This window comes from Pezoporus wallicus, unplaced genomic scaffold (assembly GCF_028554395.1).
Source record: "Pezoporus wallicus isolate ANWC-B61680 ecotype Strahan unplaced genomic scaffold, APGP_CSIRO_Pwel_v1 contig_7099, whole genome shotgun sequence".
Lineage (NCBI taxonomy): Eukaryota > Metazoa > Chordata > Aves > Psittaciformes > Psittacidae > Pezoporus > Pezoporus wallicus.
In genome coordinates, this window is record NW_026634982.1 from 13,847 (window position 1) to 74,794 (window position 60,948).

At 40.6% G+C, this 60,948-nt stretch overlaps 1 protein-coding gene across 2 annotated transcripts; it reads right to left on the reverse strand.

Moving 5' to 3' along the window:
- Positions 1–1,934: 1,934 nt before the first annotated feature.
- SCIN (scinderin) lies at positions 1,935–49,581 on the reverse strand. Of its 2 annotated transcripts, none has more exons than XM_057429211.1 (16): positions 49,340–49,581; positions 45,079–45,233; positions 43,435–43,596; positions 32,671–32,820; positions 17,905–17,997; positions 15,258–15,390; positions 13,471–13,559; positions 13,056–13,271; positions 11,831–11,952; positions 11,558–11,648; positions 8,916–9,086; positions 8,237–8,414; positions 7,635–7,756; positions 5,830–5,907; positions 4,566–4,626; positions 1,935–3,592 (listed from the first exon to the last, which is right to left on the reverse strand). In XM_057429211.1, exons 1-16 carry the CDS (start codon positions 49,536–49,538, stop codon positions 3,459–3,461), a joined length of 2,154 nt encoding a protein of 717 aa, XP_057285194.1. In that variant the 5' UTR covers positions 49,539–49,581; the 3' UTR covers positions 1,935–3,458. The 2 variants fall into 2 exon arrangements, with proteins under 2 accessions (XP_057285194.1, XP_057277043.1); XM_057421060.1 differs by having other exon boundaries at positions 49,325–49,581.
- Positions 49,582–60,948: the final 11,367 nt, after the last annotated feature.

The following is a 60,948-nucleotide window of genomic DNA, read 5'->3' on the forward strand; positions in this document are numbered from 1 at the left end:
AATTATTTTTGTCTTATATATTTACACTTGGCTCAATTAAGCCACAAAGGCACAAGTTCAGTGGGACACTGAGGGAGCAATTGTATTCTGAAGTAAAGCTTCAACTTCAGTCCATGGAAATAATGGGCTTGTTTTGGCCTTTTTCTTTGTTTGGGTTGGTTTGTTTGTTTGTTTTTCTCTTTTTTTTTAGATCCAGTAAAAATGAAGACTACAAGGAGATTGACGAGTTTATAACAAGAAGTGTTCCTGTAGCCTATAGGGATGTCTCATTCTATAGTCCAGTCAGCAAATTATTTCCTGTATGATTCCTTAGTTCTGCGAGGGACAGTACTACAATCCCACTGTCTACTGTCTTCATCATTTTCTTGTTGTTGCAGGTGTAGCCTATGTGTGTCTGAACTGGCAAGAGATCAAGCTGTTCAATTGAATTTAGCTGCATTTAACATGACCATTTAGAGCAGATCTGATGCTGGATAGTACTTTGTGCTGTGGTCAAAATGGATATTAAAGCAGTGATTCCAGAGGCTGGCTCCTCTCCTGTGTACAATCTGTAGTTATATTTTAACATTATGCTATTTTATGTAAGCTACCAATACTATATAGTATTACAATGTCCTGTTGTCTCCAAGGAGTCCTAATATTTTTGTGCTGCAATGGAATTCTGTAAAACAAAGAGGAAAAATGATGCTGTATTTACAATCAAGAGAACATATGAATGCTTGCTGTTTGGTAGCATAATGAAACTGCTAACTCAGGGTTTAATTTTGCCATTACAAATAGAGTGGATATATATTATTACTGTGTGATGATGATGCAAGAAATAGCTTATTCTTGACTGAGATTTATACATCTGTACTTTTCATTTATTCTGAAAAAGGGAGATAGGTTTGCTATATGTATTTGTAATGTTATATGCTTTAATATTTTCTTGAAAACAGCTTAATCTTTAATAATTCCAAGCACTCATAGTCCATCCTGTCTGTTCTCCCTCTCTCTCTCCTTTTTCAGAGAGAGAAAGAAATACATCTTTGTGTGTACTGCACATATATGTATGAAAAATAAACTTCCTCTGCAGCAAGTAAACCCAAGAACAATGCTGCTAGCAGCTGTTGTGCTTAAAGCCCAGTGCAGAACACTGGTCCGTTATGAGCTTTCAATGCTCTTCTCAACATCAGTAACCAACGTGCCAGTACAATGTATTGTAAACTCAAATGCCCAGGCCAGGAGACCACAAAAGCTTCTCTGTCTTGTGTGAGTGAACTGAAAAGTCTTTCACAGTGCTGCAGAATATGCTGGCAGACTGCGTCAGTTCAGAGCCCACAGTGTTCCAGAAGATGGTTATGTACAAGGAGGGCAAATCTTGTCTAATCCTTGATTAAGAAGCTACTATAACTGTTTCTTTTAAAAAATGAGAAGAATCATATGTATATCTCAAATACAACCATCAGATAATTACAGGCTGCCCAGTGGCTGCATGAAGTGCAGTAGCTGAGGAACAGAAAAAGTCTGTGTTCCTTCAGCAGCAGCAGGACATCTTATCCACTCTCACAAACATAAAGTAAGACCTATCCTTTAAAAACAGACATACACCTATTTCCACCTGGTTTATCAAATATTCTCATAGACAATCATTTTTGCAAGCAGAAAGTTACAAAGCCAGAGTTTTATAGCAACTGGTAGTTTTTCTTAAAGGTGAAATCCCAAGGTAACAAGCACCCAGTCCTATGATTTTCACTCACATTTGTACATTTGTAGTTGTTGGGAAGAGTTAAGACTACATTGGGTAAAATAGCATCAAAGTGAAACCAAATAACTTCTCATTGCATGGTCCATCTAAAAAGGAAGGTACCTGCTGGGATTTTTAGGAAGTTTTGCTAGGTATCAATGGAAGCAACGAGATGTCAGAGAGAGGAAGATCAGCTTAGCAAACAGAATACTGCTTTTTGTAATTTTATTTTAAATGAAAATGTGCTCAGATACAGCCCAGTTATATAAGCAGAAATTTAGACAAATGTTTAAAGCTAACAAATGCCTGTAATTGATCTCTTAGCTTCACAATTCTTTTGTCATTGATTATAAGCTCAGACTAAATTCAGTCTTTTGCATTACCCAGATTCAAAATCAATGATGTTAAAATACAAAAATGTCTTAAATTTCACTTTCCACCCTAGCTTACAAGAGTAATAAAACCACTGAAATGCCTTCATTAATAAGCCACACTGACATGATATAAAACTGTACAAACTGTTGTTTAAAACAAGCATTATAGGGTAAGTTATAGCAGCGCTAAAGATTTTAAGCAGAATCTTTTTCCTACTTGTCCTTATGTAGACTCTTTTGACTAAATTACAAATAAAAACCATTTTGAAAATGTACTCTTAAATTCACCAGAATAAAAAAAGCCAAAAAACTATCTGAGAGAAAAGTCTATATTCTACGGTGTGTACTCACACTCCAAATTCCCAGGATGTGGAACGCTATTGGAACAAGGGTTTTCCTCATGCTTGATGTACTTAGAAACACATCCTGCACCTGACAAGGTGAGCAGTCTGCATGCTGGAAAAGTACTGAGTACTGCTGAGTAAGGCAACTGAGACAAAGTATGGCTTAAGTTCAGTGTGGTTAAGGCAGAGTACGTATTTTGAAGCTCTCACTTCTTCTGCTTCCACATAAAAGCACTAGTGCTCTAGGAATGTGTTTAAGAGCTTTGGTTAAAAAGACCTGCTGGAGCTGGAGGTGGTTCCCAGAGATAATCTAAAGAAATTCACTATAATGAGCTACACAGTCCCTAAAAATCCCCTTCGTTGACTTTATATTCTTACAGCCATTAGGTCCAAAGCTCCAAATATATATATGTACTAAAAAGACAAACATGTCAAGTACAGCTTTCTCAAAATACCCACCCCTTATTTGTCCCCTGTAAGACACATCTCCCCCTCTGGATCAGGCATCATCTGAACTTTTACCTGAGTGTGGCAATACTTTGGCCTAATAAGTAAACCAGGTCTAGTCCTAACCTTGCAAAAGATGTAGAATTAATGCTTTATCAGGCCAAATTCTGCACACTGTTATGCTGACCTCTATCTAAAGGAATTTCTGTGACATTAATTTAGATTAGTTTAGATTTTCAAGTGAAGGCAAATTGTAGCCCATTTTAGCCCATTAAAATAAACTAACCCACAGTTTCTGTTTGAAGAATCAATAGCTTAAACAAAGCATTGGCAGCACTTTCCACATTTACAAGAAAACCTCCACTCACCCCATTTGACGAGTTTTCAATTATTATTTATCCTTTCCAGTGCTAACAATTTCTACCTTATCCACAGAAAGACACCAAAGCTCAGGAAAGCATATCAACAGGGGTGTCGTATTGTTGCATAAGCTTATGCTTAAAGATGCCAGAAAGTAACTGGGTTCTGATTATTCTTTGGCTTGAAGCTGGAGCCTCCTTGGATAGATCAGTTCTTCCACTTGTTGGAGTCCCATGCCAGGAACCAGCCTGTGAATGTTGGGGGTTCATGCCCCTGCTTCACAATGACAATGGAGGTCCTCTTATCTCTGCCAGAAGGATCTGTTTCAATATAGCGTTTGGCTAAAACCAGAGAGGAAATATAACATATAATATATTAGTTCATTCCTTTGGTATAAGAAACACATTAAAAGCCCTAGTGAAAGAACCCAGGGCTACTATAACACAGTATTCAATTAAATTATTTCAAAGGCAATTAAATGTTCAGGTAATTGCTGATTTCTCCCAGCTGCCAGTGAAGGAATTTTCCACAAGGTTGAAACAGAGGGATTGTTGCTTTGATCAGTTCATTGCCATACACCTGGGTTTTGGCTCCTGAATAGGAGAAAAAAAAACCTGCTAGTGCTGTGTAGATGCACAAGCTTCATTCCTGCTTTGCTTATGTAAAAGCCAGTATAGTTTCCCCTAACATCACAACATGACATCCACACAGATCAGAAACACAGTCAGGTAACCCCAGATGCTCCAGGGAAATACCTGCAAGTGTTTTTTAGCACAAACTTTGTCAGAAGAGCTCAGCTATGTGAAATCACACCAGAGAGAATATATGATTTTCCAAGGAGGTGCATTCCATATGACTTGTCATGCTTTGTTCTGTAGTTGGAATTTCCTCCTCCTAATTTAAATTCAGTGAACAGTGGCAGGGGAAGGACTTGAGGATTTATTGGCATGCCTTTGACTGTATAAATTAGTGTAGGGCACAGCTCAATAGGTATCTCCTTTTCAATTCTTTCTCTTCTCAGTGCAGTTTCTTTTCATGGAGCTCTCCTATATATTCTTTAAAAAGCTCTGCAGCCTAATAATACTATCTTGATTAATTTTATCCTTCATATGCTTACAGATAATAAAGATAAAATTAGTTTTAAAGCACATTTGAAGGAGAAAATATTTTTCTTCAGGATTAAATCCTAATAAGCTCAGTAACTCCTTTAAACACTGTAAACATAATTAGATTTCTTCTAAATCATCTTTTTCACTTCTTTAAGTAATATTGATGCTACTTCACTCAAAATTCTTCCAAATTGATTTGATTTACCAGATTTAACGGATTCCTGTCGCTCAGTTTCATTAGCATCCTTCCCAATCCAGACAAAAACCTGCAAGCAGAGGAAAGAGATAGCTCCCATGTTGTTACAAGGATGTTGTGTACAGCAGGTAAAGTACAAAACAATTGATTCCACCAGGAGAAAGAATATACACTATAAAAAGACTGCACAGAAATACAGCTGTCACAAACCACAACTGATACTATTTTTTCCCTTGTGCAAGAGATCGTAGTTCTATCCTCCAAAATCCACAGAAAATGTAATTAGAGTTCCCTTCACCACAGTGCATAAAGGTCCATATTTCCAGTGTCAAAAAAGTGGTGAGATTTCAGAGGGTAGAGTTAGTCTTGCAAGGAAATCAGAAGCCTCAGTCTGCAGTCCCCACGTAGTTGGTTGGTTGGTTGGGGTTTTTTCCTGCCAAGGATCCTTTTGGAGACCACCTATGTGTCTCAGACTTCCTTCCTTCTTACCTGAGTCACTATGTCCCAACTACTTTCCATCCAGCTCTTCCACCCACCTTGTCCCATCACTGTTTTATACATGAACCTTGGACATTCCTTCTCATTTCCAAAAACCTCAGCCTTTTCTTCCTTAAGGATTAGGCTGAAGAACACAAATAAAGTATGGGATCTGTGGCTTCCTCCCCACTTTCCTCCAAGGAAAGAGGAAGGGTAGAGAATATACTGTAAGAAACAGATGTGCTTTATTGCACCCCCAAGTAAGTTTACAAGTCATCTAAAAAGCTCTCAGCAGTCTCAGTTTTCAGTGAACCTGTGAAAATGACAGATTGTTTTTGCCAACCTCCATGCAGTTTGTCTGAAGAAAACTGTGTAAGGGTTTAGACTTTGTCCCCTTCTCTAATAATACCTTTTGTAGGTGCTGCTGCTAAATGGATTTTGTGGCTTCCGAATACCTTTTATGCAATAACTTTCTGTTTTAAAAATCAATAAACTTTATTGATAAAATGAAGAACATTATTGAGAGCCTTTCAGGGGCTTATACTCTTTCAGTGTCCATTGGTTTTAATGGGGAGTGCCTGCCATGATCCTACATGATGCTTGGAAAATCAGTCATGTGTGCTCACCCTAGCACATCATGTAGCTCAAAAAATATAGCTCCCTTTGGTATAATTTAAAGGAAACATACCCTCTTCCATTCTCAAAAGATTATTTTTCTTCCCATCTTATGATCTAAGTGGTAAGGAATAAATTATCCTCGTTACCATGAAAAGCAGTGGTCAAGGACACAGCTTACCTGCTCCCAGGCATCCAGCAACATAACATCATCTTCAGCCAAATCGTCCTGAGTGAATTCTCCTGGGACCTCCTCAATCTGAAAAGGACATTATGCTTTGGTTTGGGTTTTTGGTTTGGTTTTTGTTTTTTTTTTTTCATAATTTATCAAGATCTTCTGATTTTGCACAGACCAAAGATACTTTTAAGAGGGTAAGGCTAGAAGCTGTTGCACAATTCTTTTTGCTCCTAAAGGATCAAGCCCTAAACTGATTTGATGAATGTGTCAAGGGTGTTTTTCTGAAAGGAAACAGATCACATAATTGCATATCCTATAAAATCAGCTCAAAGTTTGTCAGGATTGATAGGATATCCTCAAGAGGGGCAGAGGTTTACATTGTAATTCTGACTGTTGTTAAGTTGGGACTGAGGTCTGACAGAAGGCAGCGACAGGGAAATTCCCATAGAGGACCTTGTACCAAGCAAATCAATCAGCTGATCCCAGCTGAGGTATTCCTGCAGCTTACATTCATTAATAAGGTAAAGAAACTGCACTGGTCTGCAAAGGGTGAGCTCAGTGATGAAATACACACCCAAGCAAGTTTTCCAGTCACTTGACAGTGGGATATTACAGTTGACTAAGGCATCTCAAGGCTTAGTCCCCAGAGGAAAGGCAGACTGTTTGCTTCTTCCAAGGATGTGCAGGCAGATAGGAAAGCAGTTTCTCACATTCTGTGTGAGAAGGAAAGATAGCAATGTAGCTAGTGGTCAGCCCTCTACTTTTAAAGGACTGTCAAGGGTGTGGCTATGCTTGGTCATGTAGGAGTGCTGAAGAGACGGTGAGCAGATGGTGTAAAAGACACTCCTTTTCTCCACCCTGTGTTACAGTGCCAGGTCAGAGTGATCTGACCTACCTCTTCTGGTGAGCTCTAACAGTGATGATTCTGTTAACTAAAGAAATGCTTCAGGAAAGAGGGGATTTCACAGAATTTGGAGGGAATTTAAAACAAAAACCAAACAAGTGCATAGCTGCCAGAGCACTATTTACAGAGAGCTTTGTTCCTGTATTTCAGAGGAGTGTTTTAGAAGCTTGTTAGAAGAATACACTTCACTACTTTTATTAAAAAGTAATCCTTATTAAAAGTTCCTATTTGTTTTATCCCTCTTCAAATGGATGGGCTGTGTTTTAAGGAGACTGTAGAGATGGTGGCAAACTATGTCCCCTCCCTAAAAATTAGTAGAACTGTGCCAGAGAGTGACACAGTGTTGCCCTCCCAGAATATAGTAATAAAGCCTGAATCACAGGCTTAATACACAGTGCCCACTTTGAGGTATTTCTGCTAAGGAACTAGGTCTTCCTACCTCTTAAGCATAGGTTTATACCTCAGACGCATAATTTCATGTCTTAAATCTCTATGGAAAAATTCAGACTGCTAGAGATTTTTGGCAAGGAACATTTCCTCACCACCACTATCAAACACATTAAGGGGCAAGGCACTGACCTTTCTCAGTGAAAGCAGTCTGGCAATGGTCTGCCAGAACACTATTGCTTTCAACTGGGCAAATACCTCATCATTTTTCATCTGCAGGACTCTAAGTCCCTGGCTGGAGCAGGCTCTGTGTGCAGACTTCTTCATTATTCATCATTCTGTCCATCCATTGCATTTGGATTGATTTAAAGCATGAAATATCAATTCTCCAGCTCTTGTTAAGCACAGCTAACTAAGCCAGATCCCCAGATTCATTTAATGTCTGATGATTCCCAAAGCAAAATATACCAGAAACTATACAATTAAACAGAGAAGAAAGTATCCCTCATATACTCACAATAAATCTACCAGTCTTGTTAGAACAACCATACAGGCGAGGGGGGTGATCTTCAGCCTTTGTCAAGAGTTGTGATGACGTCTGGTACTTTTTTTTACCTCCCAGTGCTTTCCAGAATTCCTCTGAAATACACAGTATATAATTTATTCAGCAGTGGATTTAATATTTGATGGTTTAGCTTGTTAGATACATTTCAAGAATCCCCAAACAATATCTGTGCTGTCTCAAAGATGAGTACATTTTCCTATAGTTCTTCCCACAGTTTGTCAAAATAGTAATGAAAATATCACTTGCAGACTTAGAAAGAACGATGCACTACGTCCTTCTCCCCTCCTAGGCACTTGCAGTAAAGAAAGGACCACATTCCCCTGCAGCTCCTACTACTGTCCTGCAGACTTCCAGGGCATCACACTGCTCATGCATTGGCCAGTTCTGGATGGATCTCCATAGTAAATGTCAGGTTGGATTTTAAAATGGAAAAAGTGAGCATATAGTTCTGGCTACAAAATATATATGATCACAAAACCCTATTTAGGCTGTATTTCCATGCAGTGCTCTGTATTCTTAGCTACCTATTAGCAACCCTGTGGCCTCATACTAACCAGGTTCCTGGCCTTCATTAATCTTAGCAGTCTGGCAATTAAGAATGCTGGCAATGTATTGAGCTCCATGTTCCTCTTCTTTGCTTGAGCCTTTTCCTACCCAGGTGTAGCCAGAGTTGTTTGGCAGTTTCAGAACAAAGACATCATTAGAGTTTAGAGACATTGCATCAACATCAACCTAGATCAAAAAAAAACAAACCTGTTTAATTCTCCATATTTTCAAATAAGGTAATCACTATTTTGCATGCTTATATAAACTGTGTAGATAGATCTTAATCAGCTATGCTTTTTTCCTTCAAATTTTCCCTAGGTTTATACTGATATAAGTTACAGAACCTAACCTGAGACAGGGAGCCTGCTTGAAGGGCAAAACTTAGGACTGTTTGGCAGTGAGAAAAACTGTCTCATAAGGGTTGCTGATTCTTATCTATTCTTTATCAGCTGACTCTTCACTACACGTTTTCTTACAGTTTCCTCTGAAAGCTGTAGATTGGTTGCACCAAGTTACAGCATATTCTCTTTGATTTATTACATGGATTGGTCACTTAGGGCAGCGGATTTGATTTGGAATTCTGCATTCCTACTAGATGTGACTACCCAACAAGATTAGTCAGAGAGGCTATGGCAGCTATACCATTTCCCATGGAGAACAGTTGATTTATCTAGCAGGTGACCTTACCTCTGCAATCCTAGTAATAGCTGCAAGGTTCCTGCGGATTTGGAAGAGTCGTGTCAGTGGAGCAGGTTTCTGACCTTCGTTCCTGGATGTCCCATCCTTGTAGACAATAAGTGGTTTGTTTTTGAACAAGCTCAGTAAATGTGCAGGCTCTTTGCCTTGGCTGACTCGGATCTGTACATACATAAAGAAATGCAATAAAAGAAACAAAAGGACACAGGTAGTTATTTTTGGTCTTTGTTGAATAGCGCGGGGGATGTTAGCCAATAACGTGAAGTTTGTTAGCATGAGGGAGAAGTGGCAAGCAGAGAAAACCTAAAGATATAGTTCCAGACACATTAAAGTTAGAGCATTTGTGAGACTTTTTTGTCAATCATGCTGACACAAAGACAAGATTCAACCTTCTAACATAACGTTTAGCTGATTAAAATGGCTGCTATCTACTGTAATGAGAAAATCACTCTTTTTCAAAAGAATTGTCATTTCATAGCATTTTATAGAGTGACTGAAGAACTATCGTGGAAGTTTAGGTGCCTTGTATTTAAGCAGAACAGAAAGAGTATTCATCCTGTTCATTATTTCTATGTGTATTTTATCTGCAAGAGGGTGAAAAAGATGAGCATAAATCTATCTTGCAGATAACGTAGACGACAAAAATGAACTTATATTAGAGATGCAAAAGATGTTATTTCAATCTCAAAAAAAAAACATTGAGCTATGAAGAATAGATATTTTTAGGTTAACGTATGATAAAAGTCATTTGTAGACAACTATTTATTCTTCCTTTGTATCAGTGCCACCTGTCAAGGTGGAGGGCTACGACTACCTGCCTTTCACTCCTGGAAAGAAAGAGGAAAAAGGGAACGAGGCATGCTGCATACCCAACAGAGGAGAATTGGACAGCTCCAGCCCCTTAGCCCTGCCTGGTGAGGCTTGAGGCAGCTGGACAGCAGTGGTCATGCTGGGCAGCAGGAGCAAGTGTTTCTACTGCAGAGACCACAACAGCTGCCTGTTGAGGATACCCTGGAACACATACACTTGTGTGTATGCCAAACTGCAGCAGGATTTTACAGATGGGGGAAAAAAACTAATCACCAAACAAAACAAAACAAGCCAACAAAAAAAAAAGCTGAAGGAAACACTCTTGCAAAACAAATAGGGAGAAATGACTTTTTTTAGTCATTTGTACTGTAATGCCATCTAGTGACCACAAAGTAGTACATTTAAACTCTTCAAATAATGCTAATACAGACGTTAAGCACAGGCAATATAATCTAGGTAGCCATGTACATGCATACAAATGCACACATATTTGAATGTATATATACACACATATATACATTCCTAAATTTATTTCAGGCTAAAAATGCTTTTAAGTATCGTGTCCATTGCGCTGAGATGGATCTCCTTCAGTTTTAATAAAGAGTTTTTAAGCACATTACTATTGCAGTTGAGAGTAGTAATATTATTGGTACTGTAGTATTAGTACTGGCCTTAGGTATGAGGCTGGCCCACACTGTGCTGGACTCTGTCCAAATATAGAACATGTGTTAGGAATATTTCAAGCAGTAATTGCTTAGAAGTGTTCTAATCCTTCCTTAATATAATTTCAATCATAAATCATTACTGATTAATGGTTAAAAGCATAGTCTGCCATCTAGAGTAACTGTACCTTAGTGGGTGGGGGAAGCCTTTTACTTTGGTAATTAAAAAATGGCAATCACAGAACTCTCTGACTGCCCAGAAAATCTCTGTCCCTTGTTCTCTTACAGCTCTGGCTTTCCTGTGAAAAGCGGAGACCTCTCACCTCTCCACCTACTCACCACTCCTCAGTAGTGATGAAAGAACATCACACACCCTAGTCATGTTAGGACTAGCTTATCTCCTCACACCTGTTAGCTATCAGTGTCCTGCACCTTGCCTTGCACACCCCACTTCTGCAAGTGAGGGTGTGTATCCTGCTTTCATGGAGCTGCAAGCACTACAGGATGGGAAAACCCAAGTTATGTTCCTCAGTAAGGCAGGCACAAGCCAGATGCTGACACACAGTTCATCATATCATAGAACCATAGAATGCTGAGGTTTGGAAGGGACCTTAAAGATCATCTAGTTCCAAACCCCCTGCCATGGGCTGGGACACCTTCCACTAGACCAGGCTGCTCAGCATCATGTGGCTTTCATATCTCCCAGTTTTGGCCCACTAAAAGTCAGGTGTCCTGTCTGGGCTAACCATGACTGCTTCCTCCATAATCAAAAGGAGACAGGGGAGCTCCCACAGGGGTATCACCCTGTTAAGACACCTGCTTCACGGGAGATGCTCTGCTCTGGGAGGATGTTATCTGGTCTCTGTTGACCATGTACAGCATCTGTAAGTCTAGGCAGGACTAAAACCTAATTTTTAGACAGTGAAAGTCAAAGGAAAGAAAAGGCAGTTTTAGGCTGTGTTCTTCTGAATATCTACATTCAGAAAGAATGATTCAAATGGGGAACCTCCAGTGACTTTAAAAGGAGCCCATGGTGTTTGGCTTATACAGATCACGAGCAGCTAACTTTCCCAGTCTTCAAACACTACCTCCTCCTTTCAGTTCTTATAGAAATTGTTATATTTTGCATGCTGTATTGAATTTTATCCAAAAGACACTAACCTGCACAGCTTGACCATTCAATAACTGATCCAGCTGAACAGTCAGAAATGCAGACGCAGTCAGTTCATCTTTTGTAGCATGGGCTCCTTGCCTAAGAGAGAAAGACAAAGACAGTGGTTAAGTCCAGTTTCAAAATGATCCAGAGCTTATAGTGCACAACAAATGCACAGTAAACAACCTTGCATTTACATGTGGTTCTACTGAAAAGGACATAAAGTTAGCATAAAATAATATCCACATTCTGGAGGTTTGTGCAAAGCCAGCCAAACACACCATGTGTAGATGATCTGTCCTTTAGGGTAAGTGTAGAGGATAATGTAGCAGTCGCCACCATAGAACTGTCCGTAAGTCTCAGGTCCCACAGGAACCCTGCCACTGCTTTCCACACGCCAGATCTGGGGAAACAGAGATATCACTGGAGTATGCTGCACTTCATCCTGAGACTCTGCAAGAAGCAATTCACTGTGTCATCCCTTTGAGTGATCTTTGTTTCTGTTCCCAAGTGTTATGGAATAAAACCAGGAAGGATTCTTCATGAAGTAGATCTATACACCCTGCACCCACTTAATGAATGAATAAAGACCATCAACAAGCCAATGCAGTACACTTTTCTTTGTCTGATGCTTTAATGCCACATGATCATCTCATAATGCTATGTTGAACTTACTTTAAGATCTTAAGATGACAATATGACATGAATGGCACAACACTGTGATTCATCACAGTACTACCATATCATTTGGGAGAGACACACTGCAGTCAGAGAGCACACTGTTATGCAGATTTCTTCCTATTTGATTCATTACAGCCCAGTTCAGTTAACAACTGTTCTCCAAAAACATACTACTAAAATTAAAAATCAAAAAATGCTGCAGATCAAAGCTGCTTTGGCTTAAGCCTACAGACCATCTGAAGTATGATGTTAGAAACCTAGAAAACATAGCAATGAGACAGTAGGTATTTATCTCTTCTTTTTCTTCTGTAATCCTAACATGCAGGCCTGTATTCAAGAGGCTGTGTTGCTAAAATGGCAAACCAGCCCTGTGTAATCCAAAGATATTCCTGCAGTGGGATATGGATAGATTTAGAAAGACTGTACAGTCATTTTTTCTCTCCAAATCCAGGCTACCTGAGAAACACAATAGGGACAAAGAAGGTTCTTCTAGAAAGCAGACTGGATACATACATAAAGACACAGAATTGAATTTTTTGACTCCAAGGGCAAGTCTTCCCATTCCAGATTTCAAGCTGATATAAGCCAGAAGTCTTTCCTTAGGCTAAGGATCATATTCAAAGTACATCTTTAACAGGTATTGTGTAGAGATTCAATTTCTACTTCCAAGTATCTTTTCTGATGATAGAAGTACCACTGCCACTAATGTAGCATTACTCTATACAACAGTGTAAATGGGAAAACATAGTGTAGCAGCCTATCCCATTACACTTAACAAACTACACTGGGTAGGTGGGATACAGTTTAACACAACACAAAAATTACCTCTACTTTCCCTGAACCATCATCTACCATGTTGTGCTGGGCAGCCATTTGAGGAGACTCATGTAACTTGGTAGCATCAAATTCAACCTGCTCAATTTTAGCCACTCTCTCTGTGACATACACTTTGCCAAAGCCATCACTTTGATCTTTATCCTTCCAGTCTTTAAAAAATTGTTTGAAAATTGGCGTTTCACCTCCTTCTGGAAAGACTTGAATCTGAAATGAAGCAAGACACATGAAATGGAAGGAAAACAAAACTGACACAGTTACTCAAACAGAAACTTTTCTGAGTTACTTGTTAGTGAAATATTGCCCTTATGTCTTACCAGCCCTTAAAATATTTTTTGCTGATTTAAAACCAAAGTTTTGAACAGAGCTCATGTTTTCCTGGTATCATCTTATAACTAGATCGCACCTGTGTGTTGGCAGGATAATTCATCTGCTGTATGAATTGTTCAGCATTCTTCATGGCAGCTTTCCTCTCTTGTGGGTTAGCATCTTTGCCTGGTTAAAACAGAAGGATAACAATACATGGGAAAGCGTAATGAGCTCACAGATCCTGCAAAAACAAGATGCCCTTGAGCCAGGTTCTATCTGACATTGCTCTTGCCTCAGCCTTGAACAAACACAAATGCTGGACATAGCATGAGCAAGAAGACTCACATGTAAGCTGAATGGCCAAAACAGCGGCTTTGGAAACAGCTAAAATAAAAATAAAAATGGGGACATTATAATTATTTTTTTCTTCTAGTGTGGGCCTCTACCAAAATAATGCTGTTCATAATATCTGCTTGGTTTCAAGGTACAAGAACACCCCGGTGCTTTTCTCTGAATATGCTCCTTACTGGGCTGCAATGTGGTAAATAAAGCTGCTGTCCAGAACTGCCTTTACCTCTTTAGGCACTGCCACAGTCTGAGTAGAGGCAACTCCCACTTTGTCTGGCTGGGTTGTGCAATTTCCACTGCCCTTCCCAACCCATTGCTCCTTTTTCAGCCTTGCTCAGTGTCAGACATCTGGGGAAACCTCTGTGGGATGATATTGTCTATCAGGTCTGTGTCCCAGCTGGCTGTCAATTACTATACTGCAAAGACCTCTTAGTCTAATAAGATGCTCTTATGAGCTATTCATTGTATTCCATTCTGAATGAGATTATTAGAAAAGCAATTCACACTCCTCAGCTTAGTGGTCTGAAGATTTCCAGCAGAGATGATAACTGCAGCCTCCCAGTGAAAGGGTGAGACTCATAGACTAATGTGAGTCATTATTGTTACACATTATTTTTACCAACAGTAGCACAGTGAGGATGCACGGAGGAGCAAATAGGTTCACATTCAAAGGGCCTAAATAGTATTTTATTTATTTTATGCCTGATCCTATTGGCTTGGTTCTTCTTGAAGCTGTCAGGTAGAGAGTAAAAACCAGGGATCAAGTAGACGTTAGGCCATCTGAGCATAATGCTCCCAAAATATTCTCACTTAAAGGATGCTTCCTTAACTGCAAATGAAGTTTCAACAAAAATAAAAAAACCTGCAAATGCCACAGAATAATTAATACAGTGCCTCAGATGAAAAAGGGGAGATACTCAGCACTGGAGGCAATGGCAGCACCACAACAATCCAGCTACAAGGTGTACAGACCTAATTCCTCATTAGTAGTATTCTCCTGGGAAATGTTCAGTCAAAGTAACTTCAGACACTCCTACAAGCATTCATGATACTGCAGAGAAATATTCACAAGACAAAAAGAAGCATCAAAGTATATGCAAGCTTATGCTTTTAGTTGATGCCTGAGACACTCATCTTGCAATTTCACACTTCTGTGGAGCAATGTATGGAATCCATCCATTATCAAAATTTATGTGTCCAGATTTTGTTCCAGAAGATAGGGATTTGATAACAGTATATAGAATTTGTAGAATTCTTTACGTTTGCTTTGTAACTGCCACTTAGATAAGCACTTAGGCACCCAGGCTTACAAGTACCTCCTTAGACAAGGATCCTTAGACAAGACTTAATCTGGAGGCTGTTACCCAAATGAGCAATCTGTGTCCACCAAGGAACTGCACCTACACCAAGGAAGACTGTGTGCAGGGTGCTGTGTCCAGCCAATATTAAATTATTGCTAGTGTCCCCAGGGTGTTGTGTCGACTCCTTAGATATATCTGTGTAGCTTCTGCATTTGCAAGAGAAGTGATCTCTTACCTTTCCACACAAAGATCTTCCTTGCAGCACCATTGTCCAAAATGAAACACTCCTCAGACAAAAGCATAGCCATGGAGAAGGGGTTTTCCTCTGCTACCAGGGACACTTTCATGGATCCACTTGCATCTGACACCTAAGAAGCAAACATTTCAAATTTAGAGCAACTCTGACTTTTATTTCCAAGTTAATTTTGGCTCCCAAAATTACTATAATGATCAGCTGCCATTCCTATATAAATGGCTAGATGAAATTTGTGTGCTGCTGGAAAGTAAGGCAGGCTGATGATACTTCTGTTTCATTTCATCTTACATCCAATAGAGGGAGATGTAGTATTAATTTTAGTGAGTTGGTTGGATTCCTGTCTAACAACTTCTTAAAAGAAATCTGTTTATTTCCCCTTGCAATTCAACTGCTCCTTCAGTGAACACCTGACAGTTAAAAATCTGTATTTTCTCCAGCCTCTCCTATATGCTCAGCTGAACTAGTGGAGTCCCTAAGTGTCATCTTCTGCTACCAAGCAACCTGCATGAAGCCAGAAGTACACATACATGCTGAACATTTGAAATTGTAACAAAATACTCCTACACTGTTAATAACAATAAATACCTATATTTACAATATATAATTTGCTAACTGGAAATTGTAATATAAGACTTGTTACAGAATCTGTTTCGTAATCTCCACAACTACTGTACGTTCATGTAGATTTTTAAAACCTTCTAAAATTCTGTCCTGTATGGTGAAAAGACCAATTATTACTACTTAAAAGAAGTGATTACGACTCTTGTAATAACTTTTCTAGAAGTCTTTATTTCCTTTTAATTAGTAAGTATAAATTATAAATATACCACTATATCTTACCTTATGTGTTATGGAAGCACAAGATGGCAACTGCAACTGCATACAACAAATAAAAATCAACTATTATAACTATCGTGAGGCTTACTGTAGGCCTGCCTCCTGACTTTGACACTTGCTGTTTTATTGCAGCACATTTAAATTTAGCTAACAGAGCTCCATTAGCAGGACAGGTATGGTTAGAGGAATTTATTAAATATTCACAGAATTTTCTGAGAGCTCCTAGGATTCCAAAATTTACTGCAAGCATTTTTCTTTAGTCTTGTCTTACTACAGTGGTCCTGATCATACCTGCAGGCTTTTCTCTTCCTCCAGCCCCAAACCTTCCTACAAATTTAAATATGTGCCAGATTTTTTGGCAAGAATGGAATGATTAATGGGAACTAAACACAGCACATAGACCACAAGGACTTAAAAATGGCTTGTAACGATCACCTCATACAGGCTTCTTGTAAACCTCTGCACCACATGTGGGTAGGGGAAGAACCATGCTATAGGCAGGGAGAGAGGTGGCTTTATCCTACTGAAGCCTGTGGGATGCAGTAGCTGCAGAGGAAGGGACTCACCATCTCTCATACTTCACAGCAGCCTCAAAGCTACTGTATATGGCACCTAAAAGGTCATACACATGGGGATACAGCAGCACTTAGTTCTGTCAGTGTTGCCACTTGTTGATCAAATCCTTGCTCTTAGGTGACTGTGGTGAAGACAAAAAAGTACATTGTATGCCAGTGAAAGACTTTTCCGCCACAAAAGGCAACCTCACTGCTTGAGCCAGAACACAAAATACTGAAGAGAAAGGTCCAGACCTCCATGCTAATGAGGGCTTGTAAAATAAATACTCTTTGTGCAGTCTTCAGGATAAAATAATCTTTTCTTATTGGGAGGAGGGAGGATAATGTGTTTTATAGCTATTGTTATAGATATGTGTTTATAGCTATTGTATAGCTATCCCCTTTTCCAAGTACTTTCTTACTTCTTTTCTCAAGTGGGAGAATATGAAAGAAAGAGAAGCTATAGGAAAAAATAAAATAAAATAAAATATAATAAAATAAAAATACAGGCCTGGAAACAGTTTGGATAGTTTGGTTTGGGTTTTTTTTTTTTTTGTTGTTTTGTTTAATAGTAGTGTAGCTTTGTATACAGGTAAGATATTGTACTGCTAGCTCGAAGAACAAATTCCATGCCTCTTCTAGGGAAGAGCAGTACACCTAGCATGATGTGAGGGAAATAATTAGCTTTACAGACTACAATCATGAAATTCCTACTGATTTAAATGGACTCAATTTTTTTCTGGCAGCGACGCAGTCCTAGTCAGTGTTAAGCTGTTGCAGGTGAGGAAGGAAGTAAAGGGCATTGGAAAAGAAAGAAGGTTTACGTTCAAATTCCTTTGGATTTATCAATAAAATATAACACAACTGTTCAGCTTTCAAACTTCGTTAAGAATAACTTAATCACGTATGCTTACCAAAACTCTCACTGTTAAAATCGAGAAGACACAAAATATAGTTTAAGACCAGCTAATTCTTCTTTGACCTGAACTGAGCGCCTCATAGGCGATGCTTAGCTTGTTTCCTGAATAAACAGGATATAATCCTTTTTTTTTTTTCTCCTGAAATTATCTGGGCTGTCTTGATTGACATCCCTTGAGAAACTTGTCCATTGGCTGCAAATCAACTGACCTGAAGGCAGTTCTGTAACTGAAGCCACAACTCCATGCATGAGGAACAAATGAATGCATGAATACTGTAGAGTGTACCTAACTTAAATAAGCAAATAAATTACGTACCATATATAGTTTAGCACTTCTCCTGTTTGTAATATCGGCTAGCTCATCTTCATTATCATCACACTCGGGAAGCTCTGGCTTGCTCCCTAAAACCTGTTCAACAAAAGAAGAACAAATTCAGTGAAGAGAGAGTAGGTGCTATAGTATAAATACCCAAACACTGTAATGGTTGTTCCAGTAACTAATTAAACTGCATTATGTTTACATGTAATCCAGTCTAAATCCAAACTCATGGATGATTTGTTCATCAATGCTTTTGCATTGCTAGGAAAAACTTACATCATTCCCAACATGTATTTATTTCAGGCAGTTTGTCTTAGAGACTGGAGGAGGACACAGAGCACAGAAGGGAAAAATCTGTACTTAAAAAAGCAATTTATGCTGAAAAAAGAAGTTAAATTCTGCCCCAAAGAGATGCCTTCCAGAGAAGGTGTCCTTCCTCCTTCTAAGACAAACTTCTGTGCTGCAGCTGAGTCCACACACAGTCACACATATGTGTGGGGGGTACGACAGTTGATAATTTTACATGAAGATTACCAAGTGTGTATTGAACAACAGCTAACTGCTGTGCTGGAACTGGATTGTATTATTACCTAAGCATATGGCTGGCTGAGCTGCAGCTTTCCAGGGCACCTCACCATTGTACAGATAATCCTCATGTGATGCATAAAAAGAAAACAAATCCTGCCAGCTGAGACTATAATCAAACACTCCCAAAGCTTTTCAGCAAGATGACTTAAACCAAGAAACAGTTTAAAAGACATTGAGTCTTCTGACTCTTATCTACATATACTCTTCATTTCACACAAATCCCATGGTAGGTGTATACACAGGACCTTGCTCATATAATTCTCCCTATACAGACATTCAGGCTGCTCCACTGGGTCTTTACACCTTACAATCCAGAACACTGAGAGCTCTGGGGTGGTTCCTCTGGGCTGCTCTGACATTAGAAACCTAGACTCGCAAACTTACCAAGAACTCAGACCCACAAATCCATCCTACACACCTGAAAATAGCAGCGCTCTTTTGGGGATACAAAACAGCCTAGCTACACAGTCCAACCGTCTTGGCAACTTCAAACCACACCTCTCATAAATACACAAGTGCACACACAGGTTTGAAACCACTTTAAAAATCATCAATTATTATCCTTTACTGCTGGAGTGCTGAAGATTATTTAGAGTAGAAATAATCTAAAGAATAATTAGGGGCCCTGAAAGGATACCCATGCCTCATCTTCATTCTTTGGCTTTAGCATCTTTGTTCACAGCTGCTGATTTCCAAACCACAGACACTTCATATCACTTCACCTTACCTGTCATTGACAGATTAAGGTGTCAATCTTAGAATCATAGAATAGTTAGGGTTGGAAAGGACCTTAAGATCATCTAGTTCCAACCCCCCTGACATGGGCAGGGACACCTCACACTAAACCATATCACCCAAAGCCTCATCCAGCCTGGTCTTGAACACTGCCAGGGATGGAGCAGTCACAGCTTCCCTGGGCAACCCATTCCAGTGCCTCACCACCCTAACAGGAAAGAATTTCTTCCTTATATCCAATCTAAACTTCCCCTGTTTAAGTTTTAACCCATTACCCCTTGTCCTATCACTACAGTCCCTAATGAAGAATCCATCCCCAGCATCCCTATAGGCCCCCTTCAGATACTGGAAGGCTGCTATGAGGTCTCCACGCCTTCTCTTCTCCAGGCTGAACAGCCCCAACTTTCTCAGCCTATCTTCATATGGGAGGTGCTCCAGTCCCCTGATCATCCCTGTGGCCCTCCTCTGGACTTGTTCCAACAGTTCCATGTCCTTTTTATGTTGAGGACACCAGAACTGCACACAATACTCCAAGTGGGATCTCACAAGAGCAAAGTAAAGGGGCAGGATCACCTCCTTCGACCTGCTGGTCACGCTCCTTTTGATGCAGCCCAGGATACGGTTGGCTTTCTGGGCTGCGAGCACACACTGAAGCCGGCTCATATTCATTTTCTCAACACCCCCAAGTCCTTCTCCGCAGGGCTGCTCTGAATCTCTTCTCTGCCCAACCTGTAGCTGTGCCTGGGATTGCTCCGACCCAGGTGTAGGACCTTGCACTTGGCATGGTTAAACTTCGTGAGGTTGGCATCAGCCCACCTCACAAGCATGTCAAGGTCCCTCTGGATGGCATTCCTTCCCTCCAGCGTATCAACCGAACCACACAGCTTGGTGTCATCTGAGGGCGCACTCAATCCCACTGTCTATGTCACCAACAAAGATGTTGAATTCAACCCTCACTCTCTGTTGCTCCACCACAGAATGATGCTTATACTCTCCCCACCATTCCTTCTTGCATGCAGGTTTGTCCTGGAGAAAAGCATGAGCAACTCTGGCCTCAGCAAGGCACACAACTGCTGCTATTCTGCAGTGGCCACCAGTGTGCACATTCTAACCTCATGGTGTATGCGATGTTGTTTAACCACTTAAGGCTTAATCAGCTCCACAGCTGCTTCAGACTAAGACATGCCCACAGCTGGCTACGGCAGAGCCTACCTTGCCTTCCATGGCTATCATCTAACACCAGCTTACCTCTCAATGAGAGCTTTGGAATGCCAAAGATCTTTTCTGAAGGCGGAGGGATAAAAGAAAGTCAATCTGCATTAACTGTCAAAGCTTTGGTTCTTTAAGTTTTGTTAAACTTTACATTTACACTCCTTGGCTGGTGCAAAAATATCAAGGTGAAAACCAAAAGAACATCAGATTCTCTACAAGTGCCCAAATTCACTCCTATCTTGTGGTAAGTGCCATATACCTTATCCTGCCTGCATAACCATAATCCCCTTTCTTATTCTCATGTGCACAATCTCTTCTCTATAAGTATTTGCACCCCCCAGAGAAGTAGTGCAAAATATGGAGGCAAACCTTTTACTGACACATGAAATTCTGCTTAGTTGACCTTAAAAAGAACAAAAAAAAAAAAATCACAGACAAAAGGTTTCTAATCTGTAGGAATGTGACAAGGTAAATAATTTAAAATAAACCCATCAAAAGAAGAAATTTAGTAAACATTGTCTTCGTAACTGGAGAAGCCAGCTCTGCATCTAAACCAGTTGATATTGACTTAATGGGAGGAACAAGTTTAAAGACTTCAGTGAGGCTGAAAATCCAACTTGGAAAACAATACTCAAAGACCGTGTCAGGTGAAGGTTAATTAAGAGAGAAATCCAGTTTGGTAGAGTTTAAGTTGTGTACACTAGCCCTGTGTTTGTGTTTCTTCTTACTATACACAGTTTGAGTTAGGTTTCTCAGTCTGAAACTAAACTGTTTGTTGTGGCTGTGATCCCAAATGCCAGATCTCAAAAACCTTGAATTCCCCTCTTTATACGCTAAGAGCAATAGAAAGAAAAGCAAGACATTTACATAGCTTAAAGCTGTCTTGTGGTCCTGATATTTTATTACTTAATACTTTCGGGAAACAATCAAGATTAGTAGGTTATCATTTACTCTCTAGCAGCCTCTGACATAAGCAAGTATATTCTTCTCCCACAAACTCAAGGTACACATGTAGGCTGTGATGGAATATAAACCCTCAGTGCAGGTTAATAGGCCTGAACCACAGGCACAGCATGGACTCAATGGCAGACAAACGCTTAGATTTTTATTAACCTTCAAAGCAGAGCAGAATATTACAAGGAATGTCTCTCTGAAATAAATACTGCCTCCAGTATCTACTGCAGTGGTCTGTAAAAGATTAATCCAGTAGAGAGAGGAAAGGATGAACATGATGCAAGCTAGTAACCACCTGGCTGACCCTGGCTACCAGAGCAGACATTGGTGGTGCTCATTGGGCAAAGGTGTCTTTAGGACTTTGCTGCTGAAGTAACTGGGCAGTTTCATTTCTAATCATTTTGGCTTTGTGGCTCTCCTGCCAGAGCACAACCACTGCAGAGGATATTCTGGTCCACTCACAAACAACTTTTGACATTGGTCAGATTATGAATAGCTGAATATGCTTATTTCACTGGTTACTGTAACCTGGAACTCTTTCCACTCATTCATAGACTGAAAAAATTACACTCCCAACAGGAAAAAAAATACCCTTTCACTAAACTGCTCCCAGGTAGCTAGCAGGATTTCTGCCTGAAATTGCCTCTCACTAGTGATTCCAGCCACAACAGATGTCATTACATGCTCACCTTGAGCAGAAGACCTCCCACCTGCCTGAATAGAGATTGAAAATAAGATGGAAACAGCCATTAGGTACTGAGCAGTGGACAAAAATTATGGTTTATACTAACAAACAGTTCCAGCATGCTGTTAATTTTGAGGGGGTTACCATGTAATTCATCAAAAAGACTTCCTAGTATTAAGGTCTAAACCTGATTTGTATGCATCCAGATTGCTATGAAATAGCAAAACACATCAGTTGCTCATGGCACTTTTGACACTTAAATTATGGCCTACATTTTTAGCCAGCTTCTGTTTTCTCGGGAATTTCAAATGCAAATCACAATTTTATTCATATCTCTATGCTTAACTTCCTAAAAATAGGGCATTAGTCCTTGGCAGCTTTTCATGCAATATTTGCAACTTTGCATATCTGTCTGGGGTAATTTGAATATAAATCCTTTACTGGTATGACGGCGATATTTTAACATTCATTTTCTGCTCTGTGAAACAGGCCATGGATAACATTTTCATTTAAAAAGTATCTAGATCAGTCTTGAGAGTACAAAATCGATGTTTTTCACAGTTTGCCTCCAAGGTAAAACAAGCTACCTTCTGTCCTGCTGGGACTGCACAGCTGGCAGTACCTAAGTTAGATATTTACACTGCAACCCGGTGTGTGTGAAACGAGCTGAGGAAACCCCCAGCCGACATTATCTTCAAATGTCTGGCTTTTAGGATCCCTTCAGGATGAACAGTGATTCCACACTAAAGAAACCGTGAGGGTGAATGGCAGTAAATATGCACACACAGAAGCCTTTCTGTGACCATTACTGCTGCTGAACATTGAGAACTGAGCTGTTCATTGACCTGCCTACCTGCAGCATAATTAAAAATGCAGTAAGTAATCACACTACATCTTTTTCACATTTATACTCATTTTTTAATCATATTCCTTTGCTACATGCTCCTCTGATACCACCAGAAATATGAGAATTGAGGCCCAAATCCTGCAGAGACTTGCACATGTGCTTGAGATGCCTGTTTTTTCTGCTTACTGGGACATAAAGTCAGGCACACACTGAAGCCTTTCTAGCTTTGCAGATCCCAGTTTGAAAGCCTTGCAGATAAAAAAAATCTTATGTGCTTCATGACAGTGCATGTTTATGTGCTGGAAAATAATAGAAATAAATCAGTAACTAATGCCAACATGAAGCCTCAGACAAAGAATACTCATCTGCTAAAATCCATGAAACTCACATCTTTTCATACCTTAAGTGCCTCCACTTTTGCAGCAGGGTATTTGCAGTGCCACCACATGGGCAGGTCCTGAGGCTGTAGCATGCTGGATCATATCAATATTGGGGTAAAAAGAGGAGTATGGCAAATACCCTGTGAAGCTCGAGCTGCAGGCAGCAGCAGGGGTTGGCAGCCACTGACCCTGCTAGAAAAGCAGTTCCCACGGGAAACAGCCACTGGAAGGATCAGCAGGCAGCCATGGTGAATAACAGCATCAGGGAGAGCAGACGGAGCTGCAGAAAGGTGTTTCAGCACTTAATCTGTAATACAGGAAGGTGAAAAAAGCTACTTGGGGCACTGAAATATTTTCCCAGCACACCACTGGCCCTATGCACAAGCTCAGCATTCCTAATCCCATAGAGCCCAATAAATCAGCCTGGGGATCCTCTCTGGTATGACACTCAAACCGTTGCATCCAAGACAAAGCATACATTTGGACCCTGATGTTTAAGAAAGCAAACCAGAGAGCATTCTGATAGTTTTTCTCTAATGAATCCTGCTGAAGCTTGAACTAAATTAAATATTTATTAGGACAGAAAAAGAGAGAGAGCAATAATGTTTCCTTCACCTGGTTGTCTAGGAGATGCATCCTGCTTAGCTCTTTGAAAATAATTTCCTCCTGCTAGTTGAGGTGCCCTCCATTAACTGATTTGTTTTTAAGTTCCTACACCTCCTCAAATTTTGTGTAAATCAGCCAAAATGTTCAACAAAGGGGCTATGATTTATAGCTCTTAAAAATTAGTTGCCACACCGATTACTGCAGCATTTAAATTCATCTTAATTACCTACCTCTTATTTTTACAGGTAAAGCCAAGTAGTATCAAAGTCATAGGCTGGTATGTAAGCAAAATAACCTGCTTTGCAGTAAATACAATTATTATATTTACACATTTCTTCAATGTTACACACTCAGTGGTGGTGAAAATACTGAACTGATCCCATAACACATGGAACAGTTTCTTCTATACAGCTGTTCTTCATCCTTGCTTAGATGTGAGAGAGCTTTTACTTTTACCATTCAAGGTGTATCTGTCTTGGGGAGATGCAGGATTCCAGAAACAGCACAGCCCTGAGCTTTTTATACAGCAAAGATTCTGTGTCCTTTCAGTTCTTCTCCATGAAATCCCCCCCGTTGCTACAAAGTACATGGAAATAACAGCTCCACGTGGAGATAACTGCTAACAACTCTTTTCTTTGGCCTTGCCTTCTTAATTATGCTCATTTAATAACTGAAAATTAGAGTGGGTTTTCATCAATAGATTTCTTGATAGCCTAGCACAGAAAGGAAAAAAGCCATTACAAACTCCATTAATATTCTAACATGTAATTATAAGATTATAATTGAGTAATGTGGTAACCCTACAAGCGCTACAGCTGCTGAAGAAGAAAACATAACAAAGATGAGTAGTTTTCTCACCCACAAGAATGCAAACGAGACATATAATTTAATTGCAAGCACTTACAGAAATTCATTATGATTTTAGAAATTCACTGAAATTACCTCCTATAGAAGCATCTTTCTTAATGTAAGAAATTAGGTTTTCAGTCATCTATTATTAGAGCTGTTCATAAACGATTTAGCTCATGCCATGCTGTACAATACACCTGAACATATTCTGTAGTAAAATTTCAAATGCAGGCACTGAAATTCATATTTAGAGACTTAATTAAAAGCCTGACTTTCAGATGTACTTGCCACCTGCAGCTCCTATTCAGTTCCCTGTCATTTAAGTACCTGGCTTCAGGCAGCCAAGATTGAAAACTGCAGCTTGAAGAACATTATGGATAACTCACAATGTAGCTGAAGAGTCCTCTGCCTTCCTTGGGCAGAGGACTTGCTGATTTTCTACCTGGGCCTGGGGAAAACAGTGGACAAAATGCTCAGCTGGTGCAAAGCAGCTAAGCCTGATGAAATCCAGGCCATGCCTGCTTTGTCTGAGCACAGGTTGTGTAATTGAGTCCTTTCAATGGCAATTTGCATCAAGAAAAAAGACTGCCCTTAATGAAGGAGATCTACCGAGTAATTAGAAAGAAAACAGGACACCTGGGTTTGACAGCTTGAAACTGGCGCCCTGCAGGGCACGGGGTTTGTACTTTGCATCCACATTCATAGCCTATCATAAACTCTAATTAAAGAGTGTAATGATAAATAAACTGACACTCCTAAGACTGGACAGATGTTGCTGTGAAAGGTGCACAAGCAGGTGTAGTATTTTTCCCCATGAACTGTTATCAGTTCATATCCTACAAACTCCTACTGTTTGAAATGGCAAGACCCAGACTGTGCTCTTGCTGACACCTGCATATATCCAAAAGCATTCCAGGGAAGAAGCAAATTTGTCTTCCTGAGGGGTAAATTTGATCCGTAGTTTCAAAGCAGCCTGAGAAGGTTCATTTGAGTACCTAATGCAACTACAGCTAGTAACTATAGTTAGTATAGTTATAGTAATCTGCTGTTTTCTGCCCATTAGCTTTCTTCAATCTTTCCTTTCTCAGGTAAGTGTAGTTAACTTCTCTCTGTGTGTCTGGCTGCATAGATGAGTCTTTGTATAGGGGACTGGTACAATTTTCATTGTCCTCGCCCCTCTCTCAATGCACTAATTTTCCTTTGTACATGACTGTTCAATACTGCTTCTGCCCTGGGACTGAAATTAATTTCTAGTATGTTTCACAAAAATCCCTGGAAGCTTGTTCATTTTTTCCAACTACCTCAATTTAGATAGTAAAAGATACTACTTTGGCTTACATATCCCCAAAGCCATGGATAATTTGGCCTAATATGATTTCATTAAGGTATTTTTCATACTGGGCATTTTCTTGCAAGCTAACAGGTCAGGCTGGACCGTAATAGTTACATGCAATTCACTGCTCTAAGTTTATCATGTAGCTGTGTACAAGCTACATGATTAAACAACAGTTTAATCCCTAATAAATGCCCGGAATTTGTATTCTGCAAAAGAATTTACCCCTCCTCCTCCTGCATCACTCTCACTGTTCCCCCACTCCTCTCAATACAAAACAAACAAGACTCCTTATCATGACTCATAATACAACCAAAAGTAAGGGAGCAAGAAAGCAAATGCCATGAGAGCAGCAGTTTTTGCAGGGTTGGGATGGCAGATCCTACTCTTGCTGCCTCAGGGAAAGGAGAAGGAAACAAACCGGTGGGGCACGCACCGCTCTTCGAGCCTTATGCAATGATCCAGGTGACAGGACTGCAGGAACCTGCCTAGCTCCTTCAGAGCAGCATGCCCTTGCGTTGTCAAACCCACTTATGCTAGTTACAAGCCACAGCAAGCCTTAGTTTTTCCCAGCTACCTCACTGCGCTTTGTGCCACCCTTGGAAATTATCTTTGGTTTGCAGCAAGTAATTTTTAGGGGCTTGGATTTAAGAAGGGAGAAGGTGGTTCTGCTCTTCTGTCCATATGGCCAGACATCTATCCACCTAATTTAAGGTTTACAGGAGCTTGAAGCTGTGGTGATGTTTGCATTACTTGGGTCTCTAGAGAAGCAGCTTCTGTTACTTGCATTTGTGATGGGATCTTACTTTCTGTGCTTTTGATATTTTATCCACATGACTGAGTTAGGACCGTGTAGCGCTACCAGTCCCTTTCCAGTTACAGAGGTAGAAAGGCATGACTGGCTGTAATGTGATCAAACCATTACCATACTTCTGTGTAGTATTTATTCGCACGGTTAGCAAAAACAATCACCACTGAACACAATGGCATTCAGGAATGCTCAGGATTTAGAGTCACTTAGGAGTTTTAAAGAAAAAAGAGGGAGGAGATAGCTGCATTATTAGAAAGAAGGAAAGGTGCCCTCTGTTGTTCAATATTTAAACTAGATGAATATTTACACAAGTGTTTCATGAGAAGCGAGTCTGCATTCATCTGTTGTAAGGTCACAAGGGCTCTCACAAAACCAGGAACATGACAACTGCAAGTGCTGAGCAAACAAGGTTATGGCATTTTTTTGTTTAAAGGCAGAAGAGCAATGTCAAAGATGCGTGCTAACATGATCCTTCATTTTCATGTGGTTTTAGGCTTCAGCAGGTATGTTCCTCAGGTTTTATTGTTTCAGGCATGAACATCAAAAACCTTTGCAAAAATTAAACAAAAGCCAAGAGCCTCAGCAGTAAAAACTGCAGCAATCACATGCTACCAAGAGCTGTGGTGTTAAGCGACTAGTTTGTAGGTGAATGATGAAGCAGTATTAAGAATCAGACAGTTTTGACTTCGTAGAAAACAGAACCATCCTGAAAAGTGTTAGCTGAACACTTCATGATTAAGCAGAAGGGACAGATGCAGACTCAATACTTAGCTTAGTTAAAACTCAGTCTATTCTCCTTTTTGATTGGCTTTTACACCCTGCAGACACACTGCCAAACTGCCTGAGATACTTGAAATGTACCACATGGAGATAAATCCATGTAGTCAGCACAGTACTGTCAAACTAAAAATCTTTTAGTGTGTCTAGTATTTCAAATTGCACAAATATAGTAAAACAACTATACTAAGACTTTATCTTCCTCTCCTATTTCATCTCTAGGGATACCATACCAGATCAAGGTTTTGGTGTGCTACAAATGGAGGATTGGGTGCTTTGCATCTTTCTCTTGGGTGATGAACTGAATTTCTGTTTCCTGCATTACTCCAAGCAGCTTCAGCTTCCTGACCAACTAGTAAACTTCACAAACAAAGATGTTTCCAATTCTTTGTTTCTCTAGTTTGCCATTACTCTGAAAACAGAATCACAGAATCCCAAGGGTTGGAAGGGACCTCAAAAGATCATCTAGTCCAACCCCCTTGCAAGAGCAGGATAACCTAGAGTACGTCACACAGGAACTTGTCCAGGCAGGCCTTGAATATCCCCAGTGTAGGAGACTCCACAACCCCCCTAGGCAACCTGTTCCAGTGCTCTGCCACTCTCACAGTAAAGAAATTTTTCCTGATGTTCACATGGAACCTCCTATGCTCCAGTTTACACCCATTGCCCCTTGTCCTATCACTGGACATCACTGAAAAAACCTAGCTCCATCATCCTGACACTCACCCTTTACATATTGGTAAACATTGATGAGGTCACCCCTCAGTCTCCTCCAAGCTAAAGAGACCCAGCTCCCTCAGCCTCTCCTCATAAGGGAGATGTTCCATTCCCTTAATCATCTTTGTGGCTCTGTGCTGGACTCTTTCAAGCAATTCCCTGTCCTTCTTGAACTGAGGGGCCCAGAACTGGACACAATATTCCAGATGCAGCCTCACCAAGGCAGAGTAGAGGGGGAGGAGAACCTCTCTCGACCTACTAACCACACCCTTTCTAATGCACCCTAGGATGCCATTGGCCTTCTTGGCCACAAGGGCACATTGCTGGCTCATGGTCATCCTCCTATCCACCAGGACCCCCAGGTCCCTTTCCCCTTCACTACTACTTCCCCTACTACTACAGAAGCACAGCTCACACATTCACTAGCCAAACAGTGGACAATAACTCCACTGAGACAGGGTACCTCAGTCCATCACCCATCCCACTCACCATTTCCCATGACATTACATAATGAGATCATGGGGAACTGTTTTTAAAATTCAGGTTCCCCAGTGCTATCCTCTCTTCAGAATTAGAGGAGAGATTCCAGCTACAGTCAGAAAATTGTCTGTCCTGAGTACGACTACCTGGCACTGTGGCTGCTCTCTCAGGCCTCAGCGATCTCCTGGGCATCCAAATGCAGCACTGTGACTGTAACCAGTCAGAAAGACAAGCAACAGGGCCCACAATGGACCCTAGGGAATTTGGGGTCAGTTTTGAAACTATGTATTTAGTGTTCCTTTTGGTTAAAGTTAAAAAAAGAAGCGTGGCTAGCTTTAACCCTAATGTGGTGACTCTAGAGCAACCAAACTGACTCAAGCATTGCTAAGACCTATTTTTGGATTGGTCTCATGCAGGTGAAAAATTTCCTGTAACACAATTTGAACATTCAGGCCTAAAATCCAGCAGAATGAGTAACTTTATTCAGCTGTTTACATGTTTAAGAGCAGAGTCAGCATCTGGTGCATTTTAATATGGGCAGCTGCGACTGTGGAGACCAGTCACGGCTACTGAGCAGCAACAGCAGCAATTTGTCCAAGGTGGTCTGTTACTTTCTAAATTTATGAGGCAGCAACCCTGTACTGCGCTGCTGGTTGGTACGTCACCTCAAGTACAAACAGCCAGATCAAATACCTCTGATGTGCCCGCACAGAAAGTTTCTGCCTTGTCCTTGCAGCCAAAGAGTTCTAGTGATTCCTGCAGCATCTTATGAGACCTTCTGTGCTCTCACTGCAGGTCTGAGCTTTCCAGACATGCTGCATTTCCTGAGTGCGAGCACAGAATGGTCACTGTGTTCTCAAGTGGCCCCTGGTCACTATGGCAGATGAAAAACAGGCTTGCTGCCATCAAAACTACTCATGTGCCCAGCTTCTAGCTGCTCTCCTTTCCCAGGGCAAGCAAGCTCTATCTTGCTGGCCTGTCACATCAATTGATCCAGCCCTACAGCATGCTCTCTCCCATGAGCAAATTGTTCAAGCCGTGCCAGCCTGTTCCCACTTCTTGCTAAAGCGGTAGCTGTGAGTAGGCAACTGCCCTTGTCAGACTAGCTCAGCTCACCTGCAACTCCCCAGCTCCTAGCGGGAAAGCGACTGGCCTGGAAACAGCAGCCTGGCATGGCCACTGCTACCTCTGCTAATCCCGTAGCAGGACAGAAGGCTGGCAGGGTTTGTGGAATGAGCCTGTGCCTGGCCTCTGTGGGTACAGGCACAGCAGTCTTCCTTTGCTGGCTGGGAGTTAGGACTCTGTGCTTACAGAGCAGGGCTATGAGCGCTGTTGGCTGTTTACCTCGGTACTCGTGGTGGGTATATCAGCCCCTGCCTGGTGAACACTTCTCTGGCAGCACTGCACAAGCAGGTTTAGCCATTTAGCCACTCGTATGGAAGCAGATTTCTACTTACAGCAGGGGAAATCATTCCTGACACTTATCAGAGAGGATTTCAGGAAATCTCATTCCGATTTCAGTGGCATACTGGATGACAAAATAAATACTTAAAGTACATAATTATTTTCCCTAGTAAATAAATCAGCCTTTTTCTAAGACAGCTAGAGATGGCAAAAGTCCATCCTTCCTGATGCAGGGCAGTCAGCCTGGGTAAGGGCTATAGCAAATTAAAGACCATTTTGTGACAGCAAGGAGAAATCAAAATGAAGAGCACCAGGAACTGGATATCACTTTAACAGGAATAGGAATTAATAAGTTTTATATGTTTGTGAGGTTAACTACCCTCCTGGTGTACCAGCATCACATTTCAGAGCTTGGAGTGGGACAGACACAGCTGAGCTGCAGACCCTGTTATGTGACCAGCACTTCCTAAAACACAGCTACCTAGCATAATGCAAGCTAGAAGGTAAGCTCTGGATGATGACAAACTCACTCAAATCAGGCTCATGACAGTGGTGGTAATGAAAGCCATGAACCTACTTGCTCTGAACTACCCATTTTATTTCCCTCTATATTCACAATGCAAAAAGAAACAGCAGAAACTTCTTCAGATACTACTGAGCAAATGAAGAAAAGATTAATTATAAAAATATTAAATAGAAATAGAAACAAAATAAACGTAAGATAAATAAATAGAAAATTATAAAAAAACACTTATTATTGGAGCGAGTCCAGAGGACGCCACGAAGATGATCAAAGGGCTGGAGCACCTCTCCCATGAAGACAGGCTGTTCAGCCTGGAGAAGAGAAGGCTCAGGGGAGACCATATAGCAGTGCCTAAAGGGGGGCCTACAACAAATCTGGAGAGGGTCTTCTTCAAGGGCATGTAGTGATAGGACAAGGGGGAATGGCTTTAAACTGACAGAGGGGATATTTAGATTAAATATAAGGAAGAAATTGTTTCCTGTGAGGGTTGTGAGGCCCTGGCACAGGTTGCCCAGAGAAGCTGTGGCTGCCCCATCCGTGGCAGTGCTCAAGGCCAGGTTGGAGAGGGCTTGGAGCAACTTGGTCTAGTGAGATGTGTCCGTGCCCATGGCAGGGGACTTGGAAACAGATGATCTTTAAGGTCCCTTCTAACCCAAACCATTCTGTGATTCTATATCCTAATTAAAAATTAAAAAAAAAAAAAAAGTCACAGGTGTAAAGCATGTGCCACATCAGAGCTGGTGTGAGAAGTCTGTACAAGGAAGTAAAAAGCCAGGAAAAGGATTTTTTTGCTTGGGTTTGTTTTTTTTTCTTAACCCTTCAAAAATCTGTGGTGTGCTGGGTGCCACCTCCCCTACTTTGAGCACAACCACATGTGTATTTACAACCCATAGCAAAAAATGCCTTTGCAAGCAGATGTACAGATCATCCAAAGGGGCGGTGATCACCCGCATGGCCACAGGAGGCAACTCAGCACCTGGCATGTTTTGTGCTTAGGTAATAACTATTTACACAGCACTTGACAAAACTGAATGCAAGCACCACCAAAATTAATGGCATACCTGCATGCACCATTAGCATTACTTCCTGAAGTTAATCTAAAGTACAAGACAATATTCCAACTGTACATTTTCCATTTTATTGGAGAGTGGTTTATGACCCTGCTTCCCTCTTCCTTCTTTTTGGAGAATGAACAGAAAAGGCTTAATTTAGCACACAATGAAAAGTGACAATGAATGCTTTAATTAGCATGTGTGGCCTGCAAAAAAATCAGTGCTTTTTTTTTTTTCCAAGATCTGAAAACTCTGTAAGTTGTAATATTCTTTCGACTCTTTTTAAAGTAAATGGTTAAACATTTTAAGTACAGAAGGGTTACTAGAGGCCAGCTGGAGGAGAGTTTGTCATAGAAATGGTTAGGCAGCCTGCTTGGCTTCATGAATCTCGGTGGAATTTGCTACATTTTTTTGCTTCACAGACATAGTAATTCTGTATCTTTCCTCTTGCTTGGTTCTGTCCCACCTCCATGCTGCTCTTTCCCCATACAGAGCCGGCGGCGTGGTTGAGGTGTGAGCTATGCTGTTCATTCAGACACCTTACGGCTAACTCAAAAATAAAAAAGCAAATATTTAGTTCCTGAAAAGGTATTCCCAGATGATCAATTCTCTCAGATTCTGTTGCCCAATGAATTTAACAGTGCTTGGATAAGGAGGGAAAAGAAGTATAAGCTGGCCTCCCATAACCTAAATCTGACTTCCTGGAATCCTTGAAGAACTTGAGGCTTGAGACAAATCCCATTTAGTTCTTGAGGCATAAAAACATTTTATTCACAGCTAAGTTAGTAACCGGTATGTATATCACAATACCTCTATGAGCTGGTCTGGTTCACTCCCTTCTTCCACAGTAATTAATTTAGACCTTCCGTTTCGTTCATTGTCCCGAATGCCGACAGCAACTTGAGTAGCCTTCAGCCGCTCGTATTTATTGCATGATGAGCCACACCACTGATAGATTTCCTATAATAATTAAAAGCACACACACATTAGCAATAAGATTCAATGGTGAGGAAAATCATTAATAAACTTAATCATTAATAAAATATTAATTTTATAAAGTGACTGGATCTAAGTCATGAGAATGTCAGTGAAGCTGCATCTTTCAGAGGTACTTTCCAGAAGAGATTTGTTAAGTCACCTAGATATTTATAATATGCAAGATATTTACATAATGTAATTTAGTATCCAAATACTAGGAGATCACTTAATCTCAGAATAGTCAGAGTGCTGGTTTGACTGAGTTTTATCCCAAATACAGATATATCTTCATATATATCTTCATATATATATATGAAGAACCTGAAAGTCCTAAATTTGCTACTGCAAATTGGTTTTTATTTTACATCTGGCAGTTTCTCATCTACGCTATTCAGGAGTGCCGGTTCTCATCTGTGGCAAGAAACAAAGTAATTTCAAAATCCCAAGGAAATCCTGACTGTATGTGCTACGCACAGGAATGTTAGATCTTTCAATCCAGTTTTTATTTTGGTGACTTTTTGGTGTAGAATGATATTTGTTGCACACTCTGCTGCATCAAGCCACATCAAACTGATGACGTCAGTGTTTTCAATGCAAAGTCTTCTTCACCAGAAGATTTTTCCTCAGTGTACAGCTAATCTAATGCTCATAAAAATTCATTAACTTCAGATTAATGCCAGCCCTTCCAACTGTTGTTATCACAAATGTCTTTTTAAATTACTTCTAAAGATTTACAGATCAGGAATACCCTGGTTTTCTGGTCAGTTCCTCCCCAGCACAAGATGGACCCTTCCTGCCTCAGGAACTGACTAAAGACAAGAGACACATCTGTAGAAGATCTGTTCAGGAAATGCTGCAAACAGCCACAGGTAACCTGCTGACCCAGCGGCCAACCCTGTGCCATTGCCACCTTTGCAAGGAGCTCCTCAGGCACTGAAGAAGCTGCTCTTCATGTTGACAAGTGAGTGCACTAGTGGCAGTAACCCACCCCTAGATACCATCTTACAGGCCTTCAAGACCTTCCTCTCACCTGGCTGAATAGGTAGGAAACAGGCTTGCCCTGCACATGACTGGGAAAGTGCAATTCAACCAGAACAGAGTGTGCTCCCAAAGCACCTTTCAGGAAGGAGAGCCACCAGAATCAGCCTAAAGACAGGTCACCTAACCCAGTCACACCACAGACCAAGGACCCCTAGTTTTGGCAAGTCCCATTATTCATCCTGAATGCAAAGCATTTCAGAATAAAGAATTTAGATTTCAGTCTTGATGAAAATCAGTAAAAGCAGCAGAACATAAGCCACAGAGCTGCTAGAGGCTGAGCTGGAAAGAACTAGTCAAAGGGAACTAATTAGCTTGGCTGGTTGCTTTCCCCCCCCACTCCCTTCTCCCGGAAGAAAGTGATTTGATTCTATCAACTGGCCCAAACAGTACCGAAATAAAGGTACCCTATAATTTTCAACTTTTTAAAAGATTTAACTGGTTTGTATTCATCTACAAAGCAAATAAGGATTTAATCAGGACCCTCACTGAGTTAAGTTATGGGGTCTTAGTTTTACAGGCTGTATAAAACTTAGTTTTTTGGATGAAAACCTGTTTCATTCAAAAAAAGCTTTTAAAGCCATTTCTGCTGACCACTGTTATTGAACAGTACTTGAAATAGTAGTTTGCAACAAGTGAGAAATGTAGCACAGCTTCTCAGTACTAGCAGATGCAGACTTATAGAAGACAGCTAATATTGACGCCACCTGCATGCAAAACAGTGCTAGCAACTTCTGGTATATACTATTTGCCAGCTCAGATATAAAAACAGCAAACAAGAAAACCTCAGCGATCTCACAGCCAAGTTCCCTCCCCTTTGGAAGCATCCTTCAAATAAGAAGTTTCACGCTTATGTCAGGATAATACAGGTTCCCAGAACTGGATGCCTTTCAACTTGCAGATGTTGCACAACAAAAGCTGGGAGGTTTTCAGCTTGCCTTTAGCAACAGGACTGTAGGCTTAAAACAAATAAAAAATAAAAAATAAAAAAATCTGCTTCCAAGTTCTGGTTTAAATTCTGTCAGCTTACTGAGTGTCCAGAATCTGGAGACATGCTTGGCTTTGCGTCTGAACTTTATCTTAAATCAGGCTTTCAACGTTTCCACAGGAAAAGAAAATATTAGTGCATATTTGGGGAAACAGGTTTTTGTTTGTTTTTTTTTTTCTAAATAACTAATGAAAGACTGCCTTGAGTCTGTAGAAAATAAAAAGTTTCAATTTCAGCAGAGTTTTTAATATATTTATTATAGCCATGCACTGCTTTAGACAACTCCCAAGTTTTGGGAGGCTTCCTGAAACACAGACTCCTTTAATTTCTGAGAATTTCAGCACCCAAACTTACTCATGCTCATCTTGGCATACTTCCTACTAATTGAGCTTATTTGAAATTACATGAAAAACAGGAATCACTAAAGATATGGCAGCAATTAATAGACATTTTTAGTTCCCTATCTGGAAGCAATAACAGGAAGAAGACATAGATACAGAATTAGCTGAAGAGGTTATGAAGCTATTGCCTTAGTGTGTATGCTACAGTTCATGGAGATTACTCATTCAGAAGGGTTACAAGTTCAGTTTCCATGTGTACGTGTCTGCCTTCACTTGGTCTTTTGGTAACTGACCATGCAATCTCAAACAAGTATTCTCATCTACAAAATGAACAGCATTTACCTCACTGACCACAAGGATATTGTGAGAACTAAATTGTCACTCCAAATTACAAAGACCTTTACTTCTCAGACAATACATTTACATTTTCTTTTCTTAGCATGTCTTAGCATTATCTGTCCCACCGCACAGCTACCCTCTGGCTACCCTGCATTCACAGCGCATTCTCCCAGTCTGCCTTCAGTCAGCAAGTGACTAAACTAGGCTCTCCTTCAGTCCACTGGCTCCAGACTTCCAATAAGAATCTACAGTAATGGATTTCAGGTCTTTTGATTTGCAGACTTATTTTCCTTATGGAGCCCACATTCCTTAACTACAGAAACATTCCCCCAAATAATGTGGCCTAAATACTTTTGTCCTAAACTAAAATAAATAAACATGAAATTTTGTTAGCTGTAACTCTCAGAAACCTTTGTGGTAGGGTTTTCTCCTACTGCATAAAAAAGTTGCATCAACAAGCAGTGTCTGAAAACATCTTTGATATGAAGTTCACATGGATAAACCATACTCTCCCTGTAAGCTTAATCTTCCCTGGTTACTTAAAAAAAACTACATTGATTTTAAAAGCTAGAAAAACAAAAATCTGATTTTGTTTCAGCACTAGAGAATAAAGACAGTATTCTTTATTAAAACCCTGAAAGCTAAACTTCATGTACAGTATAATCTAATAGAAGGAAGTGAGCAGCGACAAGTCACAAAGGTCTCAAAGTATATAACAATTTATCATATTTACTATGAGCACTAAACAAACGTCTTAAGCACTTAGTGCTACAAGCTTTCAGGAGCTTAGATTTAGTTCTTTTCTCTTCCGAAGTAAAATCATCTTTATTTTTAAATATATCTATTTTTGAGACCTCATGGTAGAAGCTCAGCTGGATATTTACAAGCTTGTCTTTTCGATTGAGTTTACCCCTTTCAATCCCTAGGCAGACTGGGGAGGTTTAACAATTTAAAGTCAGAAAAAGATATCTTTTTTTAGTTAAAGCAACTTCTTGACAAGACTAATGTTATAGATCTATATTTATCTGAAATACAGTCAGCTAGTTAGCTAACCATGTCCAACAGACCTCTGAGCTTTTGGCTTGTATCCTAGTATTCATGTATTTATTTTTAGACATATATTATACATATAAAGTGCTCAACTAGGGTCATAATATGGTATTTACTTTAGCTCGGTCAATACTTTCACAATTTCTTAGGTGTACTACACCTTCACTATTTTTAGGCTTGTTTTGCTAACCTTATTTTGAATTGGCAGGCTGACAGAAAAAATGTTTCCATTAAAATGAAAATAGACTTAAAGTGTTCACACCCCTCAAATAAAAAAGGAACTTCATTCATCACTTTTTCTTATGCCAAGCTCAGTTTATTTTTGGAAGTTTGTACTCGCAGGTTTGGGTTTTTAATCTCTTTAACAGAGTTTGAGAGAGAGAATACGGAAGAGAGCTATTCTATTACCTGATATTAATGTTTGTTGATATCAATATACTGGTCATATTACAGTGGGACAATTAGCAACTAAGGGTCAGCAAATGTTATCATAAATAATCACAATGATGACCCTAGAGCTTCTGAGGGAGGTTGGGAAGGCAAACCAGATCTGTGCCATGCAACCCACATGTCTCTCCTCATCTGTGCATTCTGGGGACACAGTTCTGTCTTCCAGTTATAGGAGTAGCTGGATTTACTGCTTTTATCCCTGGCAATTTCCGGTCTGAGAGCGACCTTGAGCAAGTCATACAAGATTTCTATAGCACATTAAAAATGACCCAACATCTAGCTTCTATACAGCAGTGCATGGCAGCATAGTCATGCACGGCTCATGAGCATGTACTCCAGTACCTTGGCACCTTTTGCTGTTTGGAGGGGGCTTGTGAAAGTATTCCTCCTGCCTTCCCACTCCTGTCCCAAAGGGCATGTAGAGTAAAAGAAGGAAAAACATGCTTATTTCAGGAGTGACATAAAACCAAGTTTTCCCTCCTAACACACAGCCACCTCTGTGTTCAGCTGGCAGCCTGCTCAGTTTGGAGGCAAATGAAAATACACTCTGCATCCTGGTGTCTTTTCTGTAAGTCTTAGTCAGGGCAATGAAAGCAAAACCTAAGAAGCTTAAATCTGTGAAGAACTCAGTTTTGTTCTGGTTACAAACATGTCCTCAACACTGAAGTGTTTTAAACCTGTATCTTTGTTGGAACACCTAGTAATTTCCAGGCCCACACTGTAATTTCTGATTTGCATTCTCTTACATGAAGAGACATTAAAAAGCTAAATAAATTAGACAGGTTTCTAATTCAAAGCAAATTTGTTGTGAAATTTCAATTTGGTAGAAAATAGCAGTGGCTTGTTTTGGAGATTAAATCTCACTAATCTTAAAATATTAAAATAAAAAAATTAAGCTTTCAGCAAGGACAGACTAAGCAAAGTACCAACAAGCTGCTGTGCCTCCATTCTGTGTTGCCAGGCCCTGAGGCACCCTAAAGCTGTTCACCTTTGCCTGCATCTGAACCAGAACATGCTCCCAAAATGTAACCGCACCTCAATTAAAATAAATAAAAAATATAAAAATATTACCGCACTTAGCTGAGTCAGTTAAAACTGTAGTGTGGATCCTGTCATGTCAACATGACATAACTTATTCTGACTCAAAGTATGTTTGTGAAGGTGTTCTCTTCTGTTCCTCTAAACCACAACAGTAGGTACATAGGCAAGGCTATGAAGCAGAGGGGCTTAGCAAAAAACAAAACAAAGTCCTTCAGCTAAATCTGCTTGCTCATGTGAAACACCATACTACATTCTCTTTACCCTCACAACTCACACAAAAGGGCTAAAGCAAGGGGTTTGTTAGGTTATTACTGCCTTAATTCCTCCCTTCTCTTAAGCTTAGCTGCTTCCATTTCTAAGAAAGCAGAGATTGAGCAAATAACCAAATGACAGAAAGCCCCTGTAGTGGTTTCACAGTGGGCAGGTAGAAGAAAGGATTATGAAGCATCTAAAGAAAGGCAGGTCAGGAGGAGAGGTGCTGTGATGCAGGAGTTCCCAAAGAAGCCTGCACTCCTCATGCTCCCATGTGAGTGAACTCTAGATAACACTTCTTGAGGGAAGCAGAATAAAACTGGCCAAGCTACAGACAGACTGAACAAGCAAAAATATTGGCAAAGCTTCTATACATATCTTGTCATGCTACTATCAAAATAATTGGCATGCACTCAGCTGAGGCTCCATTCATTCTCTTCATGGTCATTAATAAACAGCTGTTCCAATAAGGCAAGAGTCCACTTTAGCTGAAACTGTTCTTTGTTAAAGTCTAGTCTCTTAAAGTTATGAGATTTAAAGGAAAAATGACAATACAAAATACAAATAGATTTGCAAAAAAGTTTTTATATAAACTGCAAATAACAAATACTTTCAGTGCCCTCAGTTCTCATTAAAAGTGTTTGTAAAACAAAGGCACATTACCCTAGTGTTTGTACTTCAAACACCAAGATCTTGGAAATAAAACGGAGAGCCCAAAAGCAGGCGCGTGATGTGGGCTTTGTTGCAAGTATTATTTTTTAATTAAAAAAGTGCTAAATAAAAAACAAAGTCCAAATGATGTAGAAAACTTTCAATTTTTGGAATTGACATATATATTAAGAAGAATGTTTAGATAGAACCAGGTTAATATAAGCTTCTGGAGACATTTTTCTACTTAAATTATTCAGTGTTTTTTTTCTTGTCTTGACTGCTGAATTCTTGATACAGGCAGGGGGGAGTGGAAATCATTTCATATATTCATCCAATCTGCCTTTTACATTTGTAAACTGGGACACACTGAGCCATTGAAAGTTGTACAGTTTTGATAATCCAAAACAAACTGAATTCACTCAGAATGCTGCAAGGGCCACCATCAGCCTGGCCCTGGTATAATCACAATAGCGCCTTTGTAACCAGTCCTGGAGTCTCCCATTTGATTCAACTGGAACAAATTGTCAGACTAAAAATAAGTCAGATGTACCACATTCATAGACTTACCATATTCATTTTTCCTCTCACACCTGTTTTGACAGTGTATGCTAGGAACAGCTTTTGCTACACCACCACGCATTAAATGGTAAGCACCGGGAGGATATTCATTCTAAATAACAGCTACTCAAAGAGCAAAACATGTGGATTTCCTACAGTACCAGGAAGAAAACCAACATGTCTGAATCCTTGTGTATACATGTATGTGCTGTACACCTTGAACTTTAATGACTGTCTCTGTTTCGGCTGCTTTTCTGCATAAAAGTGGGGCTGAGGGGAAGCTTTCGAGTCCACAGAGTATGAAGGAAAACTACATACCCTGGAAACTCTGACTGAAGGTGGGGGAAGCTTAATGTTTTGTTTTTTTTTTCTCTCCATCTGATGACTTTGGGACTATAAAAATTTCCAGAATGCTGGAGTTCAAACTGCTGGAGCTGTAAAAATAACTGGTTCATGGAATGACACAAAAATGTGTGTCTGCTTACTGAGATACACCATGCACAGACAGAAACACACTCTAAAGTCCACAAAGTTAATAAAGAACAAAAGCAGTTTAGTTCCTCAAGCTCTGCTACTTGTTTGGCAATTCTCCACTACAGCGCAAGCAACAGTTTAGCTCTTAGCTGGGGGAAACTGAGGAAGATGTTAGTTGTAGGAGAAACATGTGAATGAAAAAACATGGAAAAAGGACATGACTAATCAGTTGTTAATGCCAGGGAAATCAATGAGAAACTTAAACTGACAAACCCCAACATGCAAGAATCTGCTCTTCCAGTTCTGTTTACATACAAACAGGGACTTTATTAATACAATTAATATGCTGATTCTAAACTGGTTTCTCTGAAGGAAGAGAAGCAAAGCCACCTAGAAGAGAGTGCAGGCAAGAAGCAAAACAGGAGCAAGCAAAACTACAGCTGTGCTTAACATGCAATGTGATACCCCATAGGCATAATCATAAAGAAAAATATGTTCTCTTGGTCTTTTACTGTTAAAAAGCAGAAAAAAGCAGAAGTTGATTTTCTTTTTGCAAACATAACTTAATCTATAGCAGGTTAACAGGTTTTATGAAAAGCAGATGTGATAAAAAGTCAGCCTTTTTGCTTTTATTTCTTCTAGTGTCTTTGTGCAAGGCAGCAATCTTTTCCTTTTTGACATACCTATTAATTCAGGAGCTCAGGTAGAAGCACACTGACAGATACATGATCACAACAGCTTTATTCAATCTCATACTTTTGAGCTCTAACATAATTTTCTCTTGTGGTTCATGGAGCCCTTGAGAAGTACATACATTGGTTACTGGATGGCACAAGTTGTTTTTAAGCACATCATAGACTCTTAAATTTCAAACCAGCAACCTCATGGCTTTTTATAATTCAGTTTATAACCACCACTATAGGAATAGGAAGAATAGACAACTGGCTGCAGTCTATCTTTAGTCTTCACTTAACTTGAGATACAGTTATCATCTCACTGCCTGCATTCTTCCTTTGGGAAGAAGAGTACTGTTTCATTAGCAGAACTTTGATTCTACTGACAAAACTTTCCAGCTTCAATCAGGCCCAAGCTCAGAACTGTTTGGTACTTACCACACATTCCTCATTTCCCTTTATTTTAAGGGCTGCCTAATTTCTTCCAGGAGGCTTAGCGGTACACAGCCCTCTCGCTGCCCTCTGCAGCCCTGTGGCTGATAGCACTGCCGCTGCTGCCCATCAGGAGGGGAGTCAGACAGACAGAATCCAGTCCTACACTTCACAAAGCTCTAGCTGAACAAATGTGTAGAAAGTATTTTTGCTGATCAGTAAGGATACAACTTTAGAGAGCCTTCATACAGCAGAGCTTCCTGAACTGAGTTAAGAAGCTTTCAGTAAAATCAGCTGATCACTTCATGTTGCTTTATTGCTCTTCCATTACTTTAATTTTTGCTGAGAACCACTGCTAAATTCAACTCGGAGCTCCTGTAAAGACTTAACCATTAAGAGTGGACCTGTAGTCATGGGAAATTTCAATCTGAAATTGTTATTTCAGCTTGAAGCATAGTTATAAAACTTGCTCAAGATTGCCACTGTGACAGTGTCTTTTTGACCACCCCTATTTTTCTATAGGCGTTTCACTAGACTTGCACATCTTCATCTTGAACTATGTCACGCATTGCCTTTTCATCTTCCACAGGAAAGGTCTGGTTTATATAATAACCTATGATGAAATTCCTACAGATGTCTACTGAAACACTTTTCCTTAATACATCCAAGAAAACACATCCCTCACATACCATTGACACAGCAAGACCAAGAACTGTTATTAGTCATGTGATTTGAGTGCCATTTCCCATACCATGGTAAAAGAGATCTAGACACTGTTCAAATCTAATCTTTCTTCCTGCAAAGGCACAGGGTTGCATTGCTGCTTGACCTCTCTTGTCAAACAGGAAATCAGAAACCAGAGTGATGCTGCAGTATGAGAAAGGCTCACAGTGTACATTCAGTATTAGAAATGAACCTATGTGGCATTTAAATAGTTCAGTGGCAGTGCTCTCCTCTTGACAAATCTCATCAAAAAGGATGAGAGCCAAGATATACATGTAACAACACTACATATTAGTGTTATTGTCATGCCTGAAGCGTGACCCAAACTACCTTAGGTGAACTGGGTAACTGTAACACAATGAGGTCAGGACTAGCCAAATTCATGGAGTACACCAGTTCCACAGCATGTTCATGGGAGGTGAACTCAAGACCTGTGACAGCCTGACTGCAAAAGCAGCATTTTCTCTGTATTTAGTTCCAAATTGGCCATCTCCTATGTGTTAACTTTGCAAAGTGACATTGAGACAAGTGTTGGGACACTGATCATTAGACTCTTTCGGTTGATTAGACCACACTGCCATATGGGATGTTGGGAAAACACTGGCTGGTGTTCCACCTGAAGGTTGCTAAGCATTATAAAAAACAGATATAATCAATATAGCTACTTGATACTAACAACTTCAGTTGTCACACCAGGGGATGCTTTTCAGAGGAAAAAGCCAAATGCATAACATGAGTTCAGAAGAACTCTTTTTCAGTAGGTCAGGGAACTCTTCTCTGAAAACTTGCTAAAGTAACTGACCACTTCCTTGTGGAGCATTACAGTTAAGACCAACGGAAGATGCTGCCTTGCAGATAAGCTCTTTTCCATCATACGTTGTTTTCTACGTGCCAGCATATCAGGCATGGGAATCATTTCAAATTGATAACTAGCATCTAACTAGAGGGGACTACAACCCACTTGCTACTTTTAGTATCAGAGTCTTAATCATGATGTGACAGTACTATATTTTAAATCACCCAAAGCAAGCAAAATTATCTGTCCATGTGCACTATCTCTACTTGGTTTGAATAGAAAACCTTGAAGTATAGGATTGCTTCTCAAGAGATCTCTTGAAATATTAGTTTTATAACACTTTATATGACATTTATTAACACAACTGCTTTTGCAGCTATTTAACACAGTTTTAGAAATATGAAGAAATGCTCTTGAGAGAAAGGTCCAATCTGCATTCTGCCCTGAACCCTAGCACTGATCTCATTCAGCTGGTTCATAGTGCCAAAGGTAGTCAGAACTTACTGGGAACAGGTTAAGGTTCAAATATCAGTAGTAAAATATGCCAATGCCTAGAGTGGGAAAGAGAACTCTTTCCTGAAAGATAATCTGTGCATACTTCAGAAAACATTTATGGCAATTTTGAACCTTCAAAGTGCTGTGACACAAACTGATTTTCTAAATCAAATTCTTCCTATCAGTTTGAGTGAGTGACAAAAATCAGCTGTGCATTTTAGGGGATGATTCAGACCTTAGAAGGGATGTTGCACCTCCTACTTTTCAGTGTGTTTTGCTCTAAGAAATACTTACCTTTCCAAGGTCAATAATGAAACAATCTCCTTTGTTGAAGCTGGTCCAAGCCAGGGGGACTTCCGTGGCTCTTACAACTCTCCGGCCCTTGATATGCAGAAGCCTTTGGGCACTCAGATCATTAGTAACAACATGATTAAATCCAGAGGCGACACCACCTGCCTGAATAAAATGAAACAAAGCAGCAAGCTTTATTTCAGCTTGATTTTGGCAAACTTTATCTTACAAGTGAGTAGTTTATGCAGTGAGAGTGGAGCCAAAATAATATACTGTTTAGCAGTGCTGACCACAAGCCAGACAGACACAGCAAATGCTGCTGCTGCTCAACCCTCAGGTGTGAACTTCTATCAGAGGGAGCAGACATCACCATGTTTCAAAGGGTTTTCAGATGAATGGGCAAAGGGAAAGCACAGGATTTACAGCACTCTGATGCATCATCCAGAAGATGAGGTAATACCAAACCACACTGTTAGGACAAAAGTCAGTAGGTTGTCCAATAAAGACTGAGGAAACACAGAACATGCAGTCCCTATATAAGTTTTCCTCAGCTTCCTTACATCTTGGAGGTCTGGGTTGTTCTAGTGTCCGGTGATGTGTAGCAGAAAGGGTAATTCCACAGCAGCTCTGTAATTCTCTAGAAGGAACATCTGCAACATATGAGCAACCTAACAAGGGGCACCAAATTGGGGGAAGCGAAACCAAACTGTTGATTTAAAATCTATAAAGTTGAAATTTAAGCATAACTTATTCCTGTAAACTGGCTTGGCTGTCTGCCTCTGTGAGAGCATATTCTCCACTCTGCCAGGAGACCCAGATCTTTGGCTGGAATGGGAACTGGCTCTTGAAATTACAAAGAAAAAGTAAAAGGCCAGGTCACTGCCAAAGTCTCTTATGCAAGCAGAATTAGAGGCTTCAAATTGCTTGTTTAAACTATAACAAGTTGCAAACCTCCATAATAGAATAAAAGGCTGACTGAGCAACAGCTCCCAGAGCACCTGCTATAGGGACAGTTTCAGAAGATACATTACTTTATTCTTAAAAAAAACTAACAAAGATGTTGCAAAAAAAATTCTTTCCAGAGATTCAGCTTCTGGAATTGACACAAGGGGGCTTTAAAAACATCTTAGAAAAGAAAAAGAAAAATCATTAAAAGTATTTGGGAGGTTTTATCATCTACCGCGAAACAAAAACCTGCAGTAGGACTGCAAAAGCATATTTTTTTAGACTAAAGTGAGATTATGGTCTTTTCCATTCTGTTCATGTTCTCAACCACTTAAGCACATCGAGTTCTGCATTTGCACAAAATGATTCAGTCTATAACAAAGAATTTTGTGATATTTACCATCTCCCAGAGTCCCTACTGTGAGCTCCCTTAGACACAGGTATGAAATCTCAGGATAGCTAGATTTTGGGGGGAAAGAGAAGGGAAGGTTTTCACATATCAGAAGAGCCGCTGGTAAACAATCTGTTGCTTTCCGTACAATTACTGGGTCTCCTACAGTTTAAAATAGGTGGTTCAGATCTAAAACCACTAAGCATTAAGAAATTACTATTTAAACTTTCCATTTACAAAGCAAAATATTTTATTTAGGGCACAATGTTACATATATTTTTTAGAATACATTTTGACAGATGGATCTTTACCTTGTATTTAATTCCTCCTTTGAAGTAGCCCACAAACTCAGTAGACTCATATCCTTGAATTTCTCTACTCTGCACAGGCTTGCCTCCTAAATAGTCATCCATTTGAACAGCAAAGATAGCTGCAGCTGTGCTTTCATCCTGGGTACATTCTTTCCCTGAAATAAGATGAAATATTATAAAGCACTAATATAACTTTGAATCCCGTTGGAGAAATTGTGTGACAATCAGGCACTGCCTCCAGCAGGCTGTACAGCCCACGTATATGTTGCAACAAAGCAGTATGTCATAACCTTGCTCACCACTAAATGCATGACCATCCAGAAAATTACTTAACTACTTGTAAAACTGCATTCATAAGGAAAACAGTGAAAAATAGCGAAGTTTTTCTTCTCTCATTCTCTTTGAGCAAGGGAACATTTTAATTAATTTGGTTTAGCAAGTGTCTGCAGTAATGATTTTTGGACTCCAAATTGAATTGCAACAAAGGAAGTTCACATCATAGGTCTGATTACATGGTAAACCATGTATTTATGCAAATAACTCACCAAGCTATAAAGTCAGAATAGTTCAAAAGCAGTCCTCTTGACGTTACAATGCAAGCAAGGCATTCTGCTTAGATACCTTTTATCAGATTGCCTGGAACAGCTTGGAGAAAAAAGAGCAGCTTTGGGGTTCAGATATTTGCTTCATGATGTCACACTTTGTTTTGTACCTTTCAGGGATTAGACTCTTACCAGGACTGTGGCAAAATGCCCTCCTTACCTAGTCTGTTGATGGCCCAATCACATTGCAGAACAGGATATGTATTAAAACAAAACTTCTAAGACAGGCTTATACATTTTCTGATTAAGATTTTCAGCAGTTCTGATTGCTTTGAGATAAGCACAACAATTCTCAAGAGCAGCTTCTCACTTACATTAACCATTTCCTTGCTTCTTATGTGACCAAGTGGAAAAAAAGCATAGAGTCCCAGGCAGTCTGAACAGAGATAACTCTCAGACTGTGGGAGAAGGGGAAGTGTGTAGTCTGGTATTGGTGCCACCTCACACCACTGTGAGTCACTGGTATCACAGGAAGTCTGTCAGTAAGGTATTAGGAAAGAATAAAGCATGGGAGAGGGGGAAGAGGGATGCCTAACGGTACCACTGACCTAGCTCCTCTCTTAGGGAGAGAGCGCCCTATTCATGGCCCAGCAGTGCAAATACCATAGGATGACTCCCCACTGCCCACGACCAACTGTGACCTTGTGTCCCAGGAGCAGTACCACCGTCACAGCTTTTGTGGTAACATAGGTGCAATGGAAACCTCCAGAAAGCAGCAAGGATGAACTAGGGAAAAGATCCAAATAAAAGCAGCATAGGGAAGAACAAAATATGAGGTCCACCCAAAAAAGATAAAACAAATACTAAAAGCAGGACTTAACACCAGAATCCTGAGGGGGGAGAATGTTCCCATCACTCAGTGACAGAAGAATGAAGAACTCAATAAACGGCAACATGCTTTCTGAGACTTGGGTACCACCTTAACATTGGTGGTAAAGCTAGGGGGGAAGGGTGTTCATTTGTTTGTTTTTAGAGTTATTTATGTTCATTGGAATTGGATCCTTCAGATTTATTGCTTGCATTTACACAGGCGTTCAGAACACTGTTAGAGGTAAGAGCCACTAGCAGGCTTGGTGTGACAGCTGCTATGCAACACAATACTCTGTGAAATCCTGTTTAAAAACCACAAATGAGAGTCAGTCTAAGCAGAGGTTATTCAAGCTTGCATGAAAAACAGATTTACATTGAATTTGAGGCACAAGCAGGTATAAATGAGGAAGAAAAGATATATGTATAGGAAAAACATCAAGATTATTGCCAGACTAGATCCTGGTTCACATGAACAGGTCTTATCACTTAATCTGAGAACAAGGGTTAAAAGAAGAGATAAGAACACCATGCACGATTTTATTTAAGATATGGAGTATAGCTAGTTTTACTCCCACAAGTAGTCTTATACTGGCTGTTTCCACTAGTGATAGTTTTGAGACAGCTCCCTTAGGATTAGTAATTTAGTTACTAAAACATCCCTCAAGTGCTAGTGCAGACAACCCAGCCAGGGTCTCTGAGCAAAGTTAAAAATGGACACAGCTGCCACAGCACAGATTCACACGGATTGCTTATCCATGCCAACATCATTGCAGCACATGAGTTAACTTGTTCAAAATTATGCAATCTGGGCAGCACTTCACTGATACTTGGTAAAACAGTGTCTTTTGAATAGGAAGCTTCAGGACAATTGAACTGTTTGGTCACTTTAATCCTAGGATGCCAATCACAGCACAAAACTGTCAGCATATCAAGGTCACAGACCATCCTCCCATGATCTAGACTTCCTTCTGGGTACACCCAAGCAAGACATTAAGAGGAAGTTTGTGACTAACATGTTATGAAAATTCAATGGTCTTCTAAATTTGAGACATATTTGGTAAAGTCAGAATCCATTCATACTCAAAGCCACCATATGAGACCCACACAGTAACAAATGCCACAGATGGCATGCAGGAACAGGACCATATCACCAAATAGCAAGGCCCATTAAGTATCTAAGCTCAAAGCCTGTAGGGCTTCCACCAATCCAATTTCCCAAGTGTTTCATCCTGAAATCTGGCTGATGACTGCAGGTGTTCAGAGACAGTTTATGGGAAGTCTTCAGAAAGACCCTACTGAGGTCTTATTGGCCCACAGGTTATACAGTGTTCACCAATGAGGAAAAGCCTGGTGTGCATAACAGCAATGAGAACTGGTCAGCAAAAATACCAAAATGATACAAACTCTTGCCCTCGGTGTGACTACCCTTCCCCATACACCTTGTATGGATGAAGTTCTGGTCTCCTGTTGCTATTAAGCTTGCAGAAGTCTTTGAGCATCTCTGTCCCACTACTGGTGCAAGCAGGAAGGGATTTCCCAGCAGTTAGCCACCCTACAGTCAACTGGGGTATCACCCCATCAACACAAGAGGTGCAGGATTTACCACTAAAGCTCCTTAGGCAACAGCAAAGATGTTTTAATCAGTGCAAATGTCACCGATTTGACATCATTTCCAGTTGCAAAGAATCCTTGCCATCTTTCCCTGGGAGATGCCTACCACACCTTAACTCCTATGTAAGTAGTTCTACCTTCATTAACAAAGGTCTAAACAGCTGAACCCTGCTACTAACTAGCAGTGCTGCTGGCATAAGAACATCGGCCAGAAATTCATTTACACTGCCATCACGATTATACTCTTGTCAAAGACAGACACTAACCCGCATGCCAGCTGGATAACTCATAACACATGCAAAACTAAACAAGCTTGAAATATTTATGCAGAAGCAATCCCAGCTTTATCTGCTATTCTTTTTCAATGCACCCAAAAGTACAACAAGAACCACAGCAACTCAACCGCATTAACATTAATGCACATTGACCTGTCTTTATGTGCTTTCACTGAGATGATTGCCTACAAACACAAACCCGATGGTGAAAGAAGAAACAGGCAGCTACAGAGCAACCACTGTGGCTGGATGTCTTAGTGACCAGACAAGGAAGTCTCACAAAACCTCCAGAAGATGAGAAAGTCACCTAAAATGCGTCCTTATGTCAGACTTCTATTTTACCCTAAACACTGTGCTAGGCAAGGCTAAAGGCAAAAGACAGCCCAATTGCAGGGCTCCCTATTACTTTTGACTGCTTTACGAGGCTGTCAGACTGATATTGAGGAGGTTTCACAGAAAAAACGGTGACTTTGCCTCCAATCTCTGTATAATCAGGAAACGTCTGAAAAGGCAACATCTGGACAACAATGCCACAGGGAGATGGCCGAGATGGAATTTTAGCTCTAGTAGAAACAAAGGCAAGAAAACTCTCCATCAGAATTTCGTTGGTTGGATGCAGCAAAGACTCGAGTGCAAATCTTCAGGGCTTTTCCAAGCTAACACCACAAAGCACGCAAACGTTCACCTTTCTGTCTCACCCCATTTTCTCACCCACAGAGCCCGCTAGCACTGCTACACTCTTCGCAGCGAGGCTCGGCATCGCCCCGATCCTTGGCTGTAGCGCTGTTACTGAGCGACTCAACTTGGAAGCTTCATGCACGCAGCCCTTGTGAAAAGGGAGGGGGAAAATTCAGCTCCCCATCCGCCGCAGCCCAGCCAAGCCGTCAGAAACCTCACCAGCAGCATCGAGGACATGCTCGCGCTACTCCCCATCCCGGACCCCCGCACCGTCCCGCTGCCTACCGAGCCAGTAGTGGAGGCGGTAGGCGGCGGCGGCGGGCCGGCGGACGGTGTGCAGCACCAGGTACGCGTCCCCCACGAAGAAGTCGCCGTGGCGGCTGGGGGGCACCGGCACCAGCTCCAGCCGCTCCACCCTCCACACCTGCAGCCCGCTCTGCTGCCCGGCCCCGGCGAACGCCGACGGGGGCCGCTCGGAGGCCATAGCAAAGAGCGGGGAGTAGAGAAGCACCACGGGCGACCCGCCCTTTATAACGCCCTTTATAGGGCCCGGCCAGGCCCGGCCCCCCCCCGGGAGGAGCGGGGCGGCCCCGCCCGGCAGCCTCCGAGGTGGAAGAGGCACGTCCCGGCGGGCCGCGGGATGCGGCTTCCCCGCCCGGCCCCGCTGCTGCCCGGTGCAGCGGTTTTGTTACTTTTCAACACGCCTGCTAAACTCACCCGTAGCTGCGGTAGAGGTGGGGTGAAACATCCACCTCCCTTGGGGCTGATGCGTCGTTTTCCTCAGTTCTAAAACGAGAAGGAAAAAAAAAACCAAAAAGTCACAAAAGCAAAGCACAACCAGCCTGACCCAGTACTGACGAGGGCTCCAGTGCTGTGCAGTTTGCTTGTATAATGATCACACCTGCCTTGGTTTTGTAAACTGCTAGTATCAGAATGCAAACAGTTTCTATAGCTTGTGCTTGCTGTCGGGCTCTGGTTTTACCCCAGATTGGAATGGCAGAGCACAGCTCTCTTTCTCCATCCGGCAGTTTCATTTTGTTTGTCCAGTGTTATAAGGAATCTTTTTGTAAGGGGAAAAATCTTGTCTCTTTTGAAAGATGCCAGATGAAGCCCAGAATGTATATAAATCCTTTCTCAGAAAATGGAAAAAGCACTGTGCTGCTGTTTTCTTGACACCACACAACAACAACCCAGAAGGTTTGAACCCACCTTGTCTATAAATGGTTGGTACATCATCCTGGCAGGCTATCACAACATGAAAATTACAGCAAATCACTGTTTTCATCTGATGTTGATAAGAGGTAGATTAATCTAGGAAGGATACAGGTAGAAACAGCTGCAGCTGTCAGTATATTGAAATACAGGTTTCAGAGAGGGTTTTGCTTAGGATCATCATTTTATTCACCTGGGTGAGTTTTGAAGCTCATATTTCCCCACTGTGTTGTTTTATCAAGTTAACACAAGAAGAGTGCAGGTATCCACCCGTGGGCAGTTCAGGGCTACCTCAATAGCACTAGAGGCAGTGCTACAAGCAACAAAGCAACTGGAGGCATCTTCTCTGGCAAAAAGTTAAAAAAAAAGCACCACATCTAAGAAATCTAATTATCTTCCCTGCCTTCTTTCTATACTGTCTGGTGCACAGTTTAGCTATGAGGGAAAAGATGCTGTTACACAACGCGTACGTACTACCATGTTCCATTTTGGTGAGCATCCTCTCAGCAGCTTGCCAAACAGAGGTGTACAGGCACCCTAACCTCTATCCCCACTGTTTAAAAAGAACCTGAAGGAGTTGTGCTTTGTCCAAGCTCCAGCTGAACATGTCACAGCTCACCTTCAGCAGTTCATGGCTAAGCATTTTATCCCTCATTCTGCCAGGGCTGCAGGGACCCTGCTTGATAAAGCACTATGCCTCCCAAACGAAATGCCTTTCTGCAGACTGTTCACCATATGAAGAAGAAAAACTCCGGGAAGAGCAGCCAAAAAATTCCAGCAGTTCCAGTTTCAATACGGTATCAGATGTTTTGAAATGCTCATAAATGATTTCTCAAGTTTACCCTTCCATCTATGCCAGTTGTTCCTTTCACTTTTAGTCACATAATTACATGAAGCAGATTTTTTTCATATCATGCCTTTTTGCATTCTTGTGCATTAGTTTGCTTTGGTCAGTGCAGGTAGGACTTACCACAAACTCTGTAACTGTAGGGCTTTACTAGTTCTTCCGAAGTTGGCCAGTTGCACTTGCTTTGGAACTGTGCTGAGTTTTGCCCATACATGAGCTCAAAGCAGTCCGGTGTTATGCAGCCTCATGTCTCCTACCTGTTCTGCCTGTCTTGCCAAGCTGAGGTTGTTTGTGCACAGATTGCACAGGCCAGTTGGTCAAATTTACATCTCCTTATTCTAGCATTACATTTTCAGATCACAGACCAAATGCTGCTCTCAGCTGTAATCCCCCTTGCTGTCAAGAGATGCACACTGATGCTGTTTGTTCAGCATTGACTGTGCCCAGTATCACACACCAATGGCCAAAGGTTAAAGACACAAGAATAGTTTGTTTTGTCTCAAAGTCTGTGGCATTATTCGGACACAAAGGATGTTAATACTGACACCAGAGTTTTCTCATGCCAAAATTTGGCTTACTGGGATTATGAACTGTGTAATCAGTTACTGGCTTCTCAAAGAAAACCTTCAGTTGAAGCAAGTGACAAGATATTTGTTTGCACTCTTCAATATTAATTTTTGTCTGTTTGCAAATCTTGCTTTTGCAATCTTCCTCCTTAAGAAAGTAGTACTCTTTTGTCTTGGCCTATTTCCATCTATTTTTTTGTAGCAAAAATAAGCACTGGAAGTGTTAACATTACAGATTTTTGTCACATTTTAAATATCAAAAGCTTTCCAACATGCAGTTATTCAAAAGCAAAATTTCAGAGAAAAATGAGAAATAACCTCGGACTTGTACATTCAGAAAGAATATTTAAAATTACTTTTTATGTGCCGCTGTGTGTTTTTTGACGTAGTATTTGAAGTGGAGAAGACTACGAAACATTATTGGTTTTGTGACTCAGAAGTCCTGGGTCAAATTGTAATTACTGCACTCAGCAGAACTTGCACTGTAATGGACTTTCAGACCACCTTAACTTGTCAAAAGATTTCTGTTCTCAGTTCCTAACCGGTATGTTTTGCTGATCAGCTGTGCCTTTCTAGAAGGGTGGCAAAGGCCTAGTGCTGTTTCAGCTTTGGAGTAACAAAGGGAAATAAATTTGCCTCACACCCTTTTCTCAGGGGGAGGTCAGACACAGCAATCAGCTGCTGTTGGACCAGGAACACAAAACTGTAGATTTCTACCTGCTTGATTGCACTGTTTGAGGTGTGGCCATCTTTAAATGCCTGCTTTTTTCCCAGGAACTGAAAGGTCACACAGGAGTGTCAGAAGGTGTTCCTGCTCCTCATTTAGTCCTTAAAACAGCTGAGATAGATACAAACATAGTGAGTTCAAAGGTTTGATATGACTCAGAGAATCGAGGACTTGTGAAAAAAATTACCATTTGATTTTGCTCATTTACTTCCAAAGTCTTTTGTTGCATTAAGGGATCTTCTTCCCTTACAGTATTGTTGCAATATACTGCTTATATGTGGGTGTGTATACACATCTGAAAAAACAGAATGCAACGTGCCGAGTTCTAATATTTGTCCCAGTCTGGGGTAGGGATTGCAACAAAACAAAGTGGTGCTTGCAGGTGCTTCCAGAAACTAAGCCCCAGCATCTTTCCAAGTAGGAATAACTTTCAGTATGGACTGCTGAAGTCTAAGTTTATAGTCCTTCTACAAGGCTGGTGCCCAGCATTGAATTAAAATTCCAGGAACTAACAATGGAAGGAATGAGAAGGGAATGTGAGGAGAGAATATTTTCAAATGTCCCAAGTGGTTCCTTCTACAAAGCTTATTTCTTCTTCACCATGTATGCCAAATACCCTCTTGAACTCTGTGACCCTACCTCAACAATGGGACTACAGATGTTTAACTCCAGTTTCATGTTACAAAGTTTGCTGTACACAGAGTATGTGCGTCAAAACCACACTCCTGCCCAGTTGCAGAAGTCAGCCCCTGTCCTCACCTGTTCTGTTGCTGAATCAAGTGTTATTTCAGATTTATCCCACATCAGTAAGCCAGTTCACAGATCTAAGCTAAATTCCTATTTCCAGTATACTCCTAAAAAAAAACCAACCAAAAATCACTGATACTGTATGAGCAGAAGGAGAATTAGACCATACATTTTAAAAAGCAGTTATCAAAACCAGGCTTTAGAATGATGTTACACTTGATAATTCTTTCCATTCTCTCATCACCACTCAGACCATCCTGTTCAATAGCCCAGCTTTAGCAAATCTAAAGCATGCTGAAGAAAGACTGAAATGCAGCTTTCCTCCTCACTGGCAAAGTTTGAGTGATGAGGCTACTAACTAGATGAGAGGTATGCAGAGCTTCAACCCATCCCCTGACATAAGCAGTCAGTCCTCCTTTACCGTCAAGAGAAGAGTCTGGGTTTAATCCTCCAAGTCCAGAGCAAATAAAGAGCTTTAGTGCACAGCATGTATCTAAGGCGTAGAGAGGGTAGGATCACAGCTATGCTATGTGATCCACTTGGCAAGTGGCTGGCTCCTTTCTACGTCCTGCTCTGCTTGTGTGAGTACACTCTCACTCACTATGGCAGTGTCTGTGCCCCTGTACAGGCAGTGAGGGATTCTTCAGTGGCACTCACCACTTTCAGCAGTGCAGGTAAGGACACTGCATGCCCAGCAGCTTAGAAGCTGTGACTCTCCAAATTCATTCTTCAGCAGTGGTGCTGGAAACATTCTCAATATTGGCTTCTGTCAAAGCATCTGGGAAAACATTTTTGACACTGGGCTAGTGAGAAGTGAGGTGTTAATTATTTAGTATATTACATCTCCCTGCACTTTTTGTACCTTCTTCCCCTGAAATATTCAATGAGTAGCATTAAAGTTTAATCAAGAAATTCTGATTATATGTTCATCCCAAGCCACAGTATAATGTATCTCAAGGAGTCAGAAAGGGGGAATTGAAGCACTCCTTCAGCAATCCTGTTTTCCAAGAGACAGAAGGTCTCCTTTATCTTTATATGACATTTCATTACATGTCATGGGAATAGACAAGATTCAGAAAAACATTTTCAGACTCACAATTTTACCCACCTTGGCTATCTAGACAGAGAAATACTGTCATTCACATCAATGATTTATCAGCCTGTCCATGTTTCCTGCTCATTTGGTCTGCCATAGGAACAAATCATGCTGTTCTCTATGGATACACGGCTCAGCAAGTTTCACCAAAATAATCCCACTGATCCTTAGGTTTTCTTCCTTATGTTTAGATACAGTCATCTCAAGTCTGATGGGGAAAATCTCCATCTCTTTGCAGAGTTCAATTTTTTGATGAATCAGTGAAAAATGGAAAGGCCACTCTTTAGGAAGATTCAGAAGTATTGGCCAGAAATTGTTCATCAGAAAGTTTAATTGAAACCCGTTTTATCTGTTGATAACTTCAATTATTGCTACAAAATGTCTTTCTTTTATCAATTCCCACAGTATTGCTGGGATTCAGTGTGCACACTGCTCTGTGAAACAAGATGCCCCATGAAAAATGGTTGGTTTCATTCATGTCATTCACATGGTGCACTAAAGGTTACACCCTGTCATAACACAGAACTCAGTATCAGCTGATTGCTCCAGATCCTCTATTTGTTTTAGAAGTGTAAGTGGCAATGTGTAGGTGACTTTTTTTCCCTTACAAAAGATGAAGCAACATCACTTTACATCACAGAGGATGGAAGGCAGTAGGGAATGCAGCCTTGATTTCTTGCTTGCTTTCTCACATAAAATTCAAATACATGGCCTAAAAGGGCTAAGTATGAGGTAGTTACAGAATTTGTCTGCATAGACTGACATTCTGCAAGTGCCAAATAGTGGTATTTATTCATTTTGAATTTGAGAATACTGTACTTCTGGTCTGACTATAATTTCAGAATGATCTTTTGAGTGCCAAGAAGTGATAATTGAAGTTTCTTATTTGTATGTTGCAGATACTGGTTTTGATGATGGTTTAAGTGATTTTTTGAATACTTGGAAAAAATGGGAAACTGACCCACTTGCATTTACCATCAGCACAGTAATTGAAGTTAAAAGCATGTAAGTAAAACAAAGGAAAAGAGGTTTACCCAAACACAAGAAATAAGCAACAATTTGAAGAAAGCACAGTCATCATCTGGATCCATTAATTCAATATGCAACATCCACGAAGCTCATAGATCAACTCTACAACAAGATATCCTTAAATTTGTGGAAGGAGTGCCTGAAGTGTTGTAATTATACCAGCACAAAACACTAAGATCACTAACAAGAGTCCTGTCAGCATTTTAAAATAAACACCCTCAGCATTGCTTGGGTTGAAGAGGGCAGGAAAGCTTCCTTTATTGGCCTTCCCAAATTAAGTGAGTCGTTTCTAAGATCACTGACATTTATTGGGGATCTGCCCGCTGAGTTTAGTAGTTCTAAAAGCAAAGCTGTCTGCAGGAGAACAAAGGCATCCATAAATTTGTTTCTATATCAGGGTCACCGGATTTATAAAATCTGAACTTCTTTTTCTCTGAAATATTGCAAGAATACAAATTTGCTAAAAACCTGCTGAGGTATGCAAACCTGCAGGAGGCAGCTTCTAAAACAGTTATCTTTTGGTAGTGCATGTTCAAGATGGGGTCTTGTTGCTGCCCATGAGGCCTAAGAAAGATCTATTTTAAATCAAAGCTTGGGACTGATTTCTGTTTCAAAAGTCTGAGACATGTTTACTGAAAAAGGACCCAACCTCCCTGTTTTCCTAATAGTACTATGCGTAGAAAGCCATGGAGCCTATTATTCTAGAGAAGGCATGTCCTCAGGGACACAACAGGCCCTCTTCTGACTCTTCCAATTTGCTTGTCCACTATAAATGCGTGGATACCCAATAAAATAAAATGGAAGGTAAAATGCTTAACTGATGAGACAGTGAAGTGTTCAGATTATTTATGCACCCTCAATCCTAGCTAGCATTAGTATAGTTCCCAGAATAGATGAATCCAATAAGAGCTCCAATATTTATTCCCCCCATTTCCTTTGTGTCAATGATACTGTATATATTTGTACTCCCAAAGAGAACTACAGCGTTCACTTCTTACAGAATAAAACAATTGAACAGCTATAAAGCACCTTTAGTTCTTTAGCTTCTCCCCCAGATCATTAGTTTAGGTACCTCTTTTCCCTGGGTCTCAAGTCTATCCTGCTAACATAATCCCATCCCACCATCCTGGTGCAATGTTCTGAGGTCTCTGGCACTCTCCTGTCCTGTGTTTCCAAGCTCTGCTCTGCAGCTTTCTCAACTAGATCTGGCTAGAAGCCAGACATAAATATTGTCTCTATCCAAACCATTCCTCCTTCCTATATGGCTTCTTGGAGCACATTTCTCAAAATACTACTTTTAAAAATAAAATCCTGAACAGAATAAAAGACTAGGGGATGCCCACCCTTATGGGACCTACAATGGTGGGAAACTGTGCTAAACTGCGTGGTGATAGGAAAAAAACAAACCAAACAAACAAAAGACCCCAGAGCAATGAAGTCAAGAAATAAATTAATACATTTCATGTTCTTATTTCCTCAATGACACAGCAACACAGCACTATGCACATTGGACTGTGTGCTTGAAGTTCCAGATCTGGAAGTCACTTAAGGTTTTGCTCAACTCTCCCTAGAGTCAAGAGAAACATGTTCCTTGCTCAGTGCAAGGTAGCCAACATTATGTGATTCCACAGCCTCTGCGTGCTTGGGCTCATGTTTCACACAGGGCATGCCAACCAGTTTTTAGAGACATGATCAGAGTGAAGAGTGCATATTGATACACTATTTTAAGGCCATTATATTCCCTTTCCTTCCTTGCTTTTTCCACAAGGCCAGAAAATTTCCTTTGTTTTGGAAAAGAAAAATCCCTTTGGTATCCTTTGCCTTTCTCTGTTTCTAGTTACTTTCACTAATAACACTGTTTGTTATTTACTTTCAAAGGTACAGAACCATGAATAAGAATGATTACCCTGTCAGGGAAACACGTACAGGAACACATCTGTGTATGGCTCCATGTTTTGACTTTCCACTGGTGCCAGGTGATTGCTGTTTTCCTATGCATATCTTGAGATGAACATTCAAGGAATATCACCACTACTTGGCCACTATCTTCTTCAACTATATAGGAAGAAAAAGGAAATAGCTGTTTCTCTTTACAAAGTAAAATATGAGAGGTACAGAGTCAGCTGAGGAACATGCTATTACAGATACGTTTATTGTACTAAGTATAATTTTAGTACAACCTACATGACAGACACTTCCTTGTTTTATTTTTCCAACTAAGTAAAGGCCTCTGTGGAGGAAAAGTAGCACTTCAGTGTTTATAAAGCTTCATGTTTTAAACAGTTACAGAACAGACCTTGTGTGTTTCATGCTCTGACTCTGGTTTGTAACTTGAGGAAATCCCCTGCTATTAAAACTGAACTGGCTTTTTATTAAAAGAACCACGTACAGGCATCCTGCAGCAACAACAGCCTTTCCTGCTAGCCTGTGGGCATCCCGCTGCCCCCTCCAAAGCCCTCTCCCCATAGCTCCCTACTCCCCTTCTCCCAGTCTCCTCTCTGCTTGTTGTCCTTCGCCATGGTCTGTGCAAAATTCAGCCAGAGAGCTTCCGACACTTCCTGAGCTGTTGCAGCAGTTGGTGGTGAAGTAAGAGTATTAGTCTTATCTAAATGAAGAGAGGCATCCCAGAACACTTTTCATTTCAGCTTCACTCATTTATTTAGCATTGCAAGCTCTCCTATGTGTCACTTTGGATGCAGTTAGTGCCTTTTTGAAAACAGTCCCTTTTAAATAAAAACAAATGAGTATTTTTCTTCTTGATATGAACTAACCAGAAAAGTGTTAGCTAGCTGCAGCTGTGTTACAAAGGTAATAAAATTACTCTGTTATCACAGTAACATGATACGGTATAATGCAATGCTCAAAGCAATGATTAATGGAGCAGAGAAGTATCTGGCAGAAAATGATTCTTTACATTTTTTCCAGTATGCTAATTTTAATTTGGTCGATACAAGATACTTATTTTTATTATTTCAAACAAATCTGCTATCTGCAATCAGCTTTTGTAAATCAGGTCTCAAAAAGATCTTCATAGAATCATAGAAAGTTTTGGGTTGAAAGGGACCTTAAAACTCATCTAGTTCCTACTCCACTGCCACAGGCAGGGACACCTTCCAGTAGCCCCGTCCAACCTGGCCTTGAACACCGCCAGGGATGGGGCAGCCACACAGTTCCTTAAACTTAGATTGTTAGTCAGCTGTTAGGTTGACTGTTTCATGTCTATTTATGAATTTGTTCCACAGGAAAGGCATGAGATTTGGTATTTTAAAGGCTTAGTGTGACAAGCATATTAATACTTCCAGTACTGACAGTACTTTCTGCTGACCAGCTGAATACTCCATGTGTATGTGCTTAATTTTTCAAATGTAGAATCATAGAATCATAGAATAGTTAGGGTTGGAAAGGACCTTAAGATCATCCAGTTCCAACCCCCCTGCCATGGGCAGGGACACCTTAAGCTAAATCATATCACCCAGGTCCTCGTCCAACCTGTTCTTGAACACTGCCAGGGATGGAGCATTCACAACCTCCCTGGGCAACCTATTCCAGTGCCTCACCACCCTAACAGGAAAGAATGTATGTGTTTGTGATGGAGGAAGGATAGAGAAAATTGTCTTTTAGTTGAACTTGGGCATAAATTCATGGCAAATAAAATATAAAAAACTTACAGAAATGTTGACATAGCTTAGATTAGAATTAGGAGTCCTGTGTATAATTCAGACACTGATTTTAATCTGCATGGTAATCATTCACATGAGTAGGTAAATCATTCACATGGTTAAATCTAGCCCAAAATACTTTAGGGGTAACATTGAATTTGAAGTATATGTGGAGTGAGAGGGTGGAGGACATCCTGAACAGAGGCCTCAAAAGCTTTCTGTCTGTTTTATAGTAAAGGGTAAGTTTTATACATATGCGGAATGTTTTTATTAATAACCTACAGAATCTACTGATTTGTCTTTATAGAGTCAGTACGCATGGGTGGCAGATCTGAAGATACTTTCGTGGAATGCTTGCTTCTTGTGGTCATTTTTGAGATCACAGTATTTACAGTAAACCTGTAACCCTGCCTCATCCATTTAGTATTTTAGAAAGTATTGATATTCACTCTCTGCATTTATATAAGCTGTAGAGGTTTTCATAAAGCATTTCTAAAGGAACAATCCAATAGTGCTGCCTCAAACAAAAGTATTCACCTCGGTAAGCCTGTTCCAAAGTACACCAAAGTCCACCAATGGAAAAATACTGACTGACTAAAACAGATTTTAGATCAGTTGGCATTGTTGGTGATGGATACTGGTCATTTCTCATACACTGGGCCATGAGGTGACCACGCCACAGCTGACTGTGTGCCAAATGGCTGATGTAGCTGTCAGCAAGATTTACAGTGCATTTGCACCCCCACAATGAGAATGCGAAACTAACAAGGATGAAGAGATTTTGCACGTATCTCCAGCTGCTGAGGCATGAGAACACCACTTCAGCCAGTCCTTGATACAAACCCCCCCACTTTAAGAGCTTTGCAAAGCATGTGAGAGGAGATGGAGATCGACCTGAACGGCAAACATCTCTGAGGGGGGAGCCTCAGCCCCCTTTAGGCTCTGACAGAACTTCAGTTCTAAGGTGGGGCCAGCACGAAGAGTTAGCACAGTGTTCTGCTCAGGTTCTGTGTTTCATCCAGGTGCAGCTGTAAACCTTTGCAATGGGCAGTAGTACACAGAGACACAACAAAAGGCTGAGCTCTGCTGGGTGCTGGAGTGCACCAAGCCAACAGTGCAGCAGATGCAGAACTGCTCTCCGGAGAGCACTTAAATCTCCATGTTGAATGGCGGCACCACCACCAATTCCTTCAGACCAAGCCACTGCATTGTACTGGTAAGCCTGGCAGGGTAATGGGGGTTTCTAGCTGCACAGCTGGATGGCAGCATTACATCTGCCCTTCACAAAAGCTTCAGATGGATGTCACACCCCCGTGGAAATTTGGAAGCAAGGCATCTGTCCTGTCACTAGCAGCAATGGTCTTTAAGCCACTTCCTACCAAAGATGTGCTGTTAGAGAAGAAAACTTCATACTTCTTTATAGGGCTCTTAACAGGAACAGGTTTTTGCTTAGTTGTATATATTGCATATGATAAAGGTATATAGTATAATTACATCAAAACAGTTGAACAAAAAGCCAGCATTTTCAAGGCACCCTTATGTTTACAAGTTTTAGTTTAGGTTCTTAGGACATCTCTTATTGGAATTTTAGGAGTAAAGAGCATTATCCATGCATAAATAGATTTATTGCAGGTACCTTAGTTTCCTTAATAGCCTTATGTACCCCAGAGGCTCTAGCAACTTGCATTCTCCTCACTGCAGAGCAGCTTTGTGGCTTTTTTCCCGGCTCCTCTAATGAAAGAGTGAAGTTGCCTAAGCCAGGAAACGAGTGTCTGTAATGTGCCCGTCTGTCTCACTTCCCACTGCAAGCAAACACAAGGGTCAAAAAGGATCAGAATGAAGATACACCTCTGTCATCTACATTTTTAAAGATGAGGTGTCATGCACAGAGGTTAAAGACAAGTTTATTCTTTTTTTTTCCTCAGGAACACTGGAAATATCTCCACGTGTGATAAAAGATCAAGGTTACCTGTAAGAGTTGGCTGTAATGGACTCTTCCCTCATGCTTTTG

Excerpts from the sequence above, each read along its gene's own strand:
- SCIN (XM_057421060.1), bottom strand. The coding sequence starts at position 49,538 with ATGGCCTCCGAGCGGCCCCCGTCGGCGTTCGCCGGGGCCGGGCAGCAG. Across the intron at positions 43,597-45,078 it reads AAGGAGGAATTAAATACAAG|GCAGGTGGTGTCGCCTCTGG; the intron begins GTAAAGATCCAT and ends CATTTTATTCAG. Across the intron at positions 13,560-15,257 it reads GAAGATCTTTGTGTGGAAAG|GCAAAGATGCTAACCCACAA; the intron begins GTAAGAGATCAC and ends TGTTTTAACCAG.